Raw genomic sequence first — 58,608 nt, forward strand, 5'->3', positions numbered from 1 at the left:
ATTAAGCTAATTTTGCTAATTGAACTCGAAAATTAGCCAAGCAAAGGTAACGTTTTTCTTGATGAATTCGGAAGCCAATGGCCATAGCACACTATTCCAACCGAAATCACAGTTTTTTTCAGAAGATTTGTACTATTTCTTCGTATTTCGCCCAGTTTTTATTTGCAGTCCCAGTTGGGTGCTTGAGTACTTGGTGAGAAAGTATACTAGAAAAAAAGTACTTTAAGTACAGTACAAAGTATGCAATGTGAAATGTACTGAGAATTGTAACGTAGTACTTGAGTACGTACTTGGTACTTCAAGTATTTCCCATCACTGGTTACCACGCACCGGCTACTGTACTTGCCCTCCTGCTTGGGCTCTTGAGGGCCTAGAGTGTCTTGTAAATAAATAAAATAAATGAATCTCTGGAGTCAATTGGAGAGGTCACTGCACTGTAGAACTCAAAGCAGTCTCTCTGCGTCTGCAGGCATTTGGGAAATATTGTCACGAGGGTTGCATGGACAACACGGCAGCATGGTCGTGGCAATGCTTTACTCCCCAAAAGGACTAAAAGTACTCATTTCTTTCTTAGAGTGCAGGTTACGAGAACACGACAGCAATTCGCAAGTGTACCTATTACAAGAAGTAACCAAGTATTTAAATAAACCGATCAATCTTTATTGCTACGACAAAGCTGACAGCAGTGACCCAAGCAGCACAGAATCTTGGCCCAATATTGGCTGTGGATTGGGAATACCGGTCCCACATTGGTCCAGTATACCTAAGATTTAGCCCGTCATTGGGAACATAGTCCCAATATTCCCAAGGTTCATCTAATATTGGCTCATCATTGGGCATAATCGGCAATATTTCCAAGAGTCTGCCAATATTGGCTCACGATAGGACGTATTGGCCCAATATTCTCAAGATCCTGCCAATGTTGGTTCATCATTGGTTAGTATCGAATGTATATAGGAGCCCTTAAATTACAACATAGATAAATAGCGTTTACAAACGTATAAATAACACTTGTCATTTTAAGCTTAGCCTTGCTTCCAGCAAGGCCTATGGCTGCGAGGCTCCGTAGAGCACAATACATATCACACAGTCTAATCGCACAATCACAACGATTTGAGTCACATACACGCGCGCACACGAAGGCCATGAGTAGATGGATATTTCTAAGTGAGATCAGTTAGCACAGTTCAACCGTTGATGACGTAGATGACCTATTAGCAGCGTTGTCCGTTGCGGAACTTCCTATGTCGGTCGTACGATTTTTGAGTCAGGTGAACCGCATGTTAGAATGCTTTACGGCACGATTTAACCCTTGGAGACACACCTGTTCCTTGCACCAGACGCGGGCCGCAAGTGGACCGACCGTACGCAATGTCCTTGTGAGGAAGGTCGCATCTCCTTGAATCTGTGGAGTTGGGGACGTGGACAGAGCCCCAGCACGGGACACAAACACGACACGACAGAACCGACTCAATGTCCTTGTCGTGAGACGCCTTGGTCCTTTGGAAACTTGGTCTCCCTCCCTGTGTTGAGCCACACCGTTTATTGAATGCACGTCTGGTCACCTCACGCTGCCACGTACCGCCTTGAGGCCTTGAGCATGATCCTGTGACGAGTCCTCAACGTAATCTCGTACGTCAGCTGTACCTTGTCCGGTGTAGTATGAGGGGTGAAACTGAGTTTGCGAAACAATTTCGCGGTGAGGACCTTCAGTTCCGTTATTGCGTAGCGTTGACCTGTACGGGAGCGAGCATTACTTAAGAACGGTGCAATGAAGCACATAAATGACATAAGTGCTTGATGGAAGGTCCTCATACGCACCGAGGCAGTTCCTCGGTCCGGCCGAAAAAGGGATGTAACTGTAGGGATTCCTGGCGCTGTGTTCCTTGGTCAAAAATCTCTCCGGCATGAACTCTTGAGGCGAAGAGAAGTGCTTCTCGTTTCGATGGTACGTGAACAGGTTCACCATGCACGTTACTCCACGAGGTATCACGTGACCATCTACAGGTGCGAGACAATCAAGTGGCACAGAAAACGTTACGAATTATCGATGAATGTTTATGCGCACATATTCTTCGTGGATTTTCAAAAATTTCCGAATGCAGACCTTGGTTGAAGGATATTTAGTGTACTAAAAAACTGTTGTACAACGTGACATTGCATTGCGGTTCAGTACAAACACATGTTTTTCCCTTTGAAGATGAATTTTTTTTTCAAACGCCGTAAGTACCTAGAGGGCGTTTCACCTATAACGTGTTAAAAAAATTGCATTGAAAAATGTACTCGTCTGAACATTATGGGGTCAACGCCATTTATCGCGGGAGATATTTTGCCATTACTTCTGAGCACGTTTGTCAAATCTAATTCGCGAGCCAGCAATTTGCGCGCCTCGATACGACGAAGTTTGATTTTTTTTCTTCGGTCTATTACCATTGTAGCAGTGAATTTATTTTGCAAATTGAATGGCGTAAAGCCAACTTGCGCTTTCTGTTTCTGTAAAAAGTAGAACAAAACAACAACACCAACCAAATGGCAATGATGTTGACTTGGCAAATTTCAAAGTTCAATCGGGGAAAATTCAACTTCTCGAAAATTAAATTGATAAAAGTGCTCAAATCCATGACAAAATCTCACACGAGATAAACAACGTTGACCCCATCATATTCAGACAAGTAATTTTTTAAGTCCGATTTTCATCATTAGGTGGAAACACCCTCCGTAAGGTACTTAAGCGTACGTAACACTTTAAGTTAAAAGCTCGCTAAAATCGCGGCGCAATCCTATGCCTACGCATGCATATCCATCTATCAAATGTCCAAGACATCGTTATTTTGCCCGTCTCATAGCCCAATCTCCATAAAGGCTGTCAAATGAGATAGAGGTTTGTGGTGGGTAACTTACCTATATTTACGTCATTCTCTAGCACACGAAGTAACAAAGGGATAGGAGGATACAGGCGGATCGTTTCCTGAAAAATTCATTTATCACAGAATGAGGGTATGAAAAGAACACATATATGAATGCTCGAATATCTTAGTTGTCCTACTCTGTTAACGGGGAGTTGCTTTTCAGTTAACAAGCATGCGCAGTTATGTAGCGGCTATCAAGAATTCATTTAACCGGAAATCTTGTCATCCTTACAAAATATTTTGGTCCTGTTCGATTTCGATTGGAATTGCATTCAGTTACCAGTTGCATCAATTGCACAGTTATCAGCAAACACCCTGTATAGCTCCACACACACACACACACACACACAATTTCGCAAAAAAATCACAATGTGCTTTTGAAAAACAGAAACTCAATTATAAGATTGCGTATTATCTTAATATCCTAGCGGACCTCCGTGCGTAACTTGCACGTGCACAACATTTTAACGAATTACTAACGCAATTTTCTGTTATTTGTAAAACGAAAAGTTTAATACGTGAAGTCCACTGCTCGGTGCAACGTACTGATTGTCTGCTCTCTGTACCGGACGATTCGCATCAAGTGAGCGTGTCCGTTTTTGTAAACTATCATCAACTTTCTGATAGGTGATCTTTTCTGTAGTAACACGTACGGGAGAGAACAGTATCATTGAGAATGATGCTTCGTTAGGAGCGTGCTACCTTGTGAAGTTGTGTTCTAACAGTGCGCTACATTTTCGGTAGCGCGTGAGCCGAGGCATTGTAAAAAGTTGCGCTATGGAAACATAAGTTAAAACATTAAAAACGGCTACAGCTGTTGTCAGAAGGAAAGCGGGAGTACTGAGATCATGACGCCAAGAGGCAAAATCACAAAATGCGAAAGGGGCAAAATGTACGTGCAGTGGTTTCTCAGTGTGACGAGCTACAGCAAAAGTTTTCCTTTTCAACTATGACGTTATATTGTATCTGCGACAGACACTGCACAGGTGTGAACCCCAACAGGCGTCATCCGGCGGTCATATTTATGGTACTTGCCTTTATGCAACAGTCCATGTATTTAAGTTGCGAGAGATCCTCCCAAGTGACGTCCTCGTCATTCCTGTCGTAGTACAGAGCATCCAGTTCCTCCTGTAGCTTTTTCTGCGCTTCTGGGTGCAGCGAAAGCAAATAAACTAGCCAGCTTAAGGTGAGGGCCGTCGTCTCGTGGCCCTACACGGGAGCAGAAGAGAATAAACAATCAGTCTCGGAAAAAAGAGCACGCGGCACTTTAACTGATTTATCTATAAAAAGGCAAAGGGTGGCATGGGTGCCCGCAGAAGTACGTCATTGGCGAGACATTTTCCCGGCACACTAGGCGTGTAAATATTGAGCTTGCCAAGGGAAGTTTGAAATTGCCATGTAGTCCATATTTTAATTACACAATACCGCTTCATGTATAACCTCTCATTCCTACCCGAGCTCCATATCTCTGTTTTGGCTTTGTTTAAACAGAAATGAGTCAATGTTTTTATTACTTCATGGCCGGGAAGTGAGCTTATGTGCTGACGTTTTCTAAAGCCGCATCTGCTAACAATCTATACACGCACATTTTAAGCATTTGGTTTCGCAACACACTGCGCACGGCACGTACCAATGAGCCTCAACGCGTGGTGAGGACATTAAGTACGTACTGTGAAGCCTTCACCGTTCGCGAGCCTCTAAAAAAAAAAAAAAAAGAAAAAAAAAAGGAAGAAAACACGAATTTTATGGGCGCGCAACAAATAGACCTCTCCCTGTTTGTAAACAAATGACGTCATAGTGCTCGACAGCGCCACCAATTTGGTAGAGTTGAACTACGCTCGAAGCTACAGGCGAACAAGGTCGCGCCCGAAAATCACGGTCCTGAGGGGATTACGATGGTCCCTGAAAGGGACGCGACCTCAGAACCTCACCGAAAAGCACGCTGCTCGCCAACCACTGCCACGAATGATACGGTTATCGCTTGTCATGGGAAGAGAGATGGGGACGTACGCCTTTTTGTGGCAATTTGGATATATGAAAATTGCCACAAAAAGTCGTACGCCCCCCCCCCCCCCTCTTCCAATCACAAGCGGTAACCCTATCATTCATGGCTATCGTTGGCGCAGAGCGTGCTATGCGGTGAAGTTCTGTTTTTAGATTGTACTTTTCTTTCAATAGGAGGCAGCGAACAAGTGTCCATTCGTGGAACCCAGCCCTTCCCTTCCGATTTGTTTCGGTTTCAGTCTGTCTACCAACGTCATGATGACGTTTCCCGGGTAGAGGTCTATTTCAAACTAGGTTTGACACTTCAAAAACTACGCTAGCTTTGCCTTCACAGTTGGTTTTACTGGTTACCGGTAAGCATTTGAAGTGCGCTACAGCATACACATGTGTATGCCAGTTTCACTCTTATCGAACGCGCTACGGGCAATCTCGACTTTTCCACGGAGTACGCTAATTAAGCCATTACCTTTAGCTTCTATATAATTCGTTAAATTTATTGACAACGAATATGTCACCTGTGCTATAGATTCGCGAAAAATTGGGGCGGCGAAATTAAAGGGTTTTACTAGATAAGAAGATTGTCATGCTCTGCCTCTTGTACCTGCACTCTTAAAAATGAACTTCACCGCATAGCACGCTCCTAGCCAACCATCATCTTGAATGACATCGCTATCTGCCCTGATTTGTTGAAAACGGGAGGCGTACGCTATTTCTGTGACACTTATGCTGTTCATAATTGTCACAGAAAAGGCGTACGCCCCCCGTTTTCAACAAAATCAGGGCAGATAACGATATCATTCGAGATAATGGTTGGCTAGGAGCGTGCTATGCGGTGAAGTTCCTTTTTTAAGAGTGTGGACCGCACCTCTTTTAAGCGCAGAAATGAAATCAAAATAAACTGAAACCGAAACTGAAGAAGAACCAAGACATGCACACATAATAAGAACATCTGACAGTATGCGAGTATAAGGCGACTCCTATACTTACTACTGCTATGAATGAATCCACGTCCTGTCTTATTTGCTCCAGAGAAAACGCCTTGTCCTTGGTATGTCTGTCCAGAAGAATGTCCAGAAGCGCCATTCGACACTTTGACGTTTCATCCGAATAGTCTGTCTTCACGGTGTCCTTCGAAGGTTTAAAACCTTCCCAGCGTTCTTTGAGAACCTGCGCTCGTATCGAGACATTGCAAACAATTAGATAATACCTCCCAGTGAGTATTTATTTATATACTGTTGGGCCAAGAACATTGGAACAATGGAATAGGAAGCAACGAGGGCAGATTGGTACGCCATACGCGAATACAAACCTGCGCATATAGTTAACACCGGTATAGTTATAACTAGTGTTCACAGGGCGATCTTGTTAACATCGATAACTACAATGGCTGCATCTAATTAAGAGATATGTACGCGCAAGCGCCGTACATATACACAACAGCTCACGCCCATCGTAGCGGATCCATTTGCGAGAAATCTGCCCTGTGAAATCCATCCTGTAGTCTATAGAACTATCGGCCACGCGCGACTTTTACCCGCTCAACGTGATGTATTTTTGTCTCCTTTCCTTACACCGAAACACTCAGGAGGCCAACGATTGCTGGTGCTTCTCTGCTACTGTACTGTCGGTGACGGCTGTTGCTTGCGCATGGTTCTTAGTAGTGGGACGTCTATGGGACTGTTGAAGTACGTACTTTTGTCGACGTTTCTATCTGCATTTTGACGGCTTCCGCTGCTTTTGGATGTGGTGCGTAAGCGACGTATAGTCAGTGCCTCTGCACTTCTCCCGTTCGAAGGCACTTCGGGAAAAGATCGGCGTATCTCCTTTTTAACACAACGATGGCGATCTCTTGTAATTCCTTTCTGACCTGTCTCGCTACTGTTGTTTGGATCCGTTCGGGAAAGTTCTGTTTGATGTCTGGGATGGCCCCATTATCAGTCCCTCACGTAATCGGCTTCGTTATTCCGAAACGTCTTCCTGCCCCGCAGATGAACCCTGATGCATTCCAAGCGGTGTCCCGAGGTTCTTCCCAAACGTGAGATCTGCAGGCGTACAGCCAGTTGTCGCGTGTACCATTCCATGCTTCTATACAACAGAAATAGCGTTGGAGAAAATCGAACTTGACCTGTAATCAAGATGCGCGGTTGCCATTCCCGGCCGCTGTGTGGGTTTTCTTCTTCTTCTTCTTCTTCGTCTTTCTCCGCAGTGGCGCATAGCACGGGGCAATTGGCCACGGATCGTGACATGAGGGCCCAGTTAATGACGGTTACGTGAAGCGATGAGAGGATGAGATGAATGAAATGAAACGTGTGGGTTTTTTGACGGCTGCCATAGTTCGATTTGGCTTTCTTTGTCTTCTTCAGCTGGCCATTTGGCTTTTGCGACCATTTGTTATGTCTCAGGATGTCCGGTGCTCACAGATTACAGTTTCCGAAATTCGGCATCAAAATCCAATATTTTTTTGGAAACTGGCAATCTGTGTTTGTCGCCGAAAAGGGACGAGAAACAGAAGTGCAGTAAGTTTGGAATGACCTGTCTGCATGTTCATTATGTAACACGTATTCCGACCGTCGCCCGTCGTCACTACAAAGGTTCTCGCCAGACCAAGAGCATCGTCCGAAGGGAAAAAACCTGGCTGCTCGAGGACGCACCGTTGCGTTCATTCTCCAGACGAGGTACCAACACTTCTCCTGGCAATATATCGTCATCATTCGTCCATCATCATTAAAAGGTAGTCCATCTCTGGTAACCTGTCTTCGCCTGTTCGTTACTGTGAAGAGGAATCGCAACAATAAGCACATCTGGAACTTGAGTTTGTTGTAGCAGATGCTCACGTAGCACGGCACATTTTTGGGCACTGTCTGCTGTCACGCAAGCTCCGAGATCTGACGCGTTCATGAACTCCGAAAAAGCCGCCATCTTCGCATCGCTAGGGCGCGGCGCACTTCGCGACTATTCTTGAAATTTCTTTCTAACCGGACACCAAGCCCAAGGTGCCTGTCACACGTGTCACCTCCAATAAACCTCTACCCGACAAACGTCATCATGACGTTGGTAGACAGACCGAAACCAAAACAGATCGGAAGGGGAAAGCTGGGTTCCACGAATGAGCAATTGTTCGCTGAAAGAAAGTAGGACCGAAGGTCGCGTCCCTTTCAGAGACCATTGCAATCCCCTCAAAACCGTGGCTTTCAGGCGCGACCTTGTTCGCCACTAGCTTTGAACGTAGTTCAACTCTACCAAACTCGTGGCGCTGTCGAACATTATGACGTCATTTGTTTACAAACAGGTAGAGGTCTATTCCATTACCTGCATTGCGTCCAAAACAACCGAACAGTTTTCTGCAACGAAGTCGGGATCAGTAAGAACAACATGCATCACAGGGTACTGCTCTTCCAGCGTGGTACACGGGGGGGGGGGGGGATGACGACAATATCGTATTTTGTCGAAATGTGCGCCAGAGGTTTGATGTCCTGAAGACAATCGTCAAGTATGATCGTGTGCGTCTTGTTGGCATTAAGGAGGGACACCTGAGAGAGACCAACTTACCTAACGTCGGGAAGACGACTCAAAATGCTTAGTAAGAAGAATCGCCGGTGCTTGATTTCCATAATGGGGAATATTCCCCGAGAGTTGTCGATGAATATCGTAAATATGTGAGGCACAGCTTGTCGATGGACGACTGGACAGACTCCGACCTTTATCTCGGCGCCAAGGCATCTATTGTTCAATTTCTGCAAGCCGATCCGGAAGATGTCACGACTCGTCCAGAAGTTCATTGGTGTCTGTTTCGTATTCTCCTTGTGCACATGTCTACTGCAAGCAGCATATCAGAATGCGTCGCTTGCTGTGGTAAAGTGATAGAAATAATGTCTGATTGGTATTTCTGAGTACCCGGAAATGGCTAATAATTAAAGATAACGACTGATCTTCCCCCGAGGACACGTCTCCGATGTATCCGGAATTGGTGAAACCCGGTCTGGAAAAGTGGCTAGGTCGTTACCCACGGAAGACGTGTAACCGGTTTGGAGAAAAGCGTACAGGCTGTCTTCTCGGGTCATTGTAGAGATGATTTCTGCAACTACTGAAAAACAAGTTATGGCTTCCAAAAGTAGACAACCCGCAGGTTCCGCAAGCTCGTCAGGATCAGCTTTTTTGTTTTCAGTCTGAACAGTGCAGGTTGAACGGCAGTTACATGCGGTGAAGGCTAGACACCGTCCTTGCATCCTTGGCGAAAGCGTTAAAAGTACGGGTCGCTTGATCCAAGATAGATGTCTTATGACGGGAAATCAGCCCACTGGACAGCCTCTGCGGACTTCGATGAGAATGCCACAAGGGCTTCACGATCGATCTAGGTCAGTTCATCAAGAACAGCATACTTGCGGTTCTAGCATCCACTCTTGGAAGCGGAGAGTAGGAGTGAGATCCTCATCCACCGCATCCACCGAGCCATCGATATTCCGGACAGGAGAAGATTAATCAGCAGTGCGTTACAAAGGGAGAACAGGAGGCTTATTACCGTCGTAGTGCGCAAGCAGCCAACAATATGCAGCTGGTTTCCTTCACACACGACGTACCAGTCTTTTTGAAATCTTTGTTCTATAGTTACGTATGACACCCTGTACAGGCTCTAGGTGGTATTGGCTTGACGGACCCGCTTGTACTCCTTAGCATCTTGTATACGTAACGGGTGATCTTACCGCTCTGCCTGTCTTCGCAAGGATATCGATGTCTTCCTGAAACTGGCAGCCATCTTTAGTGCTAAAGAAGACGGCGCCCGGCCAGAGCCAGGGTCGGAATACCCGACCTGCTATTCCGCACGTCAACCTGAGGAAGCCATTGAACATCAGACATGTGGGTGATAAAAAGTAGGAGGATCTAACCCTTGTCAAAAACAGAAAATTACCCTGAGAAGCATTGACTTGTGTCGATTTGAGAGACATGCCCTGCGCCCTTTTCCTTTTTGTACCCACGGACGACCTGAGCCCCTACACTCTTAAAAATGAACTTCACCGCATAGCGCGCTCCTTGCCAACCATCATCTCGAATGATATCGTTATCATCCCTGATTTGTTGAAAACGGGAGGCGTCCGCCTTTTTTGTGACAATTATGAACAGCATAAGTGTCACAAAAAAGGCGTACGCCTCCCGTTTTCAACAAATCAAGGAAGATAACGATATCTTTCGAGATGATGGTTGGCAAGGAGCGTGCTATGCGGTGAAGTTCATTTTTAAGAGTGTACGTCATCGATTATGTAACGCCGCCACGCAAAGCATTCTGGTGGGCACCTATCGACGACCTGAGCCCCCACGTCATTGATAACGTAACGCCGCCGCGCAGAGCATACTGGTGGGCACTATCAGCTTTATCAGAGTTTTTCCCGCTTCTTAGACACCACAACCAGATATAACCTGGAACCGGTCTTGTCGTGACGTCACATGCTTATAAACAGAGGGTCGTCTCATTCCGTCGGTGCTATATTAAAACGGAACCTTGTACCACATTTACACTTTCTTAGATTGATTGAGTGACGTTTCTAGCCAACCACCATTCGGAGTGATTTGTTGAAAATGGGAGGGATACGCCTACCTTGGACACTTTGAATAATGTGTCCAATAGAGGCGTGCACCTCCCTGTTTTGACCAAGTACACCGATATGCTGTATGAGGGTTGGCTCCGGGCGCTATTATGTGGTGAAGTTGCATTTTAACGATACATATACTGTCGGGGGGGGGGGGGGGGGGGGATTTGCAGATTTAAAGAAGAAGGAAAAAATGAAAGATAGGAAAGTTAGGAGGAAGTCGGCCCAGGGTACAATGCTTAGTTTCAGCTTGTCTGTCTGTAAAATAACATCCTGCACTCTCCGCTCCGCGCTCCGCGCCAACCATCGTCACGAATGACAGGGTTATCGAATGACACGAATGACAGGGTATTCGAAGAGAGGGGGGGTGCGAACGCCTTTTTGTGTCGATTATCATACTGATTCAAACTGAAACAGAAGGGCGAATAAGCGATAACCCTATCATTCGTGGCAATGGTTGGCGCAGAGGGTGCTGTATCAATCTTGGCACCAGTTGTGCCAGGTGTATTCCACGGAGATCGATCCCATGTTTCTGCATGAACGTTACAGCCTACACCGTTTAGTTTGCTGTAAGCCTTTTTGTATAGTTCAGCAACACGCTATTATCAGACAACATGCTCTTCCCGACACGTTTTCCGCTTACCGTATAATGGCGTTTGCGTAAGCGTTGTCCTCTCTTGCTTGCACACCTAAGCGCACTCCCATGGCAGTCTCTGGAGGAAGACATAGAGCGTTGCTGTCATGTCATTTTCTTATTCTATGAGGCACCCACCCTGCTCTCTAAAAACAGAGCTTCACCGCATAGCACGCTCCTAGCCAAATCCCAGATGACAACGTTCTCTCCCTTGATTTGATGAAAACGGGGGGCGTACGCCATTTTTGTAGCAATTATGAACTGCATAATGCCACAAAAATGGCGTACGCCCCCCGTTTTCAGCAAATCAGGGGAAAGAACGATGCCACTGGGGATGATGGTTGGCTAGGAGCGTGCAATGTGGTGAAGTTCATTTTTAAGAATGTGAACTAAATGATAGGCAGGAAATCAAACAGTGAAGTCTTCTTTAATATTCACAAGGCTATATGTACATTCTTAAAACAGAACTTCGCGGCAAAGAACCTCCTAGCCAACTATCATTCCGAGTGACATCGTTCTGTCCCATAATTTGTTGAAAACAGGCAGTGTACGCCATTTTTGTGAGAATTATGTACTGCATAAGTGTCGTAAAAAAGGCGTACGCCTCCCGTTTTCAACAAATAAGGGGCGAGAACGATGTCATTCGGGATGATGGTTGGCTAGAAGCGTGCTATGCGGTGAAGAGTGTAGTATTCTACATTTCTTCAGGCGCCCAGACTACTACATGAAAGCTTGTGAATATTAAAGAAGGCTTCACTGTTGGATTTCCTGCATATCATTACTGTTCTGGACACTGGCTGTTTTCTTCACTTCCCTCTAGTGTGAACTAAACCAACACCCTTAAAGGTGCACTAAAGTGCAAAACTTTCTCAGGACTCACAGAATGAAAGGTGTCGTTACCTTGACAACGACACGAAAGGAACGGGATTGATTCACGGCATCGTTCGTGATTCATGAGTAAAAAAAATCGTAATTTTCGCTTTCCTTCTCCCTCTTCTTCTCAGGAAGCGCGACAGTGCGCTATGATTAGACAGATCGTTTGAGGAGACCAATGAGAGCTCACTCCGCATTGTCGGCCTTCTCAAGAAGGAGGGGTAGAGAGAAAGCATAAATTTCGGTTTCATTCGCTTATAAATCACGAAAGACGCAACGGATGAATCCGGCTCCTTTTATATTGGTGTGAAAGTAACGGCACCTTTCATTCTGTGAGGACAAACTTTTGCGCTTTAGTGTCCCCTCAAAACAGGACACCACCACATGACGCGATGAAGACACAGAATGATACCGTTATCACCCATTTGAACTCTTAAAACAGAACTTCACCGCATAGCACGCAGCAAGCTAATCATCACCTCGAATGACATCTTTCTCTATCCTGATTTGTTGAAAACGGGATGTGTACGCCTCTACGTGACACTTATGCAGTTATGTCAGTTGTTACCAAAAGGCGTACGCCCCGCCCTTTCCACAAATCAAGTATGATAATCATTGACTCAACTATACTTTTAAAAATGATGGCGGTGATGGTCGTGAAAGGGTTCGCCGTTGTTGGCCTCACAGAGGTGAGCAACTTCACGACTGACGCGCTGGAGAATGTGCGTTCTGGGCCGACTTCTAAGGGGGCTTTGCCGACATATGTCTGAAAGCGAACTTCACCGCATAGCACGCTCCTAACCAACCATCATTCCGAATGACAGCGTTCTCCCCCCCGATTTGATCAAAACGGGGGGCGTACGCCATTTTTGTGGCAATATTGCCACAGAAATGGCGTACGCCACCTCCCCCCACCCGTCTTCAGCAAATCCGGGGAAACAACGATGTCTCTCGGGATGATGGTTGGCTAGGAGCGTGCTATGTGGTGCAGTTCGCTTTGTGCTCTGTGTTTAGACTGTAGGAAGCGTGTTTTGCGGCGAAGCTCTGTTTCAGTCTTTGTTTTTTGTTTTTGTTCTTTCTTTGCTTGTTGTCTGTTTTCCTTACCAGCTATCACGTCGATGGCGCACCGCGTAGCTAGCTTCTGAATTGGAACCAGCTGATCACTATCAGCCATCTGCTCTACGATACTGCACAGCACATTCCCCTGCTCGTTGAAGGCCTTCACGAATCTTTCTAAGATCTTGAAGTGGAAAGCCGGAGTCAGCATCTTTCTCTTGTACCTCCAAAGTTCTCCATTCCTGTGCAGGCAGATGGTTCGTCCTTAGAGAGCGTTGTCCTTCATAGCGCTTAGTTGTCTGTGCATATGGTCATAACACTGTGTTGCAAATACGGTACTCTGAGCTTCTGTAGGTTATACCACACATATCGTTGTTGTGTATGTATGTAAAAGAGTTTGCATCTGTTCGTCATCGACCGCTTCATGGCAGGACTATGTTACAGCACGCCACAGACTTTCGCACGTCTTATACCGTCACAGCTTCAAAGAATACATGGCGTATTTTCATCAGGTTTTATGATTTCTTTAAATTGATTATTTGAACACCGAGGCCACAGCTTGGGATAGCTTTTCGGATATCGAAAATAATTCAGGTTTTGACGCTGCTCCAAAGCTCCTTGAAGGAAATGTCGCTACTGAACAAGCTCTTTCGTACACAATTTCTAGGTCGCACAAAAGCGGGTAATTATTCGGGCAAATTCATTAGATGACACAAATTTACGGCCAAATTATCCCAGTGATAGCTATTCTAACTTGCAAATTTGGAATGAGGTGACGGAATACCGGAGAACAACGGGAGAAATGTTCAGAAGGGAAATGGAGACGGAACATTACTGGACATAATGGTTTGTCATATTCAGGAATATTTTTTTGTGACTTCGGAGAGTTTGGGCTACAAGAATTGTCATACGCCGTAGGACAGAGATCAGGGTTGTCGAACTTTGAGATTACGTCATTCCGTGAACCGGTATACCGGTACCCTCATTCGTCGCAATTTGCTCTGGCGTTATGACACGCTATATGGCGCACGACAGACTCCACAAACACCGTTTGACTCGTGTTTAAGCAAAAGTCACAAAAGAGGCTGGAGACTTACACAGATACGAGATTCATCGGTCCAAAGACATCGCTGAAGAAGTTATACAAGTAAGGTTTTTTGGGATGGTCGACAACCAAAGTCTGTGAACCGCGAGAAGAGTACATGTCAAGCTGGCCAGGTCAACAACTTATATTACACGACATCATTACGCAAACGCATGAAAGCTGGTCCGACAGTTAAAGGACGAAAGCCTACCTCGACTGCGTCGGGCGTTTGGAGGACCACGACCGGGAGGAGACCAACGTAGACCTTGAAGTTACGGTCCTTGTACATCTCAGCCGTGGCACGCATGATGTCGAATATTTCTGGATGTAAAAAAATAATGAGAAATCCTATAGGAAATAAACTACAGTCGATATTTTTGACGCAGAATTTGCGTCTTCCCGATTGTTTATGTGTCTGGCACTTAGTAAACTTCGTATGTAACGTTTTGACGTTACGGCCTGGTGTATAGGGCTCAGCTAATTAAATAATTTAATTGTAATTACTAATTAGTGTATTGAAGAAGCTAGAATTAACTAAGTGACTGAGTTAACATTACTTAAATTACATGGAAAGTCACCAAAGCAAATTCTACGGCGGAAACCTCGTGGACCGCTTCCAGCGGAGAGAACCTTGTTTATTCTCGTATCGGCTGCTGATACGGATGTAAAGATGGCTGCTACACGTTTGCACCAGCTCCTTCCATGCGTATTTTAAGAACCTATCATGCAAGATCGGGAAATTTTCGAAAGCTGCCGAATTTCAAGTTACTCCGCAGTAATTTTTTGACGCAAGTGCCGAACACACCTGCTACTTCTGTTGCACACGACAAGCGACAGTTTCCGGGAACCGATTGCTCCAGCAGGACGCAGAAGGGCAGTGTAGATGCCCCACGCACTGTACGAGTCGTGGTCACCTCTGTTTCAGAGTACTATCACGGCTCCGAAAGTCCATGGGGAGTACGCTTAATGGCACGCTTGCGTTCAGAAGCCTTCAGTGTTCTGTGCATGGTGTTAACCATGTATTCGTAAGAGTAGCCCACCACACACGATGCTGCATGATATGGGGCCATAGACTGGAGCCTTCAGACCTTTCTTAATAGTGTTGACCACGTATTCATCAGGGTGGCCCACCACGCACTATTCTGTACCCCATAGGCGAACAGACTGAAGTCCTTCGGCCTTCTCTGTGGTGTTGACCATGATCAGGGTGGCCCACCGCACACGGCTGTCGCATTGTTCGATCCACAATCTTACTGGAAGCATCAATGCCACCAATCCAGGTTACGGTGTACTGCTTGGCCGCTAGAATGGAGTGCCAGAAGGACATTCAGGGTCAACGTCCTCGTTTCCGGTGCCCACGTAAATAACGCATCGCGATCGTGATTGTGGAAAAGTAAAAAAAAAAAAAGAGAGAAATCGCGTTCGCTATAATGTTGATCGCAGCGATGACAAGACAGCTCGCATCAGCTCATGTGCCACTGCAATTATACTGCCAAGGTCGGCGACACTCGCGTTGACGGCATAGCGGCCTTGCCTTCTCATCTATAGATGGCGTTGACAAGATCTCTTCGCACGTCATCATTCTGGGTTGCCCGCCACGAGATTAGCTAACAAACTCTTACGTATGCCCTCCAAAAACTACGATTGAACGATTGATTGGCCACGCCCTGGGGCTTCTTCACCAATATACTTCCCAAGCGGCATGACGTCCTTAGAGTGCAATAGCGCGACGATTTGCTCCACTGAAATTTGGACGTGGCGCAAAAGCCGTTTCTTTTTCGCCGTTCGTATGTGCGCGTGTGACTGGGTATTCAAATGTTACTTAGGTAGCCCGAAAAGTTTTTTTAAAAACTGCTTTTCAAGAAAGCTGTATACTGGAAGCTGCAAAAAGTCAGGCGCGCAATGCTACAATAAAATAAAGCAGGAGCAGTGCCGGACAAAGCAGTAGTAGAAAAGGATTGCTATTTTTTCGGCATAGTCTACAAGCATTTTTTTAAAGGAAGGAAGTCCCCTCAAGACTGCATCTTTCGTGGAATCACGCTAATTAAGAACCTCTATCTCTCTCCATGTTTACTCTGCCACAGTGTCGGCGACGCTCCTCCTTTCAATACCTCACATTTCAGCACTAAAGCTCCCAAAACAGCGCAAAACAAATAACAAACATCTTACCAACAAATATGTCCCTATTATAGGTGCCCTTCCAACGGGACCAAAGTTCCTTCGCGAAGTACCAGAAGGGCACGGTATCCCACGGACCAGGCACGGGTCGCAAGGCCTTCCAGACGACCAACCATCTCCAAATCACGGGTATCAATTTTCTCAGAAGAAACAACACAGACACCGTAAACACTAAAAGGGGAAACGACGTCCCGAATGACGACGGAGGTCGAGTCAATGCTTCCGGAATCATGGCCAGCACACAGCAAGGACGAGCACTGGGTACGACTGAACTCTTGGCCAAGGATAGGCTATATGGAGGAGCGACAGTCTCTTCTTATACCACGAAGGCCAACCGAGGTGCACTGAGAGAGTGAAAGCGGTTCATCGAATTAGCTTCCACGAGTCCCGGTAACAAAAACAACCATCGAGTGAAGGCATGCAAGCGGGATGACTTGAACATTCTTTCTTGCATTGGTTGGGGCTGGTGAACCCGCTCGCAGCGTGCATGTGTTGAACGCCGTCTGGGCAAGTGGCAAGCTTTGAGCTAAGTGAACTCGTTCCGCATGCAAAATACGTCGGATCCCATCCGGCGGCGAGGTCTTTGCAAATCAAGCAGAAAAGGGAAAGGGATATAAAGATAACTGTACGTTGCTAGGCTTGCATGGTGGTCATGGTGGAATTAAAAGGGATTCCGTCGTCGTTGCGACCTTGCTGTTGCTCGTATCCACTGGGCTTCCTCTCATTCAGATTGATTATGATCACAACTATACGATTGCGTCTTGCGATAAGTTCCGGACTCGCTAGAAAATGCGCAGTCAGTTTGAATAGTCAGGGCCTTCGGCGTGGTGGCAAGTCCTTTGCTGCTGTGCCTCCCTGTTCAAGCCTGAAGCGAACGTTTTCATTACATTGCATGCTAGCGCCGCGAAGCAACTGTGGCTATGACCGGCGTACATATGTGTGGCAGATGAAGAATGGACAGCAGGAAGGAGTGGGGAACGGGAGGGTTAGTATGCGTCCTGGGCCGACTTCAGCGAAAACTGTGCCGACATTCGTCTGGAAAGTCATCGGAAAACCCAGGGAAAACCTCAGACAACACAGCCTGTGATAGGATTCGAACCCACAACCTTCCAGTCTTCAGCATGACCTAGACTATCACCAACGGCCTTAACCTGCCCGGCATTGGTCGCTCAACCCGCGGCCATGGTCGGGCATGGCCCCTGGTCCTGAAGCAAATGTATAGTTGTTAAGGACATGATTGCAAAAGACTACGAGGAACTAAAAAATCGGGCGGTGTTGTATCGGGGTGCACGGCCGTTGGTTTAACGTGAAACGTGTACGATATATCGGGTGTCGTCTTCGCTCGCTATGTCCATGGGCTCCGGGACAGCAGGGGTAAAGGTGCTCGCGCCGTCGTTCACAGTGCGCGCCACGTCAAACTTGCGACGCCTCCCGAAGCCTCTTGCTGACTCGGAGCCAGGCATTGAGGTAACGGTGTGTCCGAGAGCCGCCTCTCTCCAACGATATCCGCAATCTGTATTTCCGGCTGGCTCTTGCGCGGGCTGCGGCCAACATTTTGAATTTTTTTAAAATTTTGCTGACTTATGTTAACATAAGAGTGAGGATTTGGGCTTGTTGGGCTTGTTTTCCACAAAGAGATACTGTTCAAGCCCACCAATTATTACTTAAGGCGATTGATGTCGACGAGCTCTACACAAAGACAGCGTCAGACCGCGAGCGTAGGATTTGATTATTATAACGCCTGCACCCCCTCCCCCCCGCCTCCGTTCGGCCGAGAGGAAAACTCAAGGTCGTGTTAGCGAGCTGACTATATACGCTATATGAGGTAGCTGCGTCAATCAGAACTTGCGTGAGCTTGAAGAAGCTTCAGCACACTCCTTGATGGACGCCTCTTTCCAACTGCAGTTGCACATGTTGCTGTTGTTTGTTTGTTTGTTTGTTTGTTTGCGTACATATATGTATTCATGATGTATGTTGCCGCTCTAAGTTTTACCCAACACCTGTTTTACCAATACAGAGAGAGTAGAAGTCGAAGTCGAAGTATAGAAGAAGTAGAACATGAAGCAGAAGTATAGCTGCGTTTTGGAGCTTGGTGACGCCCATTTACCAATACATTGCGCAGTAATTATCGAATACCAGCGACATGGTCGAGTGGCTAATAGCGTGCGCTTGTTGGTGGTAGCCAAGATCCTGCTGAAGACTGGGAGGTGGTGGGTTCGAATCCGACGACCGGCTGTACTGTCTGATGTTTTCCTTGGGTTTTCCGGCATACTTTCCAGACGAATGTCGATACAGCTCTCCCTGAAGTCGGCCCAGGACGCATACTGACCCCCCCCCCCTGTATCCCAGTCCTTCCTGCTGCCCCTTCTCCACCTGTCCACGTCTGTAGGCCGCTGATAGCCACAGTTGCTTCGCGGCAGGAAAAAGTAATAAACGAGATGCGCATTTTCTTGTTTTGCGCTTTGTAGACCACAGGTTTACCGGCATGGCCAAAGACACCATTGTGCGCATGACACGCAGTTCAGTTGATACTTACATATTAGCCAACGCGGATGGGGCACTGCCGGCTTATGTCGACAGTGCATGCACCTAACGCGAGTGGTGAAACGGTTGAGTGCACCCTGTGGCGAACTTACATACAGCGCCACGTTTTGTGTAAACATCGGATAGTTCTGAGAAGGGCACGCACTCGGCCAGTTTGTGTTGTCGTTCCACGGCGGTCCGTCGCGCATCGTTATGGACTGCCCTGAGCCCCAGGTCGCACGAGAAGTAATGATGGCGCAGTTGGGAAGCTCTTCCAATACCCTGTGTCACACTGGAAGACACCCTGTACCCGCAAGGTCTTACACACTTTCGTCGAAAAGCACGGGATGCGTTGCTGCTTTCGTTTCGTCCCTAGGACAGTCTTAACTTCTCTCTCTCTCTCCCCCCCCCCTTTTTTTTTTCAAGGGTGAAACTTGCCGCCTTGGCTGAGCAGGCAGACCTCACTATAGTTTTTTTTTTATTGAACGTCATCCCCCCCCCCCCATTCGTTGCTCTTGGAAGCAATAGCGTCAACATGTACATCAAGGTCATTAACATCGCTTTCATTTCGAATCTGTCGGCGGTCGCACGGGGTGAGCGAATCTCGCATTCTTCGTCATGTGTTTGCCAAGATGCAGGAAACGGTGGGCGTGTTTATGACGTCAATCGGCACTTCTCGACTTTTTACACGCCTGAAGTGACGATAGAGGGTCCCATAATTACCTGTGTGGACCCGCAGGCTGTAACGCCGATGTTAATTTTTTATATATATATTTCAGGTCGTTCTGCGAGATTGATCGCCGATACGATTTGGAAAAAGTAGTTCTACAAGATAGGCAAACCTCAGTGGTGGGCAAGACACGTAAACAACACAACACGAAGGCTCAACACGAAGGTTTTGAGCCTTCGTGTTGTGTTGTTTACGAGTCTTGCCCATCGCTTAGGTTTGCCTATCATGGAGCTCATCCACCAGCTGGCCTGCATTTATACGCCATTCTAGTTTTACAAGGGTTTGTAATGAAAGATAAATTGAATAAAAGAATGTAAAAAGAACGTCCTGGATATAAACTATACGGTGACGACGCACTAAACCTTTACATGCGAGTTGCCACTTGATCCAATTCAGAGATAAATCACGAAAATAAATAAATAAATAAATAACACATGTGCGCGAGTTTACGCAGAATCGCGGCTGCCTAAACTTTTTACGGTATTTCCTTTGCTGCTTTTTAACAAGTTCGGAACAAGTTCGAAGGCAGGCAGACCGCTCGAATCGCTACGTCACCCTCCTGGTGGACTTTTGTGGTGGTGCTTCTACAAGTACGGCTTACCATTGTTAATTGCAAATCCTGAACGATTCGCCGTCAGTTCAAGCAAATGGCAGCATATGATATTGACAATGTATGAGAGCGAGCGGCGTTTTTATTTTTCCTTATTTCACTAAAATAAATCTGGAAGATGGAAATTTTTTACACGATTTTTTTAGCCCTTCGTACAGCAGTGACGGAAATTTCGGTGTCGGCCTTGCCAGCGATATTTTTACAGTGCCAAACAGATACAGTCGTGTATCCTAGCTAGCCGTGTATGTAAATAATATAGAAATCATTTTGTTCATCGTGTCTGACTGTCTGTTCACATGCATTCATTGATATACTTTCGCTTTGAATTGTCCTTCTGCAAGTTTATTCTGTTACTTGAATTGAAACAACTCCCAGTATGAAGTGCAGCTCTTTCAGGTTGTTTGTGCATTGTACTTAGGAAAAGGAACAAGTGCGTATAGGCAGAACACAGGCAGTGAAGGTCTCTGTCTTAAAACGTTCACTGTCTTTGTTCTGACTTCTGCCTATATACGCATTCGTTCCTTTTCCAATGAACTCCCAGTACTTGCTGCTTAAATCTATTTAATGGAAACGGTCGACGTATAAAGCTCACAGTTCGACGCTGTTAACAAGGACGAGCTTGCGTCTATAGAGTCTGCACTTTCATCAGATGAAAACTCCACCCGAGGAAGTGTAAGCTCCGCACGAAAGCTCGTCCTTCTTAAAGTTAACTTCTCAGGAGTGCTTCATTCTTCGTATTCCTGATGTCTTGCAGTTTCAGATGGCTTCACGCAGACTGCACAGTTCCACGTGGCGCTACAGGATTTTTTTTTTTTTTTTTTAGAGAGAGGCAAGGGGAATCCCCGACTGTCGCGTCCGCTCGCACAGAAACGACTTGAGGCTCTGATAGAAAGAGTAAAAGTAGCTATGCATGGTCTCCTTGCGACATGATCGATCTGACGGTCAGTAATGAGGACTCCTCTCCCGAGTTCACCGTCCGGTCATGCTTCGTTCTTCCTGTGACACAAACACGTGTAAACAGCTTACAGTCACTTGAGGGTATCTTCGTTAGCTTTGTATAGCTTTCACGAAGTACCGGGGGCTGTGACGTAGGATTATGTGGAGGAAGCGCTGCTCTCTTCACGCCATCAGGATCGTCGACGGGATGATGTCTTTCCAGGAACTGGATTGATTGGGATCACGACGAGGCGTGAGGCGTTCAGTCAGTTGGAATGATATCGTCCGTTGCTCCTTCTAGCATTATTACGTCATCGTCGTGATGCTTGCGTCAGGTGTTTTGAAGTAATTATAGTAAAATCGTTCACCACTGAGTGAGTGAGTGAGTGAGTGAGTGAGTGAGTGAAGAAAAAAAAATGGAGAAAATTAGGGGGATATATTTATTAGAACAAAGGAAAAAAAGGAAAGGTTAGCCAAACGGGACGTCGGCTTGCTATTCCGCAAAGAAAAAAATAAATGAAAGAAGAATAAAATAAATAGGAAGAAAAGAAAATAACTAGGAAATAAAGGATCAGCTAACAAATGGTGCAAGAAGGATGAGATGGATTTTTAAAAAATTACTTAAAAAAAGATGAGATTAACGCGTCGAGGGTGAGAGAAAATTGAGAAAATTGGCAACACCAACGTGGTAGCTGGCTACTCCATACCACGTAAACAACTCTGAACACATGTATACCCCTGTATACGTAGTAACAAACCGCTTGTCGTTTATCACAGGCAGCTTTGGGTGGTAACTGTTACAAATAACTTGTTACTGTAACTCGTTATTTTTTGCAGTAACTAGTTACTTTTCTACAAAAGTAACTGTAACTAGTTCCGCTTTTGGTTAAAGTAACTCTAAAATGTAACCGTAACTAAGTTACTCAGGTACGGCAATATTTTCCACGCGTCAGGTCCCCGATGTCGTTTTCGCGGGGCTTCAAATCAAATCAAAATTCAAATCAAAATACTTTATTTGATATAACAAACACACAAAGTTAAATGTGGGACTGCGAGGGTAGGCCTGTGATGCAGTCCCAAATAAATACATGGTTCCAAAACACTGATAACGTACATAGGGACTTCTAGTACATTTCCCATCCCCATATCATCGTCATCATGTATTTCTCTCTCTCTCTCTCTCTGGTACATTGGCGTTTTCTCAACCAGGAATTCCACGAAACTTTGTCATCTCGCAGCCAGGACTGTATCTATAGCCCTATAGACTGACTCCTATGGGAAATCCTGTGTTTATAACAGAGAATAACTATGCTAGGACAGCACAAGTGCTAAAACAAAGTTTATGAGCGTTACATTTATTATTTTATTTTATTAAAAGGTGCTGTAGCTGTAAGTAGTCAAATTAAAAAAATGTAATTGTAACTTAATTACTCTTTTGGGTAACTTACTCATGACTGATCATAGGTGTTTTGGCAAACATCTTGAGGGTTACCCTGGGTGATCATGCGAAGGCGTTCTTGTCCCACGTTTACCTACAACGAAGATGTCTTCGTTGAAGAAGGCCCTCTCTCCGGTTGATTGACTGGTATCAGAATTGTCTCGTCGACGTCAAGTGCCTTCTACCTTATCTTATAATTATATTTGCCCAAATATTTTCTCGGATCTCATGTGGGCTAACCACATTATATCTGTTGCTCGAAAATTCTTACTCCTCCTTAGACTCCATCAGACGTTAATCTTGAGCTTTCTTCCCCATCTGTTAAACCCTTAGACTACGCATGCCTAGTACGCCGCAAACTTGACTAGTTGCTGCTGCTATTTGGGATGCGCACCCAGGCATGCTACTCCAATTACATCGAACCTGTCCAAAACAGGGCTCTGCGTTTCATTTTTCCTGACTACTGTTACTTCTCCAGCATCTCCGCCTTAAACACTCCTGTCAAACACTCCGGTTGTGTATGAAGGGAAGTGCCTCAGGACGAAAGCTTCTCGTCCTGACGCACTTCCCTTCATACTTCCTTACCGGTTCGCTGGATTTTCTAGTCTTTGGTGTGTTTCACAAGATCTTCCACAACCCTTCTGTGCATACCTTCAAAATTGTTCCGGCCACCCACATTTGTGCTAGACTACCCGAAAAAAAGTGAAACGATACCAAATATTTTTCTAACTATTTTTTTGTTTTTTTTTTATTCGCAGGTGGCTGGAATGATCTTCCTTCGTTTCTGGTACTCTTTTTTATTGCCTTGAACCAAACCAGTGCTTTGTGTTTGTTATTACCGAAGTTATTGCCTCGCCATAGTCTTGTGCCCTTATGCATAGCCTGTGACGTCAAGTCTTGCGCCATCTTATTCGTTAGTGCCCCACCCCCACCATCTCACCCATGCACATTACTCTCATCTGTTTTTTTTTCCTTTCTTATCTTTAATCCTTCTTTTGTTTTTAATTTCTAATTTATTTGCTAATTATTTACTTGCGGAATAGCAGGCCGATATTCCGTTTGGCTGACCTTTCCTCTTTCTTTTTTCCTTTTTTTCTTTTGTCCTCTAATAAATATATCCCCCACCCCTCATGTAGTGCCCCCCTTGAGGAATTGTAATAAATAAATAAATAAATAAATAAACCTTCAAACGAATAACCCGAAGAACATAACTGACCTGATCATTGACTTCTAAGCCCTAACCCTGAGGCCTTAAAGGCAGGACAGTGGCAAAGTTACCAACAGCAGTAGCAGCAGCAACAACAACAACTAAAAGTAACTAATTAAAACTGGCTTCGTCTTTGGGTATTCCGCCAGGCGCGTTTGAACGCGGTAGCTAAGTAGGGCCATCTTCTGATCTTGATCTTGGGTTGCCCGCACTCGTATCTGTGCCATTGTAACCTCTTCCTTCTTTCCTCCTCTCTCTGCACCACTATTACGGACGGACCTACGAGGCTGCCGACGGTGGTGGGCTCCACTAAACTACCGTTTTTTTTTTTAATGGACGTTAGACGTTGCCATTACAAGATATATTACACTAGAAATGAGGTGATAAGGAAAGCTTTGTACCAACCATGCAGTTTCCTTGCCAAGTGTCATTTTAATGCGCAGTAATACGTGGCAAAAACAACTAAAACGAACAAACAAACAAACGAAAACATGGCAGAAACATTGTTGGCAATCTAGACGCATTTCACGTTCTTCAGCGTGCTGATATGAACAGTTCGTCATTGCTGCACTGATTCTGCTGACTCATCCCGCCTTTTGCACAGCGGCACTAGGATTGGGACAGTATGTCTCTACCGGCTTTCTTCTTGAGGCCCACACGTAGATTCCACCTTTGACTTTAATTACTAATTCCAGAGCAAATTTTATTTGGTCCAGTGGTTTCTCCGCCTTGAAGTTAAAATGCCTGAAGAGTTTCGACAGCAGTACCTTCATCTCCATATAGGAAAACGTGGGACCTAAACAGGAGGATGGTGGTCGGAACGTATTTTTTTTAAAATTTAAATTCAAAGTTTCTCTTTGTGGAAAATGTTGGAACAAAAGCGTACGTACCGAGGCACTTCCTAGGTCCGCCTGAAAAAGGAATATAAGAGAATGGGTGCCACCTTTTGTCGTTCTCATCCATGAAACGTTCGGGGATGAACTTTTCGGGATCGTGGAAGGAAGTGGCGTTGTGATGGAGACCGAAGATATCAACGACACACGTGACACCTTTCGGGACGACGTGCCCGTCTGCGAGAAAGAGCTAGGTTTTTCTTTGCTGTTGGTTTCCATACGCGGAGTTGAACGCTTAATCTGTGTCCCCACACACATCTAAACTAGAGACTGGAACAGGCTGACCACAATTCAAAACGTCTTGCCTATTGTTAGGTCTTGGTCCAGGGTTCTCGCAATGCAGGGAACTGGCGGCAGAAGACGCATGGACTCCTATAGGGAAAGCCAAGGGCGGTTGCATGATGTAGTGCGCTCCGATTATGTTCCGATTAACAGTGCACGAATATATATATATATATATATATATATATATATAATATAATGCAGGAAAAAAAGCCATTAAAGAAACAAGTAAGTGACAATAGACGTGTCTGAAATTCAAAGTTACAGATTAAGATGGCTTCTATGGCTGCACGCAGAGAAACAGACACTCATGGAACGATGCGACAGCACCAGAGGACACGTGTTTCGCCGTGTGTGCGGCTCGTCAGCTCTGGGTAGCCGCGCATCGTTCGGGATTGGCAAACCAGGGTGGACGTGGACGACAGATTACAGGGAAGTTAACAAAAACTAGTTTATTTAGTGGGTAATCGAACACAAAGATATGAAACGTTTAAAAGAACGGTCGACGTTTCGACAGTGCCACTGTCTTCGTCAGGACAAAAGGGATTCAGAGGTTGCACATTGCTTAAATAGGTTCCGTAAGGGACATCACAATCGGTGCAAGTACGCCACGTGGCGGTCAACGTCGCGGTCATATGCTCAACGTGCAGCTACAGAGCTTCGGCTATTTTCCCTTTGTATATATATATATATATATATATGGTGCGATGTACGATCTCGAACAAAACCTAGGAGATCTACGTTACGCATTCACCGATCGCAACCACCCTCCCGATGTCGTCAATGACGCAATTGAAAAAGCTCGCCGTTTAGGTCCCAACCAGCCCACAGCTTCCTCAAAAGCCGATGAGTACTGCGCACCGAGCTTAACTTTAACCTACAATCAAAATGTAGCTGCCATCGGGTCCATTCTGAAACACCATCTCAATATTCTGCACCAATCCGAACATCTTCGTGAAGTCTTCCCAGAGGCTCCCAAGATTGTTTATAGACAACCGCGAAACTTACGGGCCGTACTGGTGAACTCAAAAGTTACGAGGGAACAAAAAGAATTCCTTGGCTGCAGGCCTTGCAAAAAAAGAAAAAAAAAGGAAAGCCACTGCAAAATTTGTCCCCTCATGTTGTCAGCACGGGACGTCACCAGCACCACCACAAACTTTAAATTCCATAGCAATGGCACTTTTGATTGCGGGACTCAAAACGTAATATACCTTCTACACTGCACCATATGCCAAGCTCAGTACATTGGACAAACCTGCACATCATTCAGAATTCGCTTCAACAAACACAAGACCCACACCAAAACAAAACCGGAGCTTCCGCTATCTAGGCACATGGTCCATCCTCAACATGCAATCGAGAAACTCCCTATTGCCATATTACAATCCGGATTCAAGAGCGACAGGGATCGTGAAATGAAGGAATCCTTTTTAATACATAAATTCAATCCGACCCTAAACGAACACCCGGGTTCGCTGTCCACTGTGAAAAACATGAAGAAATAATAACGCCTACAACACAACAAGAAGCTACACCCGTTTACGCGACGCAAACGAGTCCTTTCCACACAAATGCTTCTTAGGGAAAGTCCCCCTCCCCCCGAAACCCCCACCCACGTGCGAAACACACTCGACAGGACCCCCCACACAGAATTTATTACCTCCCTTCGGCGACCTCAAGGCACTGCGATTTCCCTTCCCCCACCGCTGTCGAAGCACACGAAAGTGAGCGTTTTCTGTTTGACCAACTCATTATATCTTCTCACTTGAAAAAGAACGTTCCACCGTTCGAAATGTCGTGTCTATGTAATTTCAAAACGAATTAAATGAAGTCATCTAAAAATATTCCTTTGGTGGTGCTCTGTGCGAACTTATTTCTTCTGTATATATATATATATATATATATATATATATGGTGTATACGACTCTCTCTCCCCAACTCGGAAGCAATAACTGTGTCAATGGGCACAGTGGTTGGCGCAGAGCGTGTTTGCTGTGAGACCGGATGTCGTTTTGGCGCCAAACCGGAAGCGACGAAAACGGCATGCACAACGTGTTGCATGTACAACCATCTTTTTTGTGGCCATGTTTTCCTTACCTTCAGGGCACAAGTGAGGTAGGTCATCTTCTGAATATCCTCAATGGTGACGTCTCTGTCAACATCTGTGGCAAATATTGCGTCCTGTTCTTCTTGTATTTTTCTTTGCACATCCGGGTGCAGAGACACCAGGTACAAGCACACCATGAGACTGGCCACCGTCGTCTCATTTCCCTGAGTTGGAATGTTACTGTGTGTAGAGAAATTGCTTTCGAACTTGTGCAGATTATTAATATGTTCCGAGAATGGTATAGAAGTAGTAGTTCTTCTCGGTAAACAGGGGAAAATAGCCGCGTACTTACTGCTGTAAACATGAAGATCATGTCACCTGTGATCTCATTTGTTGAATAGCTCGCGTCAGCATTGTGTTTTTCCAAAAGCACGTCCAAATAAGTTCTGTGTATGTATTTAGGTGAATCTCCCTGAAACTTCTCTGATTCCGATTGTATTTTCTTGCGCTCTTCTTGAACCTACGCAGAGAAGGAGTATATGGGATGAAAAACAGGAAGCAAACTTAGACAGGAGATCCTCACTGAGATTGTGCTGGTTTCTCATCTATTCGCGATAACAATCTCGCTATCACGTCCGCCCGACATATATCTGAACATATTTTTAAAATTCAAGGATAACATTTCTTCGAAGTGTTTAGTACGTAATATACGTACTTCGTTGCATATGCCCTGAGCCGTGCGTGCCATTTCTCCAAACCACTTTCCCTCTCTTGTGACGTCATAGATACTCTGATACCACGTCCAAGGTCGAAAAAAACGAACCATGAGGCTAAATTCCATCCTGTAAATAGAATAACAATTACGCAATTCCGATTGCGCCGTCGCATTTTGAGGTGTCGAGAATATCGTTTATTGGCGAAGACTGAACCCAGTTTTACATATGTTTGTGGGATAGAACGCGCGAAATTGCAATGGTGGGACACGCTGTACTTACAAGTGCATGCATGCGGAAAGTAGATGCACTTTGTCCTCTTCGAGTGTGACGCCCATTCCTGCAGCTAGAGGGAGGAACGTGCATCGGTCACTAACCAATATTAGACAGTCAGATACTGAACATAGTGATATTATTCAACATCGAAGGCATTGCGCACAGAACACACAAAGGACGTAGATACGACGAGCCTTTGATGTTATTGATTATATATATAAGTAAAATAATAAGACGTGGACCACAGATTACAGGGAAGTTAACAACAACTAGTTTATTTAATGGGTAATCTAACACAGATTATAATATACTATGAGACGTTTAAAAGAATAGTATATTATAATCTTTGTGTTAAATTACCCGCTAAATAAATTAGTTTTTGTTAACTTCTCTGTAATCTGTTGTCAACGTCTCATTATTTTACTTTTATTCAACTTCGCAATCGTCTGATATATCAACATCTTTAACATATATATATATATTGGTATATTACTTGATTATATGAATTATTCGTAACCAACTGTCCCAGCTTTCTGTTATTACTGACGATTTTGATATGACCTCTCTTCAACGTACACTGAATATTATGTCACGAAGGCAAATAATTTTAATTACGCGAAATTACCGAACACTGAGATCAAGTGATGTGCCCTTGCTAGTACTTTTTGCTTTACCATATTCATCCTTTTTAATGCGGTGTGCACGATTTGGTGAGCTGTCGTTCCCGATTGGTCATTCTATCTTCAGTTGATGAGCCAAGTCGATTTGTTAGCTTGTCAATTTAAAAAGCACTTCGATATCACAAGATGGCAATGATGTAAACACAAGCAAGAGTGACTCATGTGATGGCCAAGGGGCATGTACGTATTAAAGGAACACTGAGGTGCGCCCCAGAACAATATTGCTATTGGCTGCGGCGTGTTCTGCAACCAATAAAATGAGCTCCTCGAAAGAAGGTCGAGAACGCGCGAGGTCTCTCTTCCAACCACCTTTCAAAAGTCTGCCACTATTTGAAGGAGCGTGTAAGAGAATGAGGGAAGGAGGAGCGTTCGTCGTGACGTCTGCTATCCCCCTAGGGCAGGGCCTATCGTGTGACTTATTATGCAGACCCCCACAGGGGTGACACGAGGTTCCGACTTTGTAGCCACACGAAAGCGGTCGCTTGTGTCAAAATCGCCATTTTGTCCTGGCCCCACGTAACGAGGAAATGTCACCTTGAGGTCATGCGACCTTGTTTATGTTCTGTTTTCGCGTTGGCCGACATTACTTTGTCTGCATAAAATGATTAGTATTTTGCTGGTGCAAGTTGCACGATGCTTCTTAGTCGACGTAGTAGTTTATTCCTGCATGTTTGTTTCGTCATGGGAATTTGTTGAGGAGAAGTTAGCCAAGGTTAGCTGGCTTGCTACTCCTAAAGTGCATCGCATTGGCTGAGTGAGGCTTTGCACCAGCGTGTTATCACATCGTTGTGAATGGCGAGCAATGCGAGGCCGCATACGCAAGCCGATCTGCCTGACTGCAAGAAATTGGATAAAAATTACTGACACAGTATAGATCGAAAGACGTTAATGAACGACGCTCAGTAACGGCAGTCGCTTTGTTTACAAACGGTACGAGCGCTGGTCGCGGCCGCCGTCATTTTGATGGTTACGTGTATGACGATGCTTGCACTGACGTCAGGCCAGGACCTGACCAGAATGCATTGCGTTCCCCGGCACGCTATCATCCGTGGAGGAAGGAAACACAGGAGCGGCCGGTTTCGAACAGATTTCCGTGTGACCCCTCTGCCGGTCGCTCGTGTCAAACCTCCATTACTTCCTGTCCACCACGTGATCCTCTCTAACGTTTCGGTCTAGCAACGCTTTGTTGTCGCGCTGCTTTCCGTGCTTTTATGCTCTTCCAAAGTCATTTACTCTTAAAATGTGAGCCCCATTGCGAAAACAACGTTTTGTTAACGTGTTTTTACCACGGTTGCGGCTGTCGTTCACCAGAAAGCAGCTCTGTCACGGGAATAACGTTTCATTCGTAAGTACGCACTTGATCGGTTGTTTCGTACCCCTGTCTGTGAGAGAGTCATCTTGAATCGTTCGTTTGCAAGCTATGGCACAGCTGCAGATTCATTTGATTTCCTCCATTGTTGTACAAGTTTGATTACCGGCATGCTCCCACTTCAGCAACAAACACACACAACGTTGCCACGTCGTCAGACAAACGTCGCTGCCACGAATGATGTTTCCTGCAGACCGTGACTAGTCTTGAATAGAAGAGTAAACATCGGAACACACACAAATAAAACTGCACACGCGGCGTTCATCACAATGCAGATATCTGAACAGCAACACAATCACGACTCCCGTCGTCTGCTTTGTGAGCTGGCATGCGCATGCTCTTGGGGTCACGTGAGCGGCCACATGGTAGACAGGAGCATCCCAGAATGCAATGCGAAGGCTGGCACGCCCGTTCCAATGGCAAAATTTGGAAGGGCCTGTGTCTTGTGTTTCCTTCCTCCATGCTATCATCCATGGAGCGGTATGTGCAGACCCACGCAGATGAAGCCGGTATAAGCGACGCGTGAGCTGAGGAGACAGAAAAAAGAAATGCAGCGGGGAGAGGGGGGGCTGATGACGTTACGCGAAGGGATCGGCCCGTCCGTCCGAGGCTGCGTCCTCCGAGTGTTTTAAAATTTGCAGTGACAGTATACCGCACAGCGAAAATATTTTGCATGGTGACTCGTGATGGACAGCTTGAGGAATGAAACGGAGTATAGAACCGTCACCTCACTGCTCCTTTGTAGGTGTGAACTTTAAGAGAAGAACGTGTGAATTTGAAATGAACTTGAGACTATACTAACAGAGCGTGCATTTGAGTGGGCTGAACTTGATGCATTTGTTGATGGAAATCAGCGAATTGGCGCTGACTTCAGTGACCACCTTCTCGAGTAGGGAATTCGCTTCACGATTAAACGCTGCCAGAAATGGCTGGGAGTGTTGAGCGTTGAAGGATGTTGCTATGAGCTTCCGCTTCTTTTGCCACACTTCGCCGGACCTGCAGACACAAGAGACCTTTTCCATTCGTCTCGCATTATCGAGCATTTGCAACAGATGACCGAATAGGGTGCAAAGGAGATTTTTTGTTTGTTTGTTCGCCTACCATCGCAGAAATTACACTAGGCACTTGTACCGTGGGAGCCATGAAAAGTAGTTCCGTTGCAAAGTTTCACTCTGTTGCGCGTAGCTATAGGGTTCCCAGTTTTCTGAGTATTTTTTCCTAATAAACCTCTACCCGACAAACGTCATCATGACGTTGGTAGACAGACCGAAACCGAAACAGATCGGAAAGGGAGAGCTGGTTTCCAGGAATGGACAGTTGTTCGCTGAAAGAAAAGTAGGACCGAAGGTCGCGTCCCTTTCAGAGACCATCGTAATCCCCTCAAGACCGCGGCTTTCGGGCGCGACCTTGTTCGCCACTAGCTTTGAACGTAGTTCAACTCTACCAAACTCGTGGCGCTGTCGAACGCTATGACGTCATTTGTTTACAAACAGGTAGAGGTCTATTCGGGGAGCGTATAGGTTTCGCTTACCTTTCCCAACTGAGTTAAACTCGAAGAAAGAGCACGAGACCACATTGTCGCATAGAGGATGAGAAGCTGCCTTGCGAAAACGAATATTGTTATCAGCAGATCGCATCTGTACAGCTCGCATCAGAGTTAACTTGAACGCAATTCCGGCTTGCTCACCCTGGTGGTGCTTAGTAGAAATAACGGCGGCGGGTGTATTGGTCATCTATTTACAGTTACTGTGCTCCCTTGTTCACTTTGGAGGAGGAGGGAGGAATATTCAGAGAAAGAGAGACTGGGCGTTTTCCCAGGCTTGATTTGGGAAGTGGCCCAAATCCAAAGTCGCGTAGGGTCAACTAATACCCCGTTCGCACTGACGCACCATCCACGTCACGCAATTGTGATCATGCTACGACCTAGATCGACACGGCGGACATTTGTCCCCCGTTAACAAACAGGATTACACCCAAGGAGGATTGACGTAGGCCCGCAGTGGATTCCTTTCACTCTCACCCGTCGCCGTGCGAGGGAGACCCCGACCTCGCTCACCCGGATGACGTCAGACGAAAACCTGGATCCTCATTTGCGGACTGCACGGGTATGTCGAGCCGGGCAGCCGCGATTGTGATCGAGTGCGAACCGAGATTGTCAGCGGCAGTACGAATAGGGTATAAAAACACTACGACACTTTGTCTCTGCGCAGGGGAGAGGGTAAAGTGTGGAGAAACCACGTGACGGAAGTCTGTCCAATCACAAGGCAGCACTGGTCCGCAGAGGAAACCACGTGCGGCTCGACTTTGAAATGTTACCCGCTTATTTGTGAGAGTAACCAACGAGGACGCTCCACGGACAACGGGCGAGAGTGGGAAACTGTGGAGCTACGCAGGCAGCTTACCTATTTGCATAGCGTGAGTGTCCAAACGCACTGAGTCGCTCTATTTAGCAGAAACCCCGGTACTCACGAAGTCAAGGTGTTGCGGGATCCCATCCAAGGCTTCAGGAAGTTATAGGGAAAGGGCTTTCTGTTATTCGTTTTGTTTCCAAGCAGTGACTGTAACGTAGTGCGTACAGTATGAACGTAATAAGCGTGTGTATTGAAGAAGGGCGGAGAGCAACAACAATGATACCCATACATGCATTATGTTAGCACATACCTACCTACCTACATACATACATACATTTTTCATGTGCAGAGATGACGACACAGGGATCTGCCGCGAGGATAATGATAGACCTGTGACACTATATATGGGTTTGCTTACCTCTGCGGCTTCCGGAGTTTGAAGTACTACAATGGGAACAAAGCCAAGGTATCCACAGTAATTTCGGTCCTTGTACCTTGAGGACAAGTCTCTCACGACGTCGAACAATGCTGTAACAGTAACGTGAAATTAGCTAGGGTGAACGCTCACATAACGCTCAACATAAGGGGGGCATGATTAGGTGGATGGTCTGTCTATGGAATTACAGACACAAACAAACAGCAACGCAGTACCGAAAACATACAGTGCGTATTAATTACGCCTTCGTAGGCTACACGCATGGAAAAGAATCACCGCCAAAGAAATACAATTCCGAGTAACGAAGTTAAATGCGTGCAATTAGGCTATATAGGCAACACGAGGGGCAGACACGTGTTGGAAAGTTTTCCTCTGTTTTTGTCTTTCAGGTGGGGGCTACACACATGGCACACAATAGGTTGCAATAGAAAGAAGTACATTTATACTAGGCTCATTAAGAAAGTCCCTATGGCGAGCCTGGTCACATTGTGTTTCCTGAAGCGAGATGACAAACGACTTTCATTATGGGCGTGCGTAAAAATGACTCATTTGATGAAATGAAATAGAGGAGGGGAAAGGGAGACAGAGTCGTGCTGAAGAGGGAATACTTATTGTGGTGTGACTTTCATCGCATTGTGTTTAAATTCCGTTTTATTGTTCCCGCCAGAGAACGGAGCTCCCACGCAGAGGCATTACGTCACAGCGTTACGTCACGTGACACGGCCTTGCAATTAAGTAATGAGTGATTGTTTCCTACTTCGAGCTTGCTCTACGACTATCGTATATAAGGAGAGTTACGACACTTTGCCCCAAGTTACGCCAAATAGGTGTGAAAGACAATTGTTTGCGTCGATGTGAACATGTCTTCCTGATTTTACAGCAGGGAGGGGGGGGGGGAGGGTAACAGGCAGAAATTGGCACCGCGAATGTCGGAATCCATCTGGCTCTGACATCACCGATGGCGTCTCCGCCAATGGGGCTATGCGAGGGGGGTTACGTGCTTCGACTGTTCGTTTCACGTTCCTCTAACGTCAGGACGTGACACGTATGGCCATGTTTTGCATGTTGGACGCGCACACTCAATCATGTTTTTAACATCCGCAACGATTTTCTGGTTTTCTGCTGCGATCCACCCGAGCATTCTGAGCAATTCCGCGTGTCGCCATCGATGGGGTCTCCCGAAAACTCGCGCGACCGGGTGGATCCTGCCTGCGACTAATATCTGATTGGCCACTTGTGCGCGCAGCTTCCGTCGCTTGCCGTCTCTGCCGTATTCCCGTAGAAGTCGGCCCAGGACGCACATTCCCCCAGGGCGTGAGTCGTGACGTTGCCCATATACGTGAGGCCGACAACGGCAAGCCCTATCACCACCACTACCACCACCACCATCGTCTCTGCACGTCTCAGACTTCAAGGACGGAGACACGTCTGTATAGTTCGCCGCCGCTCAACATACGTGACGGCCCACCGATGATAAAACGCTTCATGCGGTTTCACCTTCATACTCACATCCCGGTTCCCGTACGTCGCGACAGCCGACGCCCCGGCGCGATTAGTCCAGCCGGCGTCTCGGCACTTCTCACAGCTAACGTAGCCTCGCTGTGCCTGGGAACCTAAGAGCTTTCGATCCCGTGCCGGTTGCGGCGCCCTAGGCTACGACTTCGACTGCGCCTACGGTGCTTGATCACATTCAGGCACTTCCCTCCCGCACCAATGGTCGGTCGCTTTCCTGCGGCTCGACACCGGCCACAGGTGAGCCTTCCCGGCCTTCAAAGCGCCGGTGACTGGACATATAGACTTCAAAACCCATCATTACACTTAAACGTCACTTCACGTGATATATCCGGTCATTCAGCAACAACTTCAGCATCACGCCACATCACAGCACATCGTCCGATATCGCATCATTCCCCACGATGTGTTGGGGAGTGGCATCCATGATGCTGCCATGAGTGAATTTGCAGACCTGTGCTTATAGGTGGATCCTTTGGCTAAAAACAAATGAAAAAGGCCATCCTATTCAGCGCCGTTCCCACACTGCAAGGGACGAACTCAACCCAAACCAAACGTGTGTTTGTTTGCAAAACCAGACGTTTGCAGCTTCTGAGCTTTTCTCCGTGAAGCACGGACGCCGCAGGTTTGAAACAGAATTTGTTGACCGCGTCTGAGCAAGTCTCAAAACAGTCCTCGACAATCCTGTGATATCCGCAACGGTGGGGCCTGTACCGAAACCGTAGACTACAATATTAACCGTAGACGTTTTGACGTAGACTACAATACTGGGTTCGCTGGGTTTCTAGCGTGTGTCCGTAACCTCCGCATTCGCATCACAGCACGGAAGACGGAATCGTACAAAACGGAACGACGAACTAGAATTGAATTGCTCGATGTGCGTGTCGGCTAACGGGAATAGGAAAAGATTCACAAGGAAGGTATGTCAGCCCATTTGTGTGGCGACATACTGCACGTGACGCTTAGGGTACGACTGCTGATAATTTCGACCATCCTGGGGTTCTTTTGACGTGCATTGCGACGAAATCTGCGACACGCGCGTGTCGTAAACTGCGATATCGATATATACATTGCATCATTCACCGACATCGCTACAACTCTGAGCCATGCAGCGAAGGTAAGTGAACTATTTTTGACGCAACAACAACAACAACATATATATTCTGATGATGAAGTGGAGAGGTTTTCCACTCTAGGAGTGGAACGCTACCCCATAGCGAGAAGGTCTAAGGGGGTTTTTGACGCAAGCTTCCTATACAGGAAGCAGAAAGCGTGAAGCTTTCTGGCTTGGTGCAAACGTATGAATGCCCTGGAATGATACTCAGTAGACATAGAGTGCACAACAGAGCTGCAGAATATCACGTACACAGCAGGTAGTTCACGGTTTACAAACACAATGGAGAAACAAGAACAATGCGGAAATCTCTTTTAGCCTCTGCCGAGACGGGCTTTATCCAGGGTCATTTCGTTTTGAAGATAAGCGCCTTCTCGAACAGCTATAAAAGTACCTGTAAGCACCCTTCGCGTGACGCAACTGGAGGACACCAAATCTCACTGGAGCAAGATTGTTTTTTATTATTTGAAAAAACCGTGCGAGAGCCGGGAAACCGGGGTAAAATTAGACAGTGCTACCGTGCGCTCACACGGCCGCATGGAGAACATCATGGTCTACCCTATAGGTGTGCCCTGGTCTAGCCCTCGCCTTTCGGTTTTTGATAACACCGCTTGCACAGGGTTACCTCGGAGCAACCTACATAACTCAAATGGGTAGAAATCCAGCGAACCGGTAGAGATGTAGGAAGGGAGTTGCCTCAGGACAGAAGCCGCCGATATTTCGAACAGAGACTGAAGCTACTGAACAGACCCAGAAGAAGAACAGTCTCTGTTCGAAATATCGGCGGCTTCTGTGCTGAGGCAACTCCCTTCCTACATAACTCAAAGTTTTGTTTTAGCTCAGTAAACTATTCAGCTTGTTCACAGTGAGCACTCCTTGTTTTCTGCTTCCGCGTGATATGAGGGAGATTCATCGATCGGTCAGTCGATACACATATACAGGGTGTCCCAGAAAACGTGTCATTGAATTCTAATGAGAGAACTACGCCACCTAGAATCATGCGGTCAACGCCATTTACTCTTACTAAGTATTTGCCATCTCCGGATGTGCATGCCATGTAACCTAAGCTTAATTATGTAAATTTTTGCAAACTGAACTCAGAAATTTGCTAAGTAAAGGTCACTTTTTTACCCCATCAACATGAAGAGCGTGCCCAATTTACTCAAATCCATGATAATTGGCAGTAATATTCAGGGTCAGACAGACAGACGTCCAGATAGATTTCAGATTCAGATTTATTTAACAAAACAATATGGTACAAGAGGCTTACAATTTACATATAGAGGTCCCGTAGTTATCCACTTGTGTGGGGACCCCCTGATGATAAGAAATCTTTTGGCAATAGCCAACTCAGTTATCGATTAGAGTAACACAACGATAGAGATTTATAATCAATAGGGATGGGTCGACCGAATGCCCGAATCCTGGGCAGGGATTCGAGATTCGGGAATCCGAATCCCGTGCCCAAAAACGGCGAATCGAATCTTTCGAATCCACCAACCACGTTTTTTTTTTTTTAAATCGGTGCCTCCGAAGTCCGCCGAAAGCCTGATTGGCCGGCAGGCCCCAGGGCGCGCCAAAACCACAGCATAAAGCTCCGACATTACAAGTTTAAAAGTAACACAGCTTTGCTTTTGATTGTTTCTTCGTTTTATCGAAAGAATTCAGGCTCGAGAGTTTATGTATTTCCTGTAGTTCGATGAACAACCTGTTAAACAAATTACACTTAGGAAGAAGTATACGCGTATGTTTTCTCCTGAAAGTGAACTATTATTTAATTTGTCTTTCATCAAACCAATATAAGAGATTCTACTTCAACACACTTTTCAGTAGAAGTATTTTTTCCCCAGACTTTTTAGACTCTCTGTGTTTTTCTTTCTTTCAAGGACAGGATTCGAAAGATTCGAGAATCGTAAGATTCGTGGATTCGCAGAACCTTACTTGGATTCGGATTCCGATCCGGGAAATTCTCCCATCTCTAATAATCAATATGGATAACAATGAACTAGAAAACAGTTAACACGTTTCTAGATCAAAATTACTATGAAAACATTATGCGTTGTGAATGAATTGATTGAGAATTGCTTTGAAGGGAGGAAATGTAAATGTGTTTCTTATATTTTGGGGGAAGAGAATTCCACAGTTTCGATGAGAAGTAAATAAACCGAAAGACACCATCGTTTGCTCTGCACTTTGGTATACTGGTATACCGGTATATAGGCTGGGCCACAGTAACACGGCGCTGTGTACGACTTCTGGTTTCCCGGCAACAATCCAACACATTATAGAAGACTGTAGCCAGTACGTATGCGAGCGACGGGCCTTTAAATGTCAACTTGAACTGTAGGATCAGAGGCCATTCAACATCTGCAAAGTTCTCGGCCCATGGAGTAGCCGTGAGCACATCAGTGTAGTGCACTTCGCGCTTTTCTTTGCTTTCTGGGGGCCACCGGCCTCCTTCAAGAACTGTAGAGGTTTCTTTTGTTTTCCTTACCTTCATCCTTTCATGTGAACCTTTTTGGAGTGGGGTAGGGTCCTGCACTCAACGCAGGGAAACATCCCAGATCATCATCATCATCCATTCATCTATGTCGTTGTTGTTAGTATACTGAGAGAAGATTCAGGTGATATGATCGAGCGAATGCAGCGTTAGTATCGTAGAAGATGTCGATGTGGTGGCATAGAAACCTGGTTATGTATTAATTTGAGTGATAAAGCGTGATGCGTCACATGTTGGTAGCGTCACACGTTGCGCGATGCATCAGACAGACAGATAGATGATCGACAGATAGATAGGCAGACAGACAGTAGATATACAGGTAGATAGATGGTACTATAGATATAGGTCACGTGCTTTTAAGAAGCAACGAAAACGGTCGAGGTTCTCGCCCCTCTGACGTCAGAGCTTGACACGAAAGTTTGATGTAGGGTTTGTATCTCGCAGTACTGCGACGTGTAGGAAAATAATTATTCCCCCTCCCCCCCGAGTTCTCTGGCGTTTAACGCAATGGCGTGATGCAATGAGCTACATCAATTCCAGCGTCACATCCCCCATAACGCCCCCATAATTTTCTATTGATGCGTGATTTCCACATTGGCTCTCGCCTAATGTATCGCAGGAGAAGTTACTCACCCGTCGTCATGCCACGCACTTCCGTCTTGCGCTTAGACCAGTAAGCCGACAGCGTATACCAGAAAGGCACAATCCTCGAAGGGCCGGGAAAGTGTCGCAAGCAAATCAACACACGAAGCCATTGCGATACTGGGTACAGAAGAAGGAGGAAAACGAGTACCCACGTGAAATGGGACAGAGGCTGAAGCTCTGCTCCTCGCAATCCCGAACCGATGCGGGCAGCAACCGTTTCCAGCATCGCCATCGCCGTTATGCAGAAAGACAGATACTTTTCACCATTTTATGAGACTAACAACCACTCGCCTTTTCTTTGAAAGTTCTCTGAACCGTGAACGCGCACGCCTCTCACCCTCGTTGTTTCAACAACAATAAAATGATTAAACGATGACGCACATTCCTTGACAAAAGGCATCATTGTTGCCGAAGATGGGTTTCCTAGAGATACAATTTCATGATACACCATTGTGGACGCAATTAATACGAAGCCGAGGCGGAGCTACCAAATGAAGGACACATGTTACGTGCTCTGCTAGTGCCAAATAAGCTTAGTCCCCATTCCGCTTTCAGCCTCCACCTGGCGTCTCTGTGACACTGAGAGAGTGCCATGTGTTGCACCAAATTGCCGAGTCAGCTCGTAACACATAGACAGCGTATAACGCACATATGACGTTACGTATATGCTGTGGCGGAGAGCGGTGTTTGTTTGTACGTTACTCATTCTATGCAAAGAACTGGATCGCGATGGGGACGGTCTACAATGTGCAGGTGTTTGTTTAAGCGACAAACGGATTTCCATGAGAGCGTCTGAAGATGGTACAGTGGTGGTCGTGACGGTAACAGCTTGCTGTTGTTGACTCCTCCACAGCTGTGGGCATTGTCACGACTGTAGCGGAAGATGATGATGAGGTGATGATGACAAGAAGATGAGGGAGTGAAGTAGGCAGGGATTGGTGGTTTTGTGCGTCATCCGATTTGAAACCCGAGTTGGACCTTGCTGTCTACCAGACCTGCGGCTAAAAGACAACAGTCTTGGCACCCGTGCCAATGGTGCATTCCTTACAGAGCAGCCACGTAAGGGGCACCCATAGCCCGGCCCCAGTACACCACCGATCTCGGGGATGGACTCACGTCTCGATCTGTCGGTCTCCGCGTCGAGCATCGGAGCCACTCGCTTGTACTCGAGGTGTATTCGTATTGATTAGTATTAAATGTGTTATATTGATATAACCAACTCGGATAAACTTCAACCGGCGACGAGGGTGGGATACTGGTAACGCAGCGGCAGTACGCGACCGCTCGTCAGTCACCGCACGCCTGAAAACATCTGATCCGACGAGAATGGACTTCCCTTTGCTGCCCGGCGCAAGGAATCAAGATGGCTTCTTTCGGAACGCCCCCGACCTTCGACGCATACGTGGAACCATGGAGTCACTGCCTTGAAAGGTTGGAACAGTATTTAGTAACAAACAAGATTACAGACGAGAACCAGCGCACCGGTATTTTTCTTTCGGTTGTGGGACCGAAAACCTACGGGTTACTTCGGAGACTCCGGGACCCGGCCAAGCCGAGAATAAAGACGTTTGTGGAACTCGTAGCAACGCTCCTAAGCCATCTGAAATAGTGCAACGTTTCTGTTTAAACTCTCGTGAACAGCAGGAAAACGAAAATGTGTGGACATTTATCGCTGAACTGAGAAAACTATCAGAGTTATGCGAATTCAGAACCACGCTGGGTACGATGATACGGGGTAGGCTGGTATTTGGTGTCAGGGACATTGGCATACAAAAGCGATTGCTTGCAGAGCGGGAATTGAATCTGGAGAAAGCTGTGACAGAGATGGCAACCAAGAGTGCCATGAAACTGAGGCAGTTTCTGGACAACTCAGTGAACCGGATCATCAACCGAAAGGGTCGACAGCGTCAGGTTGGTCAAGAGCCGAAAGAAACATCACCAGGACAGGCGAGTCAGAAAGTGCATACGTTGCGGAGGAAGTGATCATGCAGCACCAGCATGCCCATTGAAAACCGAACTTCGCAGTACATACGCGCGTTTTGAAAGTCGGCACCGCGTAGTGTCGGACAATGGCACTCCATTAACTGGAAACTCCATTCCAGGATTTTGTGAAAGCAAATGGAATACGACATATTCGTACAACCCCATATGTTCCGCAGTCAAACGGACATAGGACTAAGGAATTATTTAAGAAGGAATACAAGCCGTCTTTTCTGGCTGACTTTTCCTGTCACAATAAATAGATTCCTCCCCCCCCCCCGCGGAATTGCTAGCAATAGCAGAAGCGCTTAAGGCTGCAGAAGACCGGAACTTACTCAACATTGTCATCGCAATGGACTCACGGGGCGCTATTTCTCGCATCAAACACAACTACGAAAGATGCTGCTTCGCAGGAAAGGCAGGATGCCCATAGTACGGCTTGAATCGCCGGGCACTGCGGTATCTCTATAGTGGATGCCTTCCCACAAAGGCACACCGGGCAATGACAACGCTGACTCTCTGGCAAAAGCAGCTGCGAGAACCAGCCCGAAAATCAAAGCTCCCCCAGGCAATTTCTGCTGCTCGAAATCAATTAGGGGGTATGTGTGAATGCTGCCCACTGACAAGCGCACGAGAGACGGATCTGCACCACCACTCTGTGCTACGCGGGTGGCCTCTCCAGGGCCCAGGCTTCCCTCCTTCCCTCCGCATCTGTTCTCGAAAGTGCCTACACACGCACCCACGTCTTCAAGCTCGGCCGTACCCCTAGCCCTGGATGCCCACACTGTGGGGAAACAGAAACGGAGGAACACGTTATTATGGACTGCCCAACCACATCGGATGCAAGACGCAGGCTGCAGCAAGCTGTGCAGCCCACCTGCACGCCTGAACTCGAGGAGATTGTGTATCCCCGTGGCGACCTCCATCGTCGGAAGCTCATCCAAAGAGCTCTTTTGGACTTTTTCAAGGTCGTCGACCCACAAGGGCGGCTAGAGGAACACATGATGCCTACAAGCAACTAATACAACTGTTCTCCCCATCCCCTCCCTCCTTGTTCCCTCACCCCAGAGCAACATACCGCCAGCATAGGCAGGCAGATCGCTCGTTAACCCAACGTTACCCCCTCCCCCAGGATATACTTACAGAAATTTTACAGTTAGAGCACAATATGACACAAGTCGTTGTTATTGAATCTTCAATGGTGAAACACCACGGCCTTCTGGAGGACTCCTGAAGTCTGACGGGAGCCTCGCCCAAAGAAAACTGGCTCTACTCGTCACAGAAGAGCTGGACAATCATTGGCCTGTTGTACACACCAACCACCCCTCTAAACCACCTGTTCTAAACCACCACGTCGAGCCATTCGCCCTTACATGGCATGGTTTTCCTGTACCTACGGTGCCTCACGTACATACATGCGCTATATTATATCGCCTTTTTTTTGCTACGTGTTGCCCTCTTACGCATTCACGCAAAATACACGCGACATCTGATGTAACTGAATGAAGCGAACCTCTTAAAACTAGCAACACCATGGATGGGGGGGGGGGGGGGGCAGGCTCACTTAAAGCCCCCGACGGCAACGAATCGAAGGAGTCTGTCTGGAGACATTGATTTCTTTCCTTTGTGGATTCTAGGTCCCTTGTGTTGACTTTTCATCGAGAGGGCATTACAATCCAAACTCTTCTAAGTAAGGCGACACTCCGTATGACGTACAGTGTTTACCCTCTATATTAGATTAGCCAATCTCGAACGTGCTTGTTTCTTGTTACAGAGTGAAAGAGAGGATGAAAAGAGAACAAAAAATTGATACCGAATGGAAGTCACTTCTGTTTGAAAAGGTGCAGCAAGAGGGGTGTGTAGGCTGATGTTCTCATACAGTTTGTGCGGCAATCTTCCACCTTCTTGTTTATTGCTCTGCTAGTTCTGTACAGTGCACAGTTATAGTTTGTAGGACAGCGTTCCATTCACAGACGAATACAGACACTAGGTTACTATTCGCCACTTTTGCCGATTTCTACAATGAGTGTTCCAACATAACAACGGCATCTCGGGTGCTGGAGGGGAACTTTCGAATAAAAATAAGCTTGAAAATAAGCTTTGACGAATGTAAGTTCGAACCGGAGAAGTTATATACACACCTCTTCAAACGCTATCTCGTCTTCTGTTGATTAAATATAGGCAGAAGAGGAGGCACCCGCAATGCCGTTCTTTGGTTGAACATGACTATAGTTTAGTACAGAGCACCTTCAATCAACGGAAGTGACGCATTGACTTCTCCTATTCCTCCTTGAGGCCCATACATGGATTCCATCTTTGACTTTCAGGACCACTTCAAACTTGAACTTTATTTCTTCTAAAGGTTTTTGCGCCACGAAAGTAAAACGCCTGAATAGCTTTGACAGAAAAACCTTGATTTCTACGTAGGAAAAGCTTTGACCTGAAACGATAAAAATATTTAGGGTGAAGGCATAATGGTAAGGCCCGATTCGGGCAAGTTGGTTACGGTCAAACGTATAGCTGCAGGGTGCCGCGGAAGACAATAAAGAAGCTAGCGAAGGGAGCACGAGCCTCATTCGGTTCCTAACAAGGGAACTGTGCACTTGTGTGTTCTTACAATAGTGAAAGAGCTAGGGTGAAGGCCTCTGCAGCCTGAGACGAAGCACTAATAATCTTGAACATAAAAGTAGGATGCAAGAGAACTGGTGCTATTCTGGAGATGATGACATTCTTGAGATTGAGGGAAGACAACGACGTCTGTTGCTTCTTGTTCACCGTTTTCTTCTCTCTCAAGGAATGTCATTATCACCACATTAATAATTTGTTATTAACCAATATCAAAAGACATACATACCTATGCATTTTCGTGGACCACTAGAAAATGGAATGTAAGCGTAAGGATGCCACTGTTTTTCGTTACAGTTCATGAAACGATCTGGAATAAATTCCTCGGGGTCGTGAAACGTGGTGCTGTCTCGATGGAGCTGAAAGATGTTAACTGCGCATATTACGCCCTTGGGAATAACATGTCCTTCTGAAATAAAAAGTAAAAAAAAGAAAAATAGTCAGAATTTGAGTAACACGCAATAGCAATAGCAAAGAACTTGCCTATGGTTAAATCGTGATCCAGGACCCTTGCGATGAATGGTAGCGACGGGAACAAGCGCAGTGTTTCCTTAATAGAATAGAGCAGACTAAAGGGCAAGTAAATGGCATGTAGGATTTCTAAAAACCCTACCTAAATCATCACTCGGTCTGTCAGGAGCATAGAAATCATCAAGGAGAGAGGCTAGAAGAAAAGCTGGAGGAGGAGGTGATGGAAGAGAGCAAAGGACTTGGAAGGAAGAAGAAGAAGAAGTGTTCCTGAACGGTCGCACATTGATCAAGCTCTGCTAAGTTTCATGTGATTTAATTATTCGCGGCCTCCGGGGGTCGGCTTGTAGTCGAGTGGTCTACCCCAGGATTCTACAACATGTCTACCAGCGTCCCTGCAGCGCCAGTCTAGGCCACCGCCATGAGACCTCCCAAGGATCACGCTTTCAATTTCACTGTCCCCGATGGGGTTCCCGTAGACGGCTTCCTTGATGCCGTCTGTGATTTGGTCGGTGATGACCATGTACACTCGCTTCAACACCAAGGCGGCCTCACCTTCCAAGTGACTACGAAGCATACACGTGCACGTGACTCCTTCCTCGAAGCTGGCAAGGTTGTCATGGGCGATGTTGAGGCACCGTTGGAACCTGTTACAACTTCGAGGACAGTATACTGTCAAGCGGCTCCCCGAGTATGACTTCGACGATGCTCTTGTTCATGCCCTTGCTCCTTTTGAAACAGTCGAAGCGTTTTCGTTCCCGATCTACAAGCACCGTCCGAATATCCGAAACGGCATCCTGCTGGTAAAGTTTGACACGAAAAAAACAGTGCCCAACTTCCTAGTCGTTGGGAGTGATCGGGTGATGATTGATTACAAGGGAAAGAAGAACGTTTGTGGCAGATGCGGCTCTGAGGGCCATATTCGGAGCGACTGTGAGGTACCTCGTTGTGAACGATGTGCCGTGTTTGACCACGATACGACGGGTTGTCGCACCCTGTGCCGTCGCTGTAGTCACAATCACGCAAAGGTTGACCACACCATGCTACGTTCGTATTCTTCGTCCGCGCGTGGCCTGCATCAAGACTTACCCAGGACTACCGCATCGTCTCAAGTTGTTGCTCATCAAATGCAGGCATCAGACTTTTCTCCTCTGCCAGAGGTTGGCAATATGGCCTGTGTTCCTGAAGAGACCCTTCCTGAATATCAGGCGGACGACGTCGCCATTGTGGCTGAGTCAGTATTTCGGGAAACGACTCTGCTTTGTTGGCTACTGCTGACACCGAGATGGAGGTGAACACCGTCGCCATCGCGGCAAGCAGAGGGGCCACATCCGATGTGCTCGACCTGTGCACTCGGGACTGTGGAGTGTGCTCCCCCTCCAACTTGTCCTATCGAGGAAGACGTAGCGGCAGAGGCAGCTATCCCTAGCCGGGGCATCCTGAAAGGGCTACACGCAAGATCATCTCCCCTAAGCTCCTGCCCCAGTGAAACTTCGACTTCAGTGTATTCGCTTCAACGTTCCGACGGCGATGAGTCCCTTGCTGGAAATGTTGTAGGGAAACACCAAACCAACCTCACCGCGTCTGGTGATGGGACTGATGCGTCCGACGGGAAGCCGAAACGCCATCACAAGAAGCCGCGGACTAGTTCTCCTACGCTTCATGCTGTATCTCCTGAAGAGGATTCATGCGACTGATGTTTTGTGCTCTTTTACATTCACTTGTGGCTCTTCATGTCATGACGCTTAACGTGCAAGGGCTCAGATCAGCGGCCAAGCAGACAGCTATTATACAATTCGCGCGCAGCTTGAGTTGTGATCTGCTGTTCCTACAAGAAACTCATTTTACGTGTCACGCGGATGTCATCTCATTCACTCAACGATGCAATGTCCGCGCATTCTTCAGCTTTGGCTCTGCGCATCAATGCGGCGTGGGAGCCGTTATACTCAATCGCAACTTGTTGTCCCACAGCTTTGCGAGACATGATGCAGACGCGCGTGCGCTTCGCTTTGACTTCTTTGTCGGGTGTAGGAAACTGACATTTTTCACCATTTATGCACTTGCTCGCGTCACTGAGACCAATTCCTTTTTCTATAGCCTTCGCACTAGTTTTTGTTTCGTCTGATGCCGTCTTGTGTGGCGACTTCAACTGTGTTGTGGACTCCGATCGCGACGTTCGTAGACCGGGCCGTGGCAGGCCGACATGGAATGCGCGGGAGTTACGCCGATTATGGGAGCGACGTTGCCTCGTGGATGCCTGGACACGTTTACACGGTTCGGTGTTTGCAGCTACGTGGTCACGCGGCTAATCGCCGGGCCGCCTAGATCGTTTCTACGCGCCGCTCTTTCTCCAGGCTCATATCTTTGGGTGCAGAGTAGCTAGTACGCGTCAGCTTGGTGTTCACGTGAGTAATCATAACGCTCTGATCCTTTCCCTCCACATCGAACAGTTTCTGGTGGGCGAAGACGTTCGCTAGCGCCCTGATACCTCGTTGCTGGTGGATGATGGGGTTGTGGTCGATGTGAAGACCAAAATTGAAGGGTACCTTTCGGATCGCACACCATCAGCAATAGAATGGGAAAACTTTAAAGTTTGGGTGCAAGGCGTACTTCTGTCATGGGGTCGTCAACGTGCACGTGAGTGGACATCTGCCCTCAAACAACTGGGAGCAAAGATACGCATCGTGAGAAGAGGGGCGCCGTTGACGCCGCTAATGAGGGAATACTTGGAAACGCTACAGGAGCGTTACCTTCTCGCCCTTCAGTCACCTCCTGGAAAAATGCGACAAAACTATTTGCAAGCGCAGGCCCTCGCTGGTCATGGTGTTGCGCAGTATCTTCATTCCGCCCGCCGGACTGAGCACAGACTGTCTTCCAGTTTCCGTCGACCTGATGGCAGCGTTACTGAAGACCCTGATGAAGTGCTCGGCGGATATGAAGCTTTCTTTCGAGCCTTGTACGCTGATTCGCCGATCCCAAATGGGCAAAGTACCTTTTTTGGACGGGCTCCCAGCCCTCCCTCAGGTGGATCGAGAGGCACTGGCGTAGCCTCTTCGTATATTGGAGAGTTGGATACTGCTGTGCGAAGGACCGTACCCGGGAAAGGTCCTGGTCCGGACGGCCTTTCCTCAGGATTTTATAAGGTTTTCTGGCCTTCACTTCGGTGGTTTCTTTTCGAAGTGGTGCGCAGCAGCCTGAATGGTGCTCCGTTCCCAGAATCGTTCGGCTTCGGGCACATCGTGCTGCTCCCGAAGAACAGTGGTGATTTGGCGAATCCCGAAAACTGGCGTCCAATAACGCTTCTGAACTGCGACCACAAGCTTGGTACGTCTCTGTTGGCCTGTCGAATTCAGAGCGTACTTCCTTCTGTAGTCCACCATTCCCAGACATGCACTGTACCAGGGCGAACCGGTTCTACAGAGCATTGTCACAACATATGACGGTGTGAGAAGACGAATGGAGCATGTGGCAAATATATCGTGGGCAGCTGTATGCGCCTGTCTCCCTGGATTTTTACGAGACGTCATGAGACGAGATGTCATGGAGTTTTGCCTGAGGAATCCAGCCAACTCGTGATCGTCTACACTCATGGAACGTAACAGCATCAGACGTTTGTCCATACTGTACGCACCAGGAGACTAACCAGCATGTTATCTTCGAGTGCCACGTTGCTCGTACATTCTAGAGCATAGTCAGACGGTCCACACACATCTTGTTTCCTGTACAGTTCGACCATAGGCGGCCACATCGGCTAAGTGTCTTGCTCACTGCTTGTGGTGCTTCGGTGCTGTGGAAAGCTCGTTGCACTGTGGCCCGACGTCAACGGACGACCCCTATCTCCTTGTTAGTTCGCAACGTGCGCGTTTTGCTCACCAAAGTGTTAACAGCATGAACTACTCGCTTTAGGTGTGCAAGAGTTCACGCGCGAATGGCGGCATCACCCTTCTATCTTGCTTCACAGTGGGTGGGTGACCGTTTCTGGTGCGCCGCCCGAGCGTCATTCACGTGCTCTCATTTTCCCTGTAAATACTCTGCACCTGTGTATCTACTCATACTCATTATGTACTGCATCCCATACAGTAGATAATCGCAGACATCTAGAGTGGTGGCCTTAAGGAGTACTATGTGTGTATGTAACTATGTAAGTATGTGTGTATGTATGTAAGGCGTATATATGTCAACTAAGGTGTGAAGTAGCAGTTCATATTCCGTTCTTGAGTTTAATAAATTTTCCTTTAACGAAGGACTTGTACGGAGGCGACACTCCTCCCAGCATCTAAGTCTGGGAGGCGCCATGATCGATACGGTGGATACGGCCACGGCCTTTCAACGCGTAAGCGCCAGTCCGCTTCGGCGTCCCTGAAATCCAATCCAAGTCGTTGCTTCCATCCGCTGGGCCCCGTGTGCAATGTCGTGTGCCGAGTACGTTTGTTTTTTGTCTGTCTTCATCTTATGTGCTTGGATTGCTTGCTATTCCGTACGGAACGGGTATTGTACTGTTTGAAGCCTATATGCTACGACCCGCGAGAACGTCGCACGGGGCTTCTAGGAGATGCCGTTCGTAACATACTAGAGCCAGTCGATTAATCGTCAAGGTCGAATGGCGAGGGTTTACATGACAATCGACTGAGGCCCGCGGTTTCACGAACGCTGGTCAACTTTGAACCGAGATCAAGGGTGGCTAAAACTTGAAGTTAACACTCAATTCTTTTTTACAAACGTTAGATGGTGACGTGATGAATGTTTCAGTGACAATAACTCCCTTTCGTGAAGCAGAGTTAAGCATTAAATTCAAGTTGAAGGACCGTTGATCTCTTTTCAAATGTTAATCGGCTTTGGTCAAACCGGGCCTGAGCCTTCTAAGGTTGCAGAACACTCGACCGATCTTAGGAGAAGCTGCAGGATAAGTTGCATGACTGGTTTCGGTCGAAAGCTGTCTTCTTTAACTAACTCATCCTAGCGTCTTGTTTTCGCCGTGTCGACTTCTCTTTCAAGTCGATATACACCGGTTTGCATGCAGCGGAGAAATCGACTTCTCTCGTCTCCTCGTCTTTCACGGCCTTCACGTAAACGGGCCTACTATTCTTGTGCAATACCGCGCGATGTGTGTAAAACGCGACGCAGCCGAAAACGAAAAAAAAAAAAAGAAAAAAAAAGAAGAAAGCGAGAGCGAGAGAGAGAGAGAGGGAGAAATGAAAAATGAACGGAGGCGTGATCTGATACTTCAAGGGTGTGCTAATATCGGATATCTGAACACCAACCTGGTACTAACAATGTACAAAATGTTCAAAATGCGGAACAGTGCAGAATGCAATAATGGAGCCCCCCACAGAACCCCACACGGGTGCGTGCCCCACGGGGGAGCCCCACACGGGTGCGTGCTAGCTTCCAAATCTCAATACGATCATAAGGTAGCGACAGTTTGCCTTTTACCAAAAAGAAATCTTCATTGAAGAAAAGTGGTAGTCTATGAGAACTGCCAGTATCGCTAAACTGCCTCTTAGGATGAGGGCAGGACTAGAGAGTGAGTTAGAGCCCTGCACGGGCCGACTTTTGCGGGGCCGACCCGGCCCGGGCGCATCGAAAAATGGCCTGACCCGACCCGGGTCCGGACCTTCATATTTTTATGCGGCCCGGCGCGGCGGACCAGTGAGTAGAGCCCGGCCCGGCCCGGTGACTCGGCGAGTAGATCCCGGCCTAGTATTTCCAGCCGTGACGTACGCGTTTCTGGCGCTTATCAAACAAATTTATAAGTAAATTTATAAGAAGAGAAGACAAGGCCACAAACATACAAGTGCTCGCGGTTTGACACCGTAACAGCACGATTTCAAATTAAATGCAGAACGCACGCGGCAATGGGCGTTATCGTTACACTGTCAAGTTTTTGCGGAGGTATAGAGGATGCTGTCGACAAACACCTTTTCCCAGTCCCTACCCCTCTCACCAAGCTTTGCCAACGTGATTGTGAAATACGTGAGGAGTGAGGAGCAATGTGAAATGGCTTTGAGAATGTTCTACAGGGTCGAATCATACGCATAATGCAGTGTCCTTTGCATGTCTTTGCAAATATATGCACAGGAATGACGCAAGCGCGTGATGATATGAACTAAAGTCCTCCATTGTGGTCAATTAGCTGCTTGACCCGGCCGAGCCTGACTCAGAAACATGTTTGTCGGCCCGGGCCCGGCCCGGCCAGCGGTGGTGGCGTACTTTGACGGCCCGGGCCCTGCCAGGCCCGATCTGCCGGCGTATTTTGTCGGCCCGGCCCGGAGCACACAGCCAATAACAAGCCCGGCCCGGCCCGCGGGCCGGGGGCCCGTGCCCGTGCAGGGCTCTAGTCTGAGTAGCGCCACAATAATGCACGTTTCTTTGCCTACGCCTTTGTGGAACTCACGGTGACTGTTTTATTATGTGGCATATCCGCTTACCTTTAAACAGCAACTGAGGTATGTCATTTCTTCGATGTCCGCCATAGTAACATCCCGGTCAATGTCGCCGGCAAATATCGCGTCCTGTTCGTCCTGTATCTTTCGCTGTACTTCTGGATCTAGCGATACGAGATACAAGCAAAGCACAGCAGCTGTTGTCGTCGTTTCGTATGCCTGGAATGAGGAAATTCCTCCGTTAAGGAGCACTGAGGCGACGCCCAGATTTTCTTTTGTTTTCGGCTGCGGCGTGATCTACAAAAAATGAGCTCCCGCGAAAGAACGACGGGCACAGGCGGCCTGCACCACGCGCGTGCGAGATCTCTGCTTCGCGCACCACCTTTCACAAATACATTCATTCTTGGAAAGGGCGTATCGAAGAATGAGCGAACGTTGTGCCGTAGCCTATCCCCATGGCGCGTGACACAGAAGAAAGGCACGGGGACTTCTCGACGCCACGCAAGGATTGTCGGCGGTCTGCGGCTACTTTCTGTTTTTGTAGATTCGGTTGCAGAGTGACAATAGACCTCTCCCTGTTGGTAAAAAAATATGACGTCATAGTGTACAACAGCGCCACCAATTTGGTAGAGTTGAACTATACTCAAAGCTAGGGGCGAACAAGGTCGCGTCCGAAAGCCACAGTCTTGGGGGGGGGGGGGATTACAATGGTCTCTGAAAGGGACGCGACCTTCGGTCCTACTTTTCTTTCAATAGGATGCAGCGAACAAGTGCCCATTCGTGGAAGCCAGCCCTCCCCCTCTGATTTGTTTCGGTTTCAGTCTGTCTACCAACGTCATGATAACGTTTCTCGGGTAGATGTCTATATACACCGCACGGCGAAAATATTTTGCATGGTGGCTCCTGATGAACAGCCTGCCAGACGAAACACGGTTTCGAACCATGTTAAGTGTCACCTCGTTGCCCCTTTAAAGAGAAGCTCACATCCGTTTCAGTCGATTTCGAAACTATTTAGGGTCTTTTTATTCCTCCTGGACCACTGATCACGGTGTCGAAGATCCCACGCGAAATAGTGTCGTAGTTTGACATTATTCGACGGAATACATGACAAGAGCAGACGCCGGATGTTGAGAGTATACCGGAATTCCTTCTCGGGAAAAACGGGAAAACGTCACTCCCTAAGAACCAATGAGGGCGCGGCCCTGAGGGAAAGAATGCCGCGGCCGTCCGGCTGTCTCACAGAGTTGCGGGGAGTCTGGACGGCGCTTTTCCTCCTCTGAGCGCCGCCCTCTCCTCCGCTTCGGGAGTGACGTCACGCCGCAGGAGCCTCTGTAGCTGCGGAAGCCACACTGATCTTTACAAATTAGATTATTTGATATCTAAGCACTTTTCGGACGAAAAACATTTAGTCAGGTAGATTGTCGGACGATGCCAAACATAGTGGTATCATGATAATTGTTAGTTGGGGGTTTACGTCGCGAGACAACTGAGATCATGAGCGACGCCACAGCGGTCGGTCTGTGGATACAGTGGTATCAGTTTCATAGATGGATTTCCGGACGCGACATTAATCAACACAAGGGGTTTAAGACCTATTAAATCCGTTAGTCTGATTATTGCTGACGTATTTCTGATTGTTCGGGGTATAATAGCGTGGGGTTCAGGGCCTCGCCTTCTAGAAACTGCGTGCCGCCCATTTCTTCTGTGATCGAAGTGTCACTACAGGCTAAACCTGGTATATGTTCAGAATTGTACAAAATTGCATTCCACGTGTCTCATATTGTATTCTCTCGAAATATTGTTTGGCTATGTGAAGCAGAAGTATCATAAAATTGACTTCTAGCTTTGAAAAGCCTTAACAGCTTAGTCAACCAGCGCGTCTGGTAACATTGCACCTAAAAGGTCGATTTCCGTCACTTCTCACAACTGCTAGCAGTCTTCCAACCTGGGGCGCAGAGCGTAGCTAGGAAACGGACGCCAGAGCTGCCGGTGACGTCACCTAGTGTTGGCGAATCCGAAACTATAAAGTTCAGTTTGGGCCAAAAGAATACTGATTGGACAGTGCCCTAGAACTGGAAACTGCGAACGCGAATATTCTTGGCGCGACCGTCGCACTGAAGTTATTTATTGCTTTCGATCCCAGAGCTCCTGGGTGGTTGACGGCTGCGACACCGGTGCACAACCACTACATTATTTTCTATTTCGCGGAAAGTACGGAACGGACGTCGAAGTCCACTGACTTTGTTGATAGCAAGCATTTACTTACGGCACCTATCATTAGATTCATGTCATGGAGTATCTCTTCACTGCTACAATCATCGTTCCTCGTCTTCTCTAGGATGACATCCAGGCAAGTACGGTAACCGTGTTCCGATCTTATTCCTTCTCTCCCTGCTGTCAGGATGTCAGGCGGGGATTCTTCAACATCCAGAGCTCTCCGTTCGTCAACCACCTTACGGGACAGAGAGGTAAGGACAACGAAAGCATTTAGTATACACACCATATATTCACACGAGCGACGCCCCTACGGAATATCCTGGTGAAAGAAAAGGCAAAAAAAAAAAAAAAAAAAACTGCTCACGGGACGGAAGTTTCGACGCGTCTTATGCTGAGCATTCACACGGCGCTGGAATATCGGGAGCGGTGTAGTGTGCACATAGCAGACGACACTCTCTTTTCCTGTCGTCTGCTACCGAATATCGTTTGGCTGAACCGTAGCAACACCACCTAGATATAAAGCCTGATCGCTTGGGCGATGTGACGTAACAATTAAGAGTCAGCCAATCAGAACCGTGCTTTCAGCTATGGAAACAATCCGCCATCAGTCGCATGGGCGGCCATGGTATCCACAGAAAGCGTGTGTTTTGAAACCCGTCGGCGGCGGTTGGCTCTCACCATGGCTGGCATCTGCGATTGGCTGACTTTATATGTCTACGTGTGAGAGGAGGCATTAAGCAGGCTTTCTGTATCTAGGTGGTGTTGGTCTTAGTACAGGGTTCGCCAAGATAAGCTTTGGGGTTTCTAGTGGAGACAAGACAACTAAAAACAGATTCGGGATGCTAATGTAAATGTTAGAGGACGTATTATGCACCAAAATTTTATATCGATACTGCCATCTGGCCCGTTTCTCTGTGGATACATCGTGGAAATTAAAAAGAACGACTATACCTGTGTTTCCAGTCGGCTATATCTGCGTTTCAACTTCTTCCGTCGTATGGCGACACAGTTGAACGCGGCGTTGCAGACGACTTCGTGCAGTAGTGCTCTGCGTTCAGTTCTACTTGTTCACTTGGTTTCGGTATCGTCCGCACCGCCGCGTTCGACCGTGTCGCCATCTGACGGAAGAAGCTGAAACAGAGGTATAGCCGATTGGAAACATAGCTGTAACCGGTTTGTTTAATTTCCACGGTTTATCCACAGAGAAATGGGTCAAGCGGTAGTATCGATATAAAACATTGGTGCATAATATGTTCTCTGACATCTATTTTAGCTTCCCGACACCGTTTTTATTCGTTTTATCTCAGTTACAAACCCCAAAGTTTATCTTGGCGAGATCTCTACATCGAGATCTTTACATTTATTCCCCATGGCTAGAAGAGGACGAAAAGATATGACGTGGCAGCAGAGAGCTAAGACGTCTAGCGCATCTTCCGCTGTAGTATTCCGTGGAATGTCACTCGCGTGAATACACGGATAGCCGTTTACTACGTCGTATAGGATACCTCGGCAACGATTTCATGCAGTTCTCTTGCCCTTTCTCGGAACCACTTTCCTTCAGCAGTCAAGTCGTAGATAGACTGGTACCATGTCCACGGGCGAAAAGCACGACCCACCAAGCTGAGTTCTATCCTGTGTGCGTGCAATTCAGGTTTAGTGAGGTCACAAGCAATTATTCAGCCTTCTCTGTACACTTACAAATGCGCGCTTGATGACACCACTCGTACTTTGCTACTCTTGATCCTCGTTCCCATTCCTGCAGCTACAAAGTGGACGTTGCAGTTTGGTCAAACATCGCTAACGATATATCCTACTTTATCGGTATCCTACGAGGAACTTTCTTCTTCATTTCATACTATGTGAAGCTACCATATCCCACCTCACTTAATATGCCATGTGAAACTTACCGAATATGCTCTGGATCGAGCTGTGTCGGATGTGCCTCGTCATTGGTAAAAGGCACTTGTCCCCTGTGACCTCTTTTGTGATCCTTTCCAGTAGACAGTCGGCCTCCTCGTTGAAAGGAACCAAGAACTGTTCAGCGCATTTGGCGTGGAACGATGGCGCCATTAGTCTCCTCTTTCTCTGCCAGATGTCGCCACATCTACGGAAAGTATGTTTGAGAAGAAAGGCTTTATAATTACCAAAGAGGCATTGTAAAAGTAAGGCCAAGTTCAGTTTGCATGCGAGTTTCTGTAGTAACCTGCTATTAGCTCTCAACAGGTTCTCGCTTTCTGGGTTGCCTTTTACTGCAAATTCGGTGGCGTAACGTTCTGGACTACGGAAACTTACGGTTTTTATACGTACACAAAAAGACGCCGTTACTTTGACAGTAATAGAAGGGGAACGGGATTCGTCGGTTGCGTCGTTCGTATGAAAAAAAAGAAAAAGAAGAAGAAATAAAAGAGAAGGAGCTGTGAGGTATAACTATGGTTCCGCGTTTCCGATGTTTATTTCTGGGCGGATTCGGCGTATGTTTTTCGATGTGTATTGATTTTCGCGAAATCGGTGTTTTTCGATGTTTTTCTTTGCGTGTGCATGGTTTACAACAGACACAGACAGCAGACACGCGTGACAACAGACAGGCGTTGGACTTTTTGGCTCGTGCAGCAGCAACCGCAATAGAGAGAGTAAGATAGCAAGCAATAGCAATAGCAAAGATAGAGTATGCATAATGGTATACCTACGATGTCAGCATATTGCGAGGCCCCAAGGCCACCTCAAGAAATTTGTAGAGAAATGGTTTCCGGTTATTCGTCTTGTTCGCGAGCAGTGCCTGTTTACAGAGAGGTACACAATAGTCACGAAATGAAGGTTATAGCATAAAAGAAAAAATACACATAAAATACCGTGAAAGCTCAGATTTCGAGTGTACCTTACGCCTTGTTGACAACGATGTCGAAAGTCACTAGCGCTTTCCCGCCGAACGGGAATCAGGGTACCACGTCGAATATGTTTACAGACGAATGTCTTCTCCGATTAGAGATCGTTCTGAACGTCGTACGCAACTATACTATGGAGGTATAATAGACAATTTTAAAAAGATGCGAGCGCCACCAAGCGCGCGGCTCAAAGCAGCATGGGAACTTTGGGGACACTGCTCTGTCGTTTGCTTCGGTTATGATTTACCACGGCTGACGCTGCTGCCGCGCACACCGGAAATGTTGTTCTTCTTCTACTTCCGCCTCTGGCCGTCTCATAATGCTCTGAGACGCTCTAAGCTCCCATGAGCCTTTGCGTGCCACAGGTGGCGCTTGCTTTCCAAAAAAGGAATATTTCCTTCAATTTTGATTCGACGTGTTTGGTATGTGCATCCATTTTAAAGGAACGACATAGCATCAAGCTGTCTTGGTGTGCTCTGCTGTATCTCGCTCTGCTACCTTGCAACCCTGTCGTTTGCTCTTACTGGAAACGGTGGCATGCACATCAGACGACATTTCTTGGGTTTCATCTGCATCGCATATGTTTACGTTTACCGTCTGTGCGTAGGGCACGGCACTTGCACATAACCTGCGTTACGTACAGTGCACTCGGACAACCTGAGGATTTATGCGGTCCACCTTCCAGAAACATTCGTCGGAATCGAATAACATACCTCCGCAGCTTCCGGAGTTTGTAGGATTACAACGGGCGCCAGTCCCATGTAGACCATGTAATTTTGAGATGTGTAGCGCGAGGACAGCTCTCGAAGTGCGGAGAAGAATTCTGCAAGCATATAGCACAGGTCGTAAAATTCACCATTGATCAATTAACAAGGCCACGTACAGCTTTGGACAAAAGCTTACGGAACACCCGGGTGTCGCATTTCGCCATTGGAGCGACGACCTAGCAGCAAAGAAGAGGCTCGAGCACACATACTGAGAGATGGACAGAATAGCCGATCATCCGTTTCTTATTCGAACTCTTTCTGATAGCTAGCAGGGGGCCGCTCCGATGAAGAAATACGTCAGTACCGTGTTCCGAAGAATTTTGTCTCAAGCTGTACCATACAAAGGCAAACAGTGTTTTCGTGTATTTTAGCATTAATCGTTTCATGGAGGAACTGTGCGGACTTGAACGATTGTGATCGAAACGGAAATCTCAGGAAGATGATGTAGAAGTGCCGTAGGGCAGGAAGAAGGTGTAATAGCGGATAACTTCATTTGGAGCGGTATGTTGAAGTTCTCTGTGTCCCTTGGCTCAGACCTGGCATAGGAATGGACATTTAAAGTCCACAAGAAGGTTCTCGTTGAAATCGTTGTATAGCAACAAGAGCCATGGTTCGAATTCGTGAAGAGGAGCTCTTTTGACTGGATGACCTATTCTCGGATGTTTATTCAGGGGCGTGGTAGCCTTACGTCGCACCTGTCCTTGGAGGAACTGCCGCACCGCGAACGCTGCAATTAGCCAGTGTCCTGCACGCGACGCAGAGTCTGACAGCAGCACCTTGCAACGGCGATCCTTGGAACCCTACGACTCCAATACGAGGCTGCTTCCTTTTGGGGTCTTAGGGTTCCAAGGATCGTCGTTGCAAAGTGCTGATGTCAGATTCTGCGTCGCTTGCAGGACACTGGCTAGCCGCAGCATTCACGGTGCGGCAGTTGCTCCAAGGACAGGTGCGACGCAGGGCTACCAGGCCCCTGAATAAACATCCGAGAATACGTCATCCCGTCAAAAGAGCTCCTCTTCACGAATTGGAACCATCGCTCTTGTTGCTATACAACGATTTCAACGAGAACCTTCTTCTGGACTTTAAGTCCAGAAGAAGGTTCCATAGGAAGGTTCCATAGGACAGGCGACGTCATGAATCACTCGTTCCTTAGGCGAATCGACCCCAACTGCACCTACTGCCTCCTATCGAAGATGCCAATGCCGTTAGAGTACGTCATCCATCGCCTGTGACTCAACGTCCCGTTCGCAGCAGCATTCCTGCATAAGATAGGTGTCGTTGGATCGCCGAACTGTTCAACTTGCGGAACTGCGGAGAACACGGAGCACGTGCTGGTCACCTGCCGACGCTTCAACTCTATAGTCGGAGAACACTGAAGAACGCCCTTGCAAAACTTGACAAGCAACCTTTTAGTGTTGAGAAGGTACTGGGGATCTGTTCAAAGCAGCACCAACAACCTGCGCCGTGTGCCCTGGCAAACTACCTCAAGGACATACGTGGCTGAAAAAATATTTTAAATCATTCGGTGTATTCATAAATCAAGCGTCATCGAACAGCTGATCGCACCAGTGCACGTTCACCACCAGTGCCCACCAGTGCACCTACGTTTGCGTTTCTTTTCTTTCTACCTCTCCGGAGAGTGTACTATTCTATTCAAGCCTCAGCTGTTCCCGTTCTGTTCATTCTCGACCTCACCAGCTCGCCGCGAGCCCGTCGTCCTCCCGGTAGTCACGATCGTCGTCGTCCGCCGGGCGGGAGTCTCTCTACTCAAATGACCGTCCTTCACGGCTACCACGCGCTTCACGTCACGTTCTATACTCACCTGTGGTTACATCACTCCAGCTGGTGTGTCTTTTGGACCAGGTCACCCTCAAGAGGTACCAGAACGGCACTACCCTCGACGGTCCTGGTAAGTGCCTCATTGCAATCCACACACGTAGCCAGCGCACAGTAGGAGCCAACACCAGCGCGAGGATGATAGTCCCGCACACAAGTGGCAGCAACGCGGGAGTCATTTGAGCCCGAACTCCAAAAGACCCTTCCAGGAGAACAATTCCTGGTCGCTGTGCTCTTCTCGTCCACGAGAAGATGCTCTCTGAAAGCATCGTGCTGTGCTCGGTTTTATAATGCAAATCTGTCTCGTGTTTTTTCCATGTGATGATGAGTCCAAGAATGAATACAGATATTATGTCGTCTCGTCAGTTCTTCCGAGTATACGCTGTCGTTAAGAATTTTGCCATTAAGTCATGATACTGTCTCGCTAATGACATGCCCTTTATTGTGAGATGTCTACGTTGTCTTCGTATGCTTTGTCTCAAGTACCTCGTGTCCATTCACAAATCACAAGACAAGAAAAAAAAAACGCAAGAGAAAACGTAGCTATTATGCTGCACGGGCACTGGTGCGTGGTAGCGGATGTCTGGGGTAGAAATTGCTTCGAGAGAAGAGAACAGTGAGGGAGGAGTTACGAGGAAAATCAACCCTGTAGTTGTTTGCATAAGCGCGTCACTGGGTAAAACACTCAGCAGCGGTCAGTGATTATCTGACGATCCATAATCCCGTCAAGCCTCAATGTTTTTTTTATTATTCCGCCTTAGTGCCGCGAAGCAACTGTGGATATGAGCAGCGTACTGACGTGGACAGAAGGGGGGAGGTCAACAGGAAGGAGTGGGGGGACAGGGGGAACTGTGGCGGCATTCGTCTG

The 58,608-nt window shown here is 47.1% G+C and overlaps 2 protein-coding genes across 2 annotated transcripts; both read right to left on the reverse strand.

Annotated features, from left to right (window-relative positions):
* Positions 1–638: 638 nt before the first annotated feature.
* Positions 639–16,812, reverse strand: LOC135368433 (cytochrome P450 4V2-like). Its single transcript, XM_064601686.1, has 12 exons — positions 16,312–16,812; positions 14,354–14,463; positions 14,156–14,238; positions 13,107–13,300; positions 11,139–11,208; positions 9,614–9,740; positions 5,901–6,080; positions 3,945–4,118; positions 2,902–2,968; positions 1,822–2,001; positions 1,583–1,736; positions 639–1,523 (listed from the first exon to the last, which is right to left on the reverse strand). Exons 1-12 carry the CDS (start codon positions 16,550–16,552, stop codon positions 1,268–1,270), a joined length of 1,836 nt encoding a protein of 611 aa, XP_064457756.1. The 5' UTR covers positions 16,553–16,812; the 3' UTR covers positions 639–1,267.
* Positions 16,813–24,199: 7,387 nt separating this feature from the next.
* On the reverse strand, positions 24,200–57,935 carry LOC135369437 (uncharacterized). The gene is made up of 24 exons (XM_064603026.1): positions 57,727–57,935; positions 55,851–55,960; positions 54,943–55,031; positions 54,163–54,359; positions 53,954–54,017; positions 53,761–53,887; positions 52,305–52,490; positions 50,084–50,257; positions 43,671–43,737; positions 43,417–43,596; positions 42,821–43,002; positions 41,440–41,551; positions 41,187–41,346; positions 38,571–38,851; positions 32,794–32,903; positions 32,494–32,582; positions 30,827–31,020; positions 27,982–28,045; positions 27,702–27,828; positions 27,339–27,506; positions 27,037–27,210; positions 24,963–25,029; positions 24,655–24,834; positions 24,200–24,560 (listed from the first exon to the last, which is right to left on the reverse strand). Exons 1-24 carry the CDS (start codon positions 57,917–57,919, stop codon positions 24,349–24,351), a joined length of 3,507 nt encoding a protein of 1,168 aa, XP_064459096.1. The 5' UTR covers positions 57,920–57,935; the 3' UTR covers positions 24,200–24,348.
* Positions 57,936–58,608: the final 673 nt, after the last annotated feature.

The sequence above is a fragment of the Ornithodoros turicata genome, chromosome 9 (assembly GCF_037126465.1).
Source record: "Ornithodoros turicata isolate Travis chromosome 9, ASM3712646v1, whole genome shotgun sequence".
NCBI classification, from domain to species: Eukaryota; Metazoa; Arthropoda; class Arachnida; order Ixodida; family Argasidae; genus Ornithodoros; species Ornithodoros turicata.

Bases quoted from the DNA above. Each gene is read 5' to 3' on its own strand.
- LOC135368433 (XM_064601686.1), bottom strand. From the start codon at position 16,552: ATGATTCCGGAAGCATTGACTCGACCTCCGTCGTCATTCGGGACGTCG. The intron at 14,464-16,311 runs GTAAGATGTTTG...TTTTACATCCAG, and splicing joins TAATAGGGACATATTTGTTG to AAATATTCGACATCATGCGT. The intron at 1,524-1,582 runs GTACGTGGCAGC...GGCTCAACACAG, and splicing joins ATGCTCAAGGCCTCAAGGCG to GGAGGGAGACCAAGTTTCCA.
- LOC135369437 (XM_064603026.1), bottom strand. From the start codon at position 57,919: ATGACTCCCGCGTTGCTGCCACTTGTGTGCGGGACTATCATCCTCGCG. The intron at 27,507-27,701 runs GTACGTATATTA...TTCTCTGCGTAG, and splicing joins CTCAGGGCATATGCAACGAA to GTTCAAGAAGAGCGCAAGAA. The intron at 24,835-24,962 runs GCAAGACGTTTT...TCTTTCTCGCAG, and splicing joins GGACCAAGACCTAACAATAG to ACGGGCACGTCGTCCCGAAA.